Here is a 72,089-nt window from a genome sequence, read left to right as displayed (position 1 = left end):
CTCTCCTTACAGGTACTGCCGGACCTGCTGATATTTTCCAGCATTTTCTCTTTTGGTTTCAGATTCCAGCATCTGCAGTAATTTGCTTTTATATGGTCTCATTGGAACTGTGAGCATTGGATGACAGCTTCATCCCTGGATTCGTCCAGATCTGGGGCATCAACAAAAGCACCAATGTGGCTATCAGGGTATGCAAGTGATCAGCCAATGAGATCGAACAAGGAGAAGGGCTCTCACTCCCTCAACTTTAAACTGGTTTGTAACCACAATAAGAACTTGTTCCATATGTGCACTCACTTTACTGACAGCTGCCAAGATTCCTTCATGTTTTGCCAATCCAAGTTGCCTCAGATCCTCATTGTGATCAAGACAGCACATGGTTAGATTCAAAGAGGTCACAGAAATCCTTTGAAGAGCTGGCTATTGACTCCTCTATGGGAGCCCCAGATGAGGCAGAGACACAATATAACTAATGATACCTGCTCAGCTGAACAACAAGTTCATTGAATTTCTTAAGATGTGTTCAAGTGCCTGGATCAAGTGTTCTCCAGTACCCTTTTACAAGAGTCTCTGTCCCACTCTCCATAGCAAGGACCTCCAGAGAGATATGGATCATCAGGATGGAGATCCTTAAACAGTGATAACTCATACATGGGGAAGCAAAATCAGGAAATAAGGAAGTTGGAGGAAGTAGTGACAGAGGGATGTGAGACCAAACAGTGAGGTAAACTCTGGTGTATGCGTGGGGATGTTCTGTTGCCACTCGTTGGGCAAAGTTAAAAATTAAACAACACTGGGTTATAGTCCAACCCAGGTTTATTTGGAAGCAATAGCCTTCGGAGCTACCTGATGAAGGAGCAACGCTCCAAAAGCCAGTGCTCCCAAATAAACTTGGTTGAACTATAACCTGGTGTTGTGTGATTTTTAACTTTGTCCACCACAGTCCAACACCGGCTCCTCCACACCGTGATTGTTTGGGGAGAGGATCTCCCTCCCTCCCCATCTCTCACATCTGTAGATCCAGGTGGGCATCAATGAAGAAAGGGTTTTTCTGTGTCTGGGTGCCAGGCCTGTGACTTTCCTGTGACACCTCCCTCCCCTTTAGAGCCATGGAGGAACACTACCAACACATTTCTTTGTCAAAATGACCAGCAGCCTCAGTGATGGCTGCTTTGAGAAGTCGAATTGAATTCCACAATTCATCTGACTCATTCGTCCCTCTATTAGGTTTAAGTGAACATGAAACTTGTCTCTGTATCAATTCAGGAGTCTCTGCTGTGAAAATCTGAATTTCAGTTAATCACCAACCAAGAACAGACCCAGCCTCTGTATCCCAACTCAGTGCTCGTTTCATCCCAACTTAGTGATTGCTTTCAATTATGAAATGACTTGGAGGTGTCGATGTTGGCCTGGGGTAGACAAACTTAAAAATCACACAACACCAGGTTATAGTTCAACAGGTTTATTTGGAAACACTAGCTTTTGGAGTGCTGCTCCTTCATTGGGATGGTTGTGGAGAATAAGATCAATTATGAAATACATTCAGTAATAGCAGCAAGAGCTTTAAATTTAAGGAAAATAAACTTCAGCACTATGCATAGAGTACATATAATTTCAGCATATTTTATTCTATAATTCAGTTGGAGGTATAAACACAAAACAAATCTTTGTTCTGGGTTTTCAATTTGCATAGAAGAAGCTGGCCCACAATCCCCTGTAGGTATTAATTGGCAACTGCAGATACCTGCACAGTGACCAGACTGACTTAAAATACATGCACCTGCAACCACTCTTACCGTTCCAGATTGACTTCAACTAATTGCATATGTTTTCACAGAGGTGCAATTATGCAAATAGAGCTCTATTCCTTTGCATCCTTTGATCTTTTCTGAGGTCAGATTAGGCAACAATCTCTCAAGAACTAATGGGATGTAATTTCTGAACAGGTGCCAGACTGGGAATTGTTACAGGGTTGGTTTCAAAGCAAGTGGTCTTTGGAGAATACAGAGTAAGAGAATATAACATACGAATATTGGAATTACAACCAATGTAATGGAAAAGATCATTTAGTAGATGCTATCAGTGTTTATTGGAAAAACAGAGTCCAAAAGCACTGGTTTTTGTGTGTTTATAAGTAACTGAATACCCTTTACAAATCTGATGTTATTTGCACAGGTGACTAAGTTGGCTGAGAAAATAAACAGTAAATATGTCCAATCTTTGGATTTCCAGAATATTTACGATAGCATTCCATATTTAGACTTTTAAAGGAAATTAAAAACAGTCAAGGAATAGTAGATGAACTGTTACGATGTCAAACTGACTCAACGATAGAAAGCAGAATGCAGTGATAAATAACATCACCTCTGTTAAGGATTGTCTATAGTTCATGTTGCTATAGTTTTCGACTTCCTTACCCTTTCCTTATCAAGGAAAAAGCCTTGATTATACACCCTATCCATGCCCCTTATGAAGGGAATGCTTAGGGTGAATAGTCAAGGTCTTCTGCCCAGGGAAGTAGAATCCAAAACTAGAGGGCATAGGTTTAAGATCAGAGGGGAAAGATTTAAACATGACTAAAGAGGCAACATTTCATGCAGAGGATAGTGCGTGTATAGAGTGAACTTCCAGAGAAAGTGATGGAGGCTGGTACAATTACAGCATTTAAAAGACATCTGAATGGGTATATGAATAGGAAGGGTTTAGAGGGATATGGGTCAAATGCTAGCAAATGGGACTAAATTAATTTAGGATATCTAGTCAGCATGGATGAACTGGACTGAAAAGGTCTGTTTCTATGCTGTACATCTCTATGACTTTGTAACTCATGACATCTATGGGAGGAAATGCTTTAAAAATTTGAAGCAAACCAGCCAATTCCCTCACCTCTTCTCTTTTGAAGGGAATTTTCAGCTTCGTAAATCCTCAGGGCAGAAGCTTGTTGGGCCCTGAGTGATGCAGGCTTTGCTGCTATTTGCAAGAGAATTGGGGAAGAACTCCCACTGCATACTCAGGGACGTGGACCCAGTTGATGGACTGGACCAGGCTATGTTTCCAGGTCCATGACTTGCTCACTCACTCTGAACCTACCTGGATGTTCACAGCTGTCCTTTTTACACTTTTCCCCTCAGAAGGAGATGCCAGATTCATATCACTTCAGCCTTGTCTTGCCACTTAGCATAAATGCAAAGCCTGGAAGCTCATCATGGTTGTCAGCAATCCTCGGCTTAGTCAAGGGAGATAGCCTGTGATCAGTCAGTCCTCATACCATAAAGTTAAGGGCAGCTTCCAAAGCCAGTCCAGGGATATAAAAACTGTCAAGGGTGGAGAGAAGCAGCACGTACTCCTCATTATGGATGAGAAGCTGAATGTCAGTCAATCCATCACCAATCTTGACTCTTTCAGCCCGATGTGGCTGTTTCTTTTCTGCAAAGAGAGAGGATGGTATTAGGTGAGATAAAAGTGGTTGGCACATTGTTACTGTTGGTGTGAAATGGTATCCTGAGTGAGTGGGTAGGCAGGGGAGAGGGCCAGCAGAGTTAATAGTGTTAGGATGAGTGACAGTGAGTGTATAGGATGCTGTAAGCAGCAATGTGGGTGTTAGTGTCATCTTGGTGGGAGGTGGGTACAGTAGCGGAGACAGACTGAAAGAGGAATCAAAAAGAAGATGGTGGCACTTATGCTGGTGGAGTGGAGAAGACCACCGATCTTTGTCCTACGCCATTGACATTCCTCCAGCTGACTGAGATTGCATTGATCTAGATGGTGATCTCAGAAAAGGCTGGCACAGTCTCCAGTCTGGGGAAGCAAGACATTCCGTCCAATCTTGTGGGAAGATTCCTTCCCACAATACAGGGTATCAAATTTCCCATTTCTGCCATTTCTGGGGCAAATATCAGGAACCGTACAGGTCAGCGCCAGCCTGAAGATGCACACCAAGGTTTTAGCAATGGCTTGGACACAAGAGCTACCAATCTTCCTGTAGATAGCCAATGAGTTGTGAGTTTTTCCAGAAATGGCACATGTTAATTTGGGGACAGAATAAGATGGGAGAATCATCATAGGGTCAGAGTAGGTGGTTAATGAGCTCACCACTACCTTCTCAAAGGCAACTAGAAACACAAAATAAGTGTTGGCCCAACCAGTAACTCCCACATCACATGAGTGAATTTTTTCAAATGTTCATTGAGAAATCCCGCTGCACCCTATGGGGAGAATCCTCTGAGAATCTTTAGGAACTTGTACTTAGCCAAAAAGGGTAAGATTTAGCAACAAAAACAAATATATAAATTGCTGGAAAAACTCAGCAGGTCTGGCAGCATCTGTGGAGAAAAATCAGAGTTAACATTTCAGATTAGGTGACCTTTCTTCAGAAGGAAGGTTCAGCCCCAGGTCTTGCTGAAGAAGATATTGGGGAATTGTACATGCTAATGCATGATTTTCCATCCATCAATTTTAATTCACAAAAGACTGATGGGCAGGGTCAATGCATCCTCCTGTGGTTATGGAGTCGTAGATGCAGGACACTGTATGTATTTTCCCAATGGTATCTGGCAACATTCAGTACATCACTCATTATTTCGGAGTTAGTCTACACATCTGGTATTGCACCAGTCATGTTGTAACTCAATATCCATAAGCATACTTGCCAGATGAGGTAATTAAATCATAAAAATTAGGTATAAAAGGATCCATTTGGCCAAATATACAAATTATACCGTCATTGCTTCATTAAGGCTATTTGACATCAGATCCAAGTCAGCCTCTAGTAGAATAAGTCAATGACTCTCATTTCCCTGCTCTCTTCTCATAAACCTACAAATTTATTTCCCTTGAGTGCAAACCCAATTTGTGTTTGAAATTATTGATCATCTCCATTTCCACCATTCTCAGAGATAGGAATTTTTAGATCAGTAACAATCACAGTGTAACTAAGTCCTTCTGAAACCCTCATTCCCCAACCATGTGCATTCATTGACCAATGCCAAAATCATTTCTCTTGTCCTTATAGAATTAATTAATGGGACGGCATTTCTGAGTTTCCTTTATTTAAAACCTTCACTGCCTTTCTAATTTCTTTCAATTTTTTCCTCAATCTCCTTTGCTGAGGGGGAAAACAACCCCACTGTCTCCAATTTAACCTTATGGCTAAAATTCTTGTCCCTGGAACCTAAATCTTCTCTGGATTTTCTCAAAGAATTCTCAAATCCTCCCATAGATATGAGAAAACTTTTAATTCTGGCATACCCGAGCTTTATAAATGTTCAGCAGAACTTCCCGACTTTTGCAGTCAACAGCTTTACTTATGGAGCCCAAAGTTTCACTTGCTTTGTGAATCACTTTCTCAATATGTCATGGCACCTTCAAAGATCCATGTAAATAGAGTCATAGAGTCATAGAAATGTACAGCAAGGAAACAGACCCTTCAGTTCAATTTGTCCATGCTGACCAAATATCCTAAATTAATCTAGTCCCATTTGCCAGCATTTGACCCACATTCCTTTAAACCCTTCCTATTCAGAAACCCATCCAGATGCCTTTTAAATGTTGTAATTCTACGAGCTTCCACCACTTCCGCTGGCAGCACATTCCATACAAGCACCACCCTGCATGTGAAAGAAATTTCCCCTTAGGTCCCTTTTAAGTCTTTCCCCTCTCACCTAAAATCTCTGCCCTCTTATTTTGGATTCACCTACTCTGGGGAAAAGACTTTGTCTATTTACCCTATCCATGTTCCCCATGATTTTATAAACCTCTGTCGGGTCACCCCTCAGCCTCCAACGCTCCAGGTAAAATAGCCCCAGCCTCTCCCTATAGCTTAAATCTCCAGTTCCAGCAACATTATTAGAAATCTTTTCTGATCCCTTTCAAGTTTAACGACTATATGCACCATTAGATGTCTCTGCCCAGCACATGTTTGAGAACTGTGACATTCTATATTGTCAGTCCCTATCAATCAGGTGAAATGCATTACCATACATTTCTCTGTACTCTCCATCTCTCACTTGCCTGCCCATTCTGCTAACCTATCTCAGCCCTGTTACTGTCAAATAATATTGTCAACTCATCATATTTGAAGTAGTCAGCAAAAAATGTTGTTGTCCAGCTGAAGCACTAATTTCCTTGAAACAAAAGCAAAATTCTGCAATTGCTGGAGATCTGACACAGAAACAGATAGTGCTAGGGAGACTCGACAGGTCTCACAGCATCTGCAGAGAGAGAAAAACAGAGTTAAAGTTTTGAGTTTGTTATCACTCTCCTTTCAACATCTTAATTTCTTTGTCCTGTCACATATAGTTGTACATATCTGCTACTCACTAATCAACAAAAGTCTGAAGTAGAAATATCATCTGAGACCAATGATACCATTGTAAGTATCAGGACGTATGAAAGAAATCCCAAAGAAAAAATATCTTCTATTTTGCGGTGGGTTTATTTCAAAGATATTGGAAATCAAAATCTAGGGTTTGTGCAGCACCTTTCAGACTAACTCAGTAAGGGACAGCATTGTACAGGGGGAGATGTAATTCAAACTATATGAACCTAAATAAGTCTGCAAGAATGAAAAAGAGTGAGCAGGAGATGGGGGCAACTAACTTTGCAATTGAAGCAGAGAAAATGCTGATTCTATTGCTCATCACGCAGGATGGAGATGGTAACTCATAGAGTTGAAGAGACCAGTTTGAAGTGGGGCTGGAAAATTTGCCTAGGTTAGACTGGAAAAAATAAGAATCCAGTGTAACATTTACAGTAAAAATCAAAACTTGTTTAGGAATTATCTTGCTTGGAAAGGAAGAAGCAGTATATTAGGAGTGAAGAATAGTTTTGGACTGGACCTAACAGAATAACCATTGTGGGGCAGATTCGGTCATTTTTGAAGTTAAACGAAGAAATTTCTCCATAGTTGCCTACAACAATAGTTGATACTTAATGTTCCCTCAGTTTGTTTGCTACAGTAAAAGTCTTACAACTTGTAACATTCCAGCAAATTCAAATTTGAAAGTCTCTATAGAGACAGCAATGGTTGAGTTAATCTTTGGATAACTCACTAAGCCACTAGGGAAGATGAAATTGCTTTTTATAGACTAAAGCACTTGTCCATTCCTCTCAATATCCATTTGTATTTGATCATGCAAAGCTGCCATGGGGCATCTTACTAAGTCAAAGACACAGCATAAATGCAACCTGGTGTTGGCCAATTTAAACCTAAGGATACACTTGGGTACAATCTTCATCTCTGTGTCGACACATGTTGTAAAGCAGGCATAAAACAAAATGTCCATTCATTCTACTCACGTCCAAATGATTTTACAGCAAGAAAATATCCAGGAATGTAGTTACTGGGTAAGTGGTCCCAACTGAGACAAATTTGAGTGACATACTTAATATATTCAAATGGAGAAAAAAATTATCTTGACTCATAGAATTGTATAGGATAGAAGAGGTCCTTCAGTTCATCAAATTGTACCAACAAAACTTCTCGAGATCTACACTCATCCCATGTTCCAGCACTTTGTCCACAGTGCTCACCCACAACCTTTAAAAGGTTGAGTTTCCTGACTCAACTCCCCACACAGGCAGTGCAATCCAGATTCAGAGCAGCCTCTTGGTTAAAGTTTCTTCTTCACAAATCCCCTCTAATATCTCTGCCTTGCACCTTTAAACCAAAGAGCACAGCTGTATCCACCCTGTACAGGTCCCTCATAATTTTATACATCTCAATCTGCTCCCTTTTCAGCCTCCTCTTCTCAAGGTAAGTAACCCAACCTTACCCAATCTCTCTTCATAACTGAAATGGTCATTCTAGATGAAAACTTGGTGAATCTCCTTTGTATCCCCTCCAGTGTAATTAATTACTTCCCATAATGCAGTGGCCAGGTGTTTACAGTACTTTTGCTGTGGCCTAACCAAAGTTTTGTACATCTCCAACATAATCTTCTTGCTTTTATAATCTCCGCCATTATTGGTAGAGGCAAGTGTCCCATATGCCTACTTAACTATCCTATGGCACCTCTCCTGTGGCCAAAGAAGAATTAAAATTTGGTCAGAGTCCCTGCAATTTCCTCATTTATCTCTCACAGCAACGTGAAATACAACTCATCAAGACTCAAGTACTGAAGTAACCTTTTCAAATGTTATCGAAAGGGATCTTTAGCATTTCCCTCTTAATTATAAGCCATTCCCCAAATATATTCCCTTATCCTGCAAGTTCAAGATTGGTTGCTTAGACAGAAGGCTTAGGTTGGAGAAAGTGAGGACTGTAGATGCTGGAGATCAGAGTCGAGAGCGTGGTGCTGGAAAAACACAGCAGGTTAGGCAGCATCCGAGGAGCAGAAGAATTGACATTTCAGGCTTAAGCCCTTCATCAGGTTGTAGACTTTAATTATCCACTAGATACCATGACCAGGTGCAACATTCTACTGACCTCAGTTCCATCAATCAAATTGAAGTTTAATCGAACAGGCAACTTGAATATTCAAACAAAACTCCTGAAAGATGGCAAACTAGTAGTTCAGCAATACTACCTTAAAAAGGCATCCCATCTGCTTGTGGTTTGCTACAGGTAGGCAGTCGTGTAGTGATAATGTCACTGGACTAGTAATCCAAAACTCCAGGGTACTGTTCTGGGAACATTGAGACAAATGTCAGATGGTGAAACTTGAATTCAATGAAATCTCTGACATAAAAATGGTGATCATGTTCCTTCTGTTGATTGTTGCAAATGCCCATTAGATTCATTAATGTACCTTATATAAGGGAATCTAGCATTCTTATCTGGTTTGGCCTACATGTGACGCCAGGCCCACAGCAAAGTGATTGACTTTTAACTGTCCACGGACCTCTAAAGATTAGTTACAAGTGTCGGCCTAGTCAGTGTCACCTATATCCCATGAACAAAAAGAAATGTGTCACATTTTTGTTTTTGAACAATATTGGGACAAGGTATTTTGGATTGATGAATGGTTGGACTTGGAAGATAGTGAACAAATGGGAAAAATGTTGGTGAATGCCAAAAGCAACTTCACTGAATTTAAAACTCTTAGCTTGCATGGTGCATCGCTGCAGCAAGTAAGTGGTCCAATACATGTCCCTGTCCTTCCAGCCTATGTTTTTGACTAAATGCCAATGTTGATGTTCTTGTTGTCCAGGGTTACAGGATCACCAGCTATTCTCCACACACAGGGCTCTCAAACAACATCACGATTCAAACATCTTACACAGTGCTCTCTATATTGTTTGTCATTACAAACCCTTAGGACTGAATTTTGCCTACCTAGCTGAGTAGCTTGAGCCTGGAAGTATTATGGGTGACACAGTGGTTAGTGCCAGGGAACTGGGTGCCTTGGGTGATTGTCTGTGTGGAATTTGCATGTTCTCCCGCTGTCTGTGTGGGTTTCCCACTGAGTTTCTTCTCACAGTCCAAGGTTGTGCAGGTTAGGCGGATTTGCCATGCTACATTGTACAGTAATGTCCAGAGATGTGTAGGCTAGGTGGATCAGCCATGAGAAACACTGGTTTACGGGAATAGGGTGGGTGGAGGTGTAAGCCTGGATGGGCTGCTTTTTGGAGGATCAGTGCAGACTCAAATGGCCAAATGGCCTCTATATGCACTGTAGGGATCCCATGATTTTAACTAAACAGGTCCACCTCAGATAAAAATCACCTGAATCATACAACTTTCACTGCATGGGGGTGGGGGCAGTGGTGGTGGTGGAGGCTATGTGCTTGGGGTGGAATGTCTGGGACAAAGTGTGGTCTGCCAATCCCAAAAGTGAATTCATAATCATCCTAGAAACTGGGTGAGGTTGGCTAGTTGTAAGTCCTTGGCTCTTTGGCATTAATCACAGTTTTTCAGAAGCTGCTATTCCTTCAGCCTTTATTGCTCCAAATCTCTCACCCATCTTCAATAGCTCTCATTGCCTTGATGCCAACACAATGCCAACTCACATTCCCCAAGCAACCTGCCTAACTTCATTGGTGAAAGTGAGGTCTGCAGATGCTGGAGATCAGAGCTGAAAAATGTGTTGTTGGAAAAGCGCAGAAGGTCAGGCAGCATCCAAGGAGCAGGAGAATCGACATTTTGGGCATAAGCCCTTCTTCAGGAATGAGGAAGGTGTGCCAAGCAGGCTAAGATAAAAGGTAGGGAGGAGGGACTTGGGGGAGGGGTGTTGGGAATGCGATAGGTAGAAGGAGGATAAGGTGAGGGTGATAGGCTGGAGAGGGGGTGGGGAGGCGGTGATGTCAGGAAGAAGATTGCAGGTCAAGAGGCAGTGCTGAGTCCAAGGGTTGGGACTGAGATAAGGTGGGGGGAGGGGAAATGAGGAAGCTGGAGAAATCTGCATTCATCCCTTGTGGTTGGAGGGTTCCTAGGTGGATCTGACGAGGGAGTTGCGGAGGGAGTGGCCTTGATTTGTGGAGGTGCAGGTGAATTTGTGACGGATATGGAAGGATCCCTTGAGGCCTTGGAGGGAAGTGAGGGGGGAGGTGTGGGCGCAAGACCACTCCCTCCGCGACTCCCTCGTCAGGTCCACACCCCCCACCAACCCAACCTCCACTTCCCCTGCAACCACAAGAAATGCAAAACTTGCGCCCACACCTCCCCCCTCACTTCCCTTCAAGGCCCCAAGGGATCCTTCCATATCCATCACAAATTCACCTGTACTTCCACACATATCATTTACTGCATCCGCTGCACCCGATGTGGCCTCCTCTATATTGGGGAGACAGGCCGACTACTTGCGAAACATTTCAGAGAACACCTCTGGGACACCCGCACGAACCAACCCAACCGCCCTGTGGCGGAACACTTTAACTCCCCCTCCCACTCTGCCAAGGACATGCAGGTCCTTGGCCTCCTCCATCGCCAGACCATGGCAACACAACACCTGGAGGAAAAATGCCTCATCTTCCGCCTAGGAACCCTCCAACCACAAGGGATGAATGCAGATTTCTCCAGCTTCTTCATTTCCCCTCCACCCACCTTATCTCAGTCCCAACCCTCAGCACCGCCTTCTTGACCTGCAATCTTCTTTCCGACCTCTCCGCCCACACCCCCACTCCGGCCTATCACCCTCACCTTAACCTCCTTCCACCTATCGCATTCCCAATGTCCCTCCCCCAAGTCCCTCCTCCCTACCTTTTATCTTAGCCTGCTTGGCACACCTTCTTCATTCCTGAAGAAGGACTTATGCCCAAAATGTCAATTCTCCTGCTCCTTGGATGCTGCCTGACCTGCTGTGCCTTTCCAGCAACACATTTTTTATCCTCATTGGTGAATGAGGAATGGAACTGCCAAGAAAATAGCATTAACAACTTAACATGCCTATTGATGCCTTTATCCAGAAGTTCAGTTGGTTTTTATTATGGGGAACTGCTGACGTTCCAAATCCATTACATCTCAGGATTGTATATCAGACATTTGTTGTGTATTAGTGATGGATAGGTGTCTGTGGTGATTGGCCAGAGGCTTTTATTGAATACCACAATATCCTGTTTTGAAATCTACAACTGATGTTGAAGCCATTCAATTGCAGAAAGGGATTATATTTCAGTACAATTTCAATGAAACATCAAACATAACCAGAATTAGTGTAGATGCAAACAAAATAATTGAAAGTGCTCCTTAATGAATAATTAAGAGCTCCATTTAGTGATTTAATGGTTACAATTTGCTTTAATTCAACACAATTCTCTAATCTTTGTTATAAAAATTAAATAAAATGATCTTATTGGCACAAATTCTATGATTATCTATGCACATTTTATTTGACACTCAAGAACGAGGATAACTTATGCTAGTAACAACATTATGCAACATTTTCAATTGAAGTTACAAGTTTTCATTTGCAAAACTGCTCAATGACTTTGCAATCTTCAAATTGCTTTGCAGCACATAAGCTAGGCTTATTTTTGAAAGTTGTCTGCTAATATCAATTTCCCTCCATTTATTATCAATATTATTATAATTTAAATAAAAGAAGTGGAGAGCATCAAATTCTAACAAAAGGACCCTGAACTGTAACATTAACTCTGTTCCTCCCTTCTTACCAGCTGCTAAATGTTTCCAGGACTTGAGGTACATATTTCAAATTTCCAACATCTGAGTAATTTACTTCACATTTACTGAGTACGTCATTCCATATTGATTTGCTAAGGAATATTTAACAAGATAAAAGAGGTACTCCACTGTGCATGACACATAACAAGATCATAAACCTACTGAAAAACAAAGTGGACATTCCAAGTGGGCCATATTGTGCAAGAGGGCCAGACATTATGGGTTCAATTTCCATCTGACTCAAAATTGTGTCACAATATTCCTGAGCATTTTAATTAAAAATAATTATAATGTTGTTCCCTATTTTTGGAGAGTAATCTCCATTCAGTGAGGGTTGGCATTTGCACTGATGCACACACATGATGTGAATGAAATTTTCTTCTCTGTCAAAGTGCATCATCTTTGAAAGATCCTTATGAGTAATATCAATGTATGTATTTGCTGAGGGACCAGAGTGTTTTTCTCCACCTCCTTCCTCGGATGTGGAAGTGGCTATATTAGATAGAGGGGAAGAATATGAAAAAGAGAATAAAACAGATGTAGTTATTCCTCTCATTAAGGTAATTGAACCCCAACCAGATGGTAACAAGTTTAAATCCTGGGGCTGTCTATCACTTTAGCACATTTGCCTATTGATCAGTTCTCAGATACTATAAAGGATGGAGCCTGGGGAAAGAGAAATCTGACATGATCTCATTAGTTTTACATGAATGGTGCCTCCTGCTGGCTGGATGGTTGCCAGACATAAATGTGTGGCCTCAATCCTCCCTTGCCCAAATTGGCGATGGATCGCTTGAGGTAAATACTGTAGACCAGAAAGAAGAATACCACAGCATAACTTTTAAAAGAATTCTTGTTTATTTGGGCCAAGAAATTTCACCATGGGATATGAATACTTTATGAACATTTTGAAATACTCATTGAAGATTCTTCTCGCTCCTATTTTAGTCAAATATTAGTTGTTTCAAATAAATAACTTCATTTATTGCTTGCAATTGAGAGAACTGCAAGTGAAGATACAGGATTTTTTTTCTGTTTTTGAGAGTTGGAGTACAATTCCTAACCAATGTTTCCAGCATCACAGACTCACATTATCAGTTTTAAGTTGCAATTGAATAAAATTATGTGATTAGAATGCTTGAGGTCGGAACCACTTCCTTAACTTTCCCTTTGTTAGCTAGTCAACATGTCTCAGTATGAGATTTAGAAAAAACAAGGTTCTGTTGTTGCTCTGGTTCATGAGTCATGCTTGTAATTGCCATGTCATAGAGAACCTGTATTTGCAATTTACAAACAGAGAAATGGTCATTTATTCTGATAAAAATGTACCAACAGTCTCTGAGCACTCCTTAACTTGTAGTCTGATACTCATCATTTGGCTTTTGTTTTGTGCTTATTAACTGGTGGCTTGAAAGCTGCTTCTATATTTACATTAGCATTTGACACCTCCTAATTGCAGGCCTGAAAATCAACATTGTTCTGAAGGAATCCATGACATTTTGAAATGTAAGTAAACCTTTTCCAGGTGAAAAACCAAGAAAATGTTGCCTGACAGAGGAGGTGAATGATCCTTTCACTGTGAGTTGAGTGGTGTATTTTGCCAAAGGAATGATTGCAGTATTGAATATTAATGACAGATAAGAATCACTATGTGACAGTTCAGATTCGTGGATTCACCTTGTTCTGCTCCTGTGCTGTCAGTCATCATCTTGCTCATGTTTATTTTCAGACACTCATTTTCATATCCTTCTTTTCTAGCTGTTGCGTCTCTACTGTAGAGGCAGGATAGGGTCATAAAGTCATACAACACCATAGTGTCCATATCCCAATCACACAACCTTTGCACAAAATCTCAATCCAGGATGATGTCCATAGGACCATCAAAGCAGTGAAAGATACCTTGCTTGCGAGGAGACAGCGAGGAGCTCTAGGGACGGTCTGTCTGGCTGGGTTTTCTCAGTGACAAGATATGATTCACTACATTAGCTCTAAACTGTTCCCATCAAAAAGTCAGATAGGTTTTCTGAAGGGAAGGATTTCCATTCCTGGAATGGTCATTTAGTTTGGGGTCAGGCAGTGTTTAATCGAGGCCTGAGTGGGAGCAGGAGGGCAATTAGAAACCACTAGTTTTTGTGCTGAGTAATACCACTGAGGAAACCATGTCTGCTTTCAGAACCCCCTACCCCCCACCCCCACCACCACTCCCCAAAACATTATTCCAGTTTCCTGAAGGACCAGGCTACAAGGAAGCTATGTGGGGAGAGAGTTTTTGTGGGACATGGAGTGGGACTTCACAGGAAGAGTATAGCATGGATTTCAAAATCCATTCTAAAAGATGAAAGACCTAACAATCTAGGTTTGTTCAATGTATCAATGTATCACTATAATCTTTTGCTATAAATTCTGTGTCTTATGGTCCTGCTTCACAACCACCTGATGAAGAAGCAGTGCTCCGAAAGCTAGTGCTTCCAAATAACCTGTTGGACTATAACCTGGTACTGTGTGATTTTTAACAAGGATCAAGTATAAGCCAATCAGCTCTTCAAGCCTGCTCCACCATTCAATAAAATCATGGCTGATCTGATTTAACCTTAACTTTACACTTCTCCATATCCTCTATAACCTTTTACCCCCAAATTGACTAAGAATCTATCTCCCACTGCCTTAAAAATAGTGAATGATTCTTCATCCATTGCCTTTTGAGGAAGTGAATTTCAAGAGAGAAAAAGAGGTTTTCACATCAATGGCTTAAATAGATGACACTTTATTTTTATACTATCACCCCTAGTTCTAGATTCTACACAAGAGAAAACATTATTTTAACACCCATCTGGTCAAATCGCCCCAAGAATGTATATATTTGGGTTGGCTTGGATCCACATAGCCACACACCTCCCAATCTCCACTCCCTCAAAGAAGCACCGAGTCTCTTTGACCAAGAGTCTGCTCCCACTCACCTCCTCCACCCCTAGACAAGGTGACAAGTGGTCCGCACTGTTTGTTCTGTCGAGCACACCACATGATGATAAACCCATCAATCCAGTGCTAACACAGGGATAGCCGTGTTAATCTGGGGACAGTGGTACGTGGTCCTTAACGAATCACTTAAGGCCTCAATTGTCAGCGGAAAGAGTTAATCAACCCTGGGGTCTTCCCACCCTGGATTTCAGCCTTGAGGTGTGAAAGGTGGTGGTGTCCACGTCCGATACTGCCCACTTGTCTTAATTAAATGCTCTTCTACGCCTCCACATCAAACTCACCATCAGTGAGAACAGAAGATTCCGCATATTCAAATGCTTGCTTTCATGGCTCAGAACTTTGTATATTGGAGGTGGTACATTATGTTGAAGTTGTACAGGACATTGGTGAAGCCTGTTCTAGAGTACTGTATCCAGTTCTGGTCACCTTGTTATAGGAAGAATATTATTAAATTGAAGAGGATTCAGGAGAGATTTATCAGGGGATGTTGCTGGGAATAGAGGGTTTGAGTTCTTAGGAGAAACTGGGTAGACTGGGACTTGCCTTACTGGAGCACAGGAGGTTTAGGGATGACCTTATAGAAATTTATAAAATCATGAGGGGTATGGATAAGATGAATGGCAAGTATCTTTTCCCTTGAGTGGAGGATTTCAAAACTATGAGGCATATTTTTAAGACGCAAGGGGAAAAAAAAACATGGAGACTTGAGAGGCATTTTTTTACACAGAGAGTGGTTCATGTATGGAATGAACTTCCAGAGGAAGTGTTGGATGCAAGTACAGTTAGAACATTTAAAAGACATTTGGATGAGTACGTGAATAGGAAAGGTTTAGATAGATATGGACCAAATGCAGGCAAGTGAGACTAGCTTAGTTTTGGAAACTTGGTCAGCATGGACCAATTGGACTGAACAGTCTGTTTCCATGCTGAATGACTCTATAACTGTGTTCAAAAGTTGCCACATTTCTTCTTTTAAAAACAAAACATGTCACTTATAAGGCAGTTTCATAAATTGAAAAAACTATGTTAAGGTCAAATTGACATTTTGAAATTTCAAATGACCTTTGCAAAGCCATATGTGAGTTCAATTTCCTGCATTATTGAGACATTTACAAATTATTCCAACATTTCAAAATCACCTTTGAAAACATCTTCAAATGAATCAGACTTTGAAAATTATTTTCAAATGGTGTAGCATAGAGTACACATCCAAATGTTTCTCAATGTTTTATTTTTTCCACCTCACAGTGTCTTCCTGTCCATACATTGACTTATAATAAAATATTTGAAAAGGTCCTGATTTATCTCACCCACCCAGATCTACCATAAATACTGCAATGTTTACCCTACCCCATTTCCACCTTGTACCCTGGTACCTACTGACTTGGCACCCTACCTATTCCCAGTTGGCATCTACTTAACTGGCACCCAACCTCCTATTCATCTAGCATCACATATCTCATTTCCCTACCTCCAAACCAGATGGCACTCTACTTACCGTAACTCACTTCCCTCCAAGGCCCCAAGGGATCCTTCCATATCCGCCACAAGTTCACCTGTACCTCCACACACATCATCTATTGCATCCGCTGCACCCGATGTGGCCTCCTCTATATTGGTGAGACAGGCCGCTTACTTGCGGAACGCTTCAGAGAACACCTCCGGGTCGCCCGAACCAACCAACCCAATCACCCCGTGGCTCAACACTTTAACTCTCCCTCCCACTCCACCAAGGACATGCAGGTCCTTGGACTTCTCCACCGGCAGAACACAACAACACGACGGCTGGAGGAGGAGCGCCTCATCTTCCGCCTGGGAACCCTCCAACCACAAGGTATGAATTCAGATTTCTCCAGTTTCCTCATTTCCCCTCCCCCCACCTTGTCTCAGTCGGTTCCCTCAACTCAGCACCGCCCTCCTAACCTGCAATCCTCTTCCTGACCTCTCCGCCCCCACCCCACTCCGGCCTATCACCCTCACCTTGACCTCCTTCCACCTATCCCACCTCCATCGCCCCTCCCCCTAGTCCCTCCTCCCTACCTTTTATCTTAGCCTGCTTGGCTCTCTCTCTTATTCCTGATGAAGGGCTTATGCTCGAAACGTCGAATTCTCTATTCCTGAGATGCTGCCTGGCCTGCTGTGCTTTGACCAGCAACACATTTGCAGTGGCACTCTACTTACCAGCTACTTACACATTTAACATCTTCCCCACTCGGACCCTGACATTACACTTACTGTATGACAACAGCCATTAAAGTGGATGTCAGAATCTGAAAGGTCAAATTATTGACAGCTGTCTGCTGTAAAAAGGAGCATGTTTTGTCTTCCCTCGACAATTCCACACTATAAAAAAGTTGTCAGAATGGAAGTAATGTCTAACATTTCTGAAGGTATCCTGAACAAAATTTTGTCTGAGAAATGCAGAACTCCTTTCATTCATGAATAGAAGGACCAAAGCAGCAACGTATGTAGGATTGCAACTTCTCAGAAATGACAGTCCAGATCTATTTGTTATTTTGACTTTGTTATTCCTTGTACCGTTTTCTAAGTGGCTTCTCTTTACAAATTGACCATTGAGAAAGCATTGTTTTTCTTCCATGTTGCAAACCGCACAGCAATACAATGATAAATGCAAAAAATATGATTTCACACAGAGGGTGGTCAGTGCATGAAATGAGCTGCTGGAGGAAGTGGGAAGGCTGGTACAATTACAACATTTAAATAATTAAAAATCACAAAACACCAGGCTATAGTCCAACAGGTTTACTTGGAAGGACTGAAACTCCACAACCACCAGATGAAGGAGCAGCGCTCCAAAAGCTAATGTGCGATTTTTAACTTTGTACACCCCAGTCCAACACCAGCAACTCCAAATCATAACATTTAAAAGGTATCTTGATGGGTACATGAATAGGAAGAAATTAGAGGGATATGAGCCAAGTGCTGGCAAAAGGGACGCGATTAGTTTAGGATAGCTGGTCAGCATGGATGAGTTGGATTGAAGTGTCTGTTTCCATGCTGTATGTCTCTGTGGCATGATGATATGTCTCTAAAATGAATAACAGATTGCGAGATGATGTCAGACTGGAAGGTCACAACACCGTACAACCCTGTCATGGCAACCACTGCAAGACATGTTAGCGTGTCAACGTGGATCCACCATTACACATGAGGACACCACCCACCATGAACGCGGCAGGTACTTGTGACTCAGCTAATGTTGTCTATCTCATCCGTTGCATGCAAGGATGCCCCGAGACATGGTACATTGGTGAGACCAAATTGATGCTATGACAACAGATGAGTGGACACTGCGCAGCAATCGCCAGACAGGGGTGTTCCTCCGATTCGGGTAACATCTCAGTGGTTAGGGACATTTGGCCTCGGATCTTTGGGTGATCATCCTCCAAGGCAGACTTTGGGATATGCAACAATGCAGAGTGGCTGAGCAGAGGCTGATAGCCAAGTTCAGTACCCATAAGGATGGCCTCAACCGGGACCTTGGGTTCATGTCACACTACATGTGACCCCACTGCATTATACACTCTCATACATACATACACACACACACACACACATAGATACAGACAAGTACACACACACAGACAAGCACACATGCACACATACACACACAAGCACACATACATAAATACTCTTACAAACTCACACATTCATGCAGACCCTCTCTCAAACACACACACATACACCCCCCATACTCACACCCACATGCATACACTCTCGCAGGCTTATACTCCCTCACACACACGTTACCAAGCATGCACACTTGCAAACACACACTCTCTCTCACACACACACACACACACACTCACACTCTTCCTCCCTCACATGCATGCACACACATATATAAGTCGATGAGGTGAATCTGCATTTGCAGATACATTTGATTTTGCTCAAAAAGCACTCAATCTGCAGGCAGTCAATCCATGCAAAGTTTTATACATTCCACTTTGCAAACAGAACCAGTCTGACTCAAGATTGGGATACGGACAGACTCTAACCTCACACCTTCAATGCATTGACTGAGCTGAGATGTCACCCTTTTTTATAAAGCTTTAAGTTATCTCAAGAAAGTGACTTCAAAGAAGTTCTGGAATTTACATATTAATGAACCGAAACCTGCAACTCATTCTAAAAGATGAAAAATATAACATCAATCTGGGTTTGTTCAATATGTTATTTCAGTTGCATGACACTGTGATCTTTTGCTATAAATTTGTGTCTTATGGTCCTATTCCACAGCTACCTGACGAAGGAGCAGTGCTCTGAAAGCTAGTGCTTTCAAATAAATCTGTTGGACGATAACCTGGTGTTGTGCGGTTTTTAACTTAAGGCTGAAAAAAACATACAAGCAGAAAGGTCTTAAACACCATAGTGGAGAACTGTATTTGGTAACCTGCAATGTGCAGATTTAAATAAAAATGTTACAGTAGATCAGGAGTGAATAGCCTTACTTAAAGACAAGGAGCCAACAGCATCACTGACTTGGTAAAGCAATGACACCTTATTAGGGCTGTAGAATCAGCTGCATTGAAGTCATTTGCTATCTTTGCAAATCTAGCCATTCGAATGTCTGGTACTGATTCAACTCACTAAAGGTTCAATCTCACTTGCACAATAAGATTCCTCTGATCTTTATCATAATTCCTTGAAATCTACAAATAGAAAGATGTGCCCAAAGCAATATCCATAGCTGAACACTTAAGACCTCTCTCACAGTTCCAGCTGTACAAACTGACAATAGATAAAGTTAATCTTTAATTGACTATCAGGAAGGCTTCTTTGTTCAACAATACAAAAATAGTAGAGAAACAATTAGTTGCTAAGAGTTAAGAAGATTGTACTTAGCAATTAGTAGCAACAGAAGAAAAAGGGTCCCAGATTTTCAGCTTATGACTTAGGTCAAAAGATTGGAGTCAGGGACAGTAACGGAAAACAAAAAGGCATTAGCGGCAGCTTGCTGCTCAAAACTGCAAATTGTGGAAAATGGTGTTCCAAAGAGATCATTTCCAGGACAACTTTTGTTCACAATTTTAGTTAGAAATTTGCACTCTAGGTTGGAAGCATATACTTTTAATTTCCAGATGATGTTGTCTAATTGCATCCTGAATACATTCCTGAATATGCAAAGAATTAAGTTGAAAAACATTTCAGGTTGTCAGTCAGGCTTGTGGTGTGATGCATTTGAATGCACTGAAAGCACATGAAATGTAAAGGGAAAGGAAAATACTGTGAATGCTTAAAACCGGCAGTAAAATGTAAAATTCAGAAAATACTCAGCAGGTCTAGGGAACACGTTTTTTGAGAGAATTAGGAACTGAAGGAAAATAGAAATATGATAGATTTGGTGCTATTGAAAGAGTGAGGGAGAAGGGAGGACAAAAGAGAAGGTGTGGGATAAGTTAGAGGGCAAGAGATATTAAATAAGGAAGAGTTCATGAAACATGAAGCGAAGGGAGTGATGATAGGTGTAGTATCAAAGCAAAGCATTTGTCTCGAGTTAATTGTGAAAAACCAAATAATGAACAGATCTGCCCAAAACAAAAAAAAATGAAAAACAAATTCAAACTAACAGATGGCAAATAAAAAGAATCATAATGAGGACAGATTTTGCGGTCTGTAATTATTGAACTCAGTGTTGTGTATGGCAGTCTATAATATGCTTAATTTCAAAATCAGGTACTGTTCCTGTGACACTGAATGACAACAAAACTGTTTACAGTATGTGGAGTATGATACTTTGCAATGTTTAGCAGATTAAATAATATGTGCATATTGATCAAAAATGTTGAACATGAATTACTGGTTGGAGGATGTGCCTCAGGGAACTTTACAGCTAATGTATCAGATAATATTCAGTGAGGTTCCTCACAACAGAACTGTGCAATTTTCAGAAGATTTATGCTGTACTTGAAGAAACATGTTAGCAAAATGTGTCATGAGCTCCCTAAAGACCAATGACTTTTTTTTAAAAAAGATCCATTTTCCAGGTTCTGACAGAAATAGCTCAAGGACAAGTTTCACGTTTTAAGACCTTTATTGTGAAATCAAGCTAAAATCCATGTAGATCAAATTTAGCTAAAAAGGCAATAAAAACAAAAAAATTAAGGAAAAGCAACTTTTGCAATAACTAAGTACCGCAGTCAATATATATCTCACATTTTTTGGTTTACGCCACGTTTCTAACAGATTTGTGTCACTGGAAAAATAAGTTAAACTTCCTTCCTGCTTTCTAGCAGACACCTCTTTCTGAGGTGTCATGTTGAAACTCCTAGTATCCTTCCACACAGTTTGAACCTTCAGATCTGACATACATCAGCAAGTGCTATGTCAGTGACTCCTGGTTCTTCAAGTTTCCAAAAATCCTACCTATTATGTTTTCTAACCTATAAACAGAAAACATACTCTCAGGAAGCATCCTGCAAGTACCACAACACAATCCTTTCCTTTTGATCATAGCAGTAGCAGTTTTGCTTCACTACACCTCAGTAATTGTTCACGTCTCTCCCTGTGTCTCAAAGAAGTGAATCACAGCGTCAGGACGAGAACCTGATTTTAATAGGTTTCTGTTCAGTTGTCTCCCTCATGGTCATCAGAACAAATGGACTCACCTCTAAGTGGAAGTGATGTATATGATCTCATTATCTGCCTTTCCAGGGCATTTTGTTTCAACTTAAATTGGTGGAAACATTTCAAAACAACTATCTTGCAAAGTCCAGCTCTTATAACAAATGGCAAAACTGATCTAATGAAGGAATAGCATTGTTATATTGAAGGAGACTTAAATTTCTTTAACATTAACTCATATGAGGCAATTATCTCTAGTATGTTTAGGATATTTTCGTCCCGTTGTCATCCTTGCTAAGTCCAGTTAGATATATGGTCTGATGAGATGATGTGCTTGGCATTAGCATGGAACACATTGATATTCAACTGTTTAAAATCACACAACACCAGTTTATAGTCCAACAGGCTTATTTGGAAGCACTAGCTTTCGGAGGGCTGCTCTTACATCAGGTGGTGCATCAGCAAAATATTTGTCTCAAGAGGGTTGGAATATAAAAGCAGCAATGTGCTTCTGAGATCTTATAAAGCTCCAATTAGGCCTCATTTAGAATACTGGGCTCAACACCTCAAAGAGGACATACTGGCACTGGAGTGTGTTCAGCGGAGATTCACACAGATGATCCCTGGAATGATAGGCCTAACGTACGATGAACAGCTGAGGATCCTGGTATTGTATTCATTAGAGTTTAGAAGGTTGAGGGGAGATCTAATAGAAACTTACAAGATAATGCATGGCTTAGGAAGGGTGGACGCTAGGAATTTGTTTTTGTTAGGTGGGGAGACGAGAATCTGTGGGCACAGCTTTATAATTAGAGGGGGTCAATTTAGAATTGTAATGAGGAGACACTTCTTTAGCCAAAGAGTGGTGGGCCTGTGAAATTCATTGCCATGGAGTGCAGTGGAGGCCGGGTTGTTAAAGATCTTCAAAGCAGAGATTGATAAATTTTTAATCTTGCAAAGAATTAAGGGCTACGGAGAAAGTGCAAGTAAGTGGAGTTGGAACGCCCATCAGCCATGATTAAATGGCAGAGTGGACTCAATGGGCCGAATGGCCTTACTTCCACTTGTATGTCTTATGGTCTTATATTCCATTGTTTCATTTGTTAGTTTACAGTAATGTTGCCGACACTTTGTAAGGAGAAAGTGAGGACTGCAGATGCTGGAGATCAGAGCTGAAAATGTGTTGCTGGAAAAGCGCAGCAGGTCAGGCAGCATCCAAGGAGCAGGAGAATCGATGTTTCGGGCATAAGCCCTTCTTCAGGAATGTGTAAGAACAACTTAGTGCTGCATTGTAAGAATAAAATGAGTTCAATTGAAAAGATGAAGAATATAATGATCAGAGGAATAGATAGAGTAGACAGAAACTTTTTCCCCGGGTACAACAGAGTGTTACAAGGGGACATAAATTTAAGGTGAAGGGTGGAAGGTATAGGGGAGATGTCAGGGGTGGGTTCTTTACCCAGAGAGTGGTGGGGGCATGGAATGCGCTGCCCGTGGGAGTGGTAGAGTCAGAATCATTGGCGACCTTTAAGCGGCAATTGGATAGGTACATGGATGGGTGCTTAATCTAGGATAGATGTTCGGCACAACATCGTGGGCCGAAGGGCCTGTTCTGTGCTGTATTGTTCTATGTTCTATGTTCTATGTATCTTGCAGAAGCAATTCCTGTATAGGTTCATCAGAAATTAAATTAACTAAATAGCTAAAAATGTTTACGTTATCTGCAGTGATGTTCTTAATGGGAGTATTTACACAATGACATATTTGTTTAGACTTCTTATTTCTCAGGCTGCCAGATCTATTCATCAATAGCTTTATAAGGCATAAAAGCAAAGGGATCAAACTGAAATTAAGAAATATCTATGGAATTGTAAAAATGAAATTAGTCTTGCTAATGTGTATTGCCCCTGTGGACCTATTAATCTAAAGGACTATTTACTCAGACCCTGATTTATTTGTAATTGAATCACGTTCTTTAATAAGAATAATTGCATAAAGCGGTAAGTTGGTGCAGTGTTTTGGCATGCTGTACATTTGTCTCTGGGGTGTAGGTTTGAACCCAACGCAAACTGATTAGATGAAAATTTTCTCTCTATATTAGCTATAAGTGCTATATTAAACTACTTATGGAAGTCTCTACCTACCTATTCATGGGTACAGGTTTAACACAAGAAGCCATGTTAATTTGAACAGCTGCTTGTGGGCATGTTGTACTGCTGGAGTCGGGGAACAATGGAAGGGGTGTTCTCTAGTTTACTGCATTGTAACTAGCCTAGATGTGCTTTTTGTTGACACTGAGTGCCTGAACCGCGAAATTGATCCATTCCTCTGAGTTTAAAGTAACCTCCCTGAGCATAAATTTCACAAGAATTGAAGGATCAGATGGAAGAAATTATTTTTCAAATAAGCAATGTTCTCATTTTAGGAATGATGCACTAAATGGAATCATTGACATTAGACCAGCCAACCTTTCTGATTCTAAAAATGGATATTGAAAAGCTAATACTCCTGCAATATATATCTAAATTTATAAAAAGCACAACAACTTGCTTTTTTGAGACACTTAATAAGTAAAACACTGATATCTAATCCCAACTAGTCATAGAGTCATAGAGATGTACAGCATAGAAACAGACCCTTCGGTCCAACCCATCCATGCTGATGAGATATCCCAACCCAATCTAGTCCCACCTGCCTGCACCCGGCCCATATCCCTCCAAACCCTTCCTACTTATATATCCATCCAAATGCCTATGAAATACTCAGTGGTTAGCACTGCTGCCTCACAGCGCCAGGGACCCGGGTTTGATTCCCACCTCGGGCAACTGTCTGCGTGGAGTTTGCATATTCTCCCCATGTCTGCGTGGATTTCCTCCAGGTGCACTAGTTTCCTCTCACAGTCACAAAGATGTGCAGGTTAGGTGAATTGGCCATGCTAAAGTGCCCGTAGTGTTAGGTGCATTGGTTAGAGGGAAAATGTAGGGGAATGGATCTGGGTGGATTACTCTTCGGAGGGTCGGTGGGGACTTGTTGGGCCGAAGGGCCTGTTTCCACACTGTAGTGAATCTAATCTAAAAAAAGAAATGTTGCAATTGTACCAGCATATCCTCTGGCAGCTCATTCCATACCAGTACCAACTTCTGTGTGAAAAGGTTGCCCCTTAGGTCTCTTTGATATCTTTCCCCTCTCACCTATGTCCTCTAGTTCTGGACTCCCTGACCCGAGGAAAAAGACTTTGCCTATTTACACTATCTATGCCCCTCATAATTTTGTAAACCTCTATAAGGTCACACCTCAGCCTCCGATGCTCCAGGGAAAACAGCCTCAGCCTGTTCAGCCTCTCCCTATAGCTCAAATCCTCCAACCTTGGCAACATCTTTGTAAATCTTTTCTGAACCCTTTCAAGTTTCACAACATCTTTCCGATAGAAAGGAGACCAGAATTGCACACAATATTCCAACAGTGGCCTAACTAATGTCCTGCACAGCCGCAATTTGATCTCTTAATTCCTATGCTCAACACTCTGACCAATAAAAGGAAGCATACCAAACGCCTTCTTCACTATCCTATCTACCTGCGACTCCACTTTCGAGGAGCTATGAACCTGCACTCCAAGATATCTTTGTTCAGCAACACTCCCAAGGACCTTACCATTAAGTTTATAAGAGCTGCTAAGATTTGCTTTCCCAAAATGCAGCACCTCGCATTTATCTCAATTGAACACCATCTGCCACTTCTCAGCCCATTGGCCCATCTGGTCAATATCCTGTTGTAATCTGAGGAAACCCTCTTTGCTGTCTACTACACCTCCAATTTTGATGCCATCTGCAAACTTACTAACTGTACCTCTTATGCTCGCATTCAAATCATTTATGTAAATGACAAAAGGTAGAGGGCCCAGCACTGATCCTTGTGGCACTCCATTGGTTACAGGCCTCCAGTCTGAAAAACAACCCTCCACCACCACCCTCTGTCTTCTACTTTTGAGCCAGGTCTGTATCCAAATGGCTAGTTCTCCCTGTATTCTAACCTTTGCTAATCAGCCTCCCATGGGGAACCTGGTTGAATGCCTTACTGAAGCCCATGTAGATCACATTTACCACTCTTCCCCCATCAATCTTCTTTGTTACTTCCTCAAAAAACTCAATCAAGTTTGTGAAATATGATTTCCCAAGCACAAAGCCACGTTGACTATCCCTAATCAGTCTTTGCCTTTCAAAATAAATGTACATCCTGTCCCTCAGGATTCCTGCCAACAAATTGCCCACCACCGAGGTCAGGCTCACTGGTCTATAGTTCCCAGGCTTGTCCTTGCCACCCTTCCTAAACAGTGGCACCACGTTTGCCAAACTCTAGACTTCCAGCACCTCACCTGTGACTATCGATGGCACAAATATCTCAGCAAGAGGCCCAGCAATCACTTCTCTAGCTTCCCACAGAGTTCTAGGGTACACCTGATCAGGTCCTGGGGATTTACTCACCTTTACCCGTTTCAAGACATCCAGCACTTCTTCCTCCTCTGCAATATGGACATTTTTCAAGATGTCACCATCTATTGCCCTACAGCCTATATCTTCCATATCCTTTTCCACAGTAAATACTGATGCAAAATACTCATTTAGTATCTCCCCCATTTTCTGCGGCTCCACACAAAGACCGCCTTGCTGATCTTTGAGGGGCGCTATTTTCTCCCTAGTCACCCTTTTGTCCTTAATATATTTGTAAAAACCTTTTGGATTCTCCCTAATTCTATTTGCCAAAGCTATCTCATGTCCCCATTTTTGCCCTTTTGATTTCCCTCTTAAGTATACTCCTATTTCCTTTATACTCTTCTAAGAATTCACTCGATCTATCCTGTCTATACCTGACATATGCTTCCTTCTTTTTCTTAACCAAACCCTCAATTTCTTTACTCATCCAGCATTCCCTATACCTACCAGCCTTTCCTTTCATCATAACAGGAATATACTTTCTCTGGATTCTGATTTCTGAAGGCTTCCCATTTTCCAGCCGTCGCTTTACCTGCAAACATTTGCCCCAATCAGCTTTCGAAAGTGTTTGCCTAATACCGTCAAAATTGTCCTTTCTCCAACTTAGAACTTCAACTTTTAGATCTGGTCTATCTTTTTCCATCACTATTTTAAATCTAATTGAATCATGGTCGCTGGCCCCAAAGTGCTCCCCCACTGACACTGACTGCCACAAACACTACGTAGGACAACAGGAAGAAAGTTAGCCACCAGGATACACGAACACCAGCTAGCCACAAAAAGACACAGCCCTCTCTCCCTCGTAGTTCTACACACGGATGAAAAAAACCACCATTTCGACTGGGACAACACATCTATCCTGGGACAGGCCAAGCAAAAACACGCCAGAGAATTCCTAGAGGCCTGGCACTCCAATGACAATGCCATAAACAAACACATACATCTAGATACCATCTATCAACCCCTCAGAAAATGAACAGGAAATGACATCACCACAAACCCCAGGAACCCCATTCAGGACAAACATATAAATAGGAAGCAGGAGACAACAGCTTCGCTTCACTTGGAGGTCGTCACTGATGAAGCCAGGTAATGAAATGTCTAGATGTCAAACGTATAGCTCAGCGAGCAAACCTACACCCTGACACCTCTGTCTCCTACCCTGCCTTATTTTCCAAGAGTTGGTCAAGTTTTTCACCTTTTTGAGTAGGTACATTCACATACTGAATCAGAAAATTGTCACCATCTAAACCTTTAACATTATGGCAGTCCCAGTCTATGATTGGAAATTTAAAATCCCCAACCAAAGTCGCCCTATTATTCTTCCAGATAGCTGAGACCTCCTTACAAGTTTGTTTCTCAATTTCCCTCCCACTATTAGGAGGTCTATAATACAATCCCAATGAGGTTATCTCTCTTTCTTATTTCTCAGTTCCACCCAAATAACTTCCCTGGATGTGTTTCTGGGAATATCCTCCCTCAGCACAGCTGTAATGCTATCCCTTATCAAAAATGCCACTCCCCTTCCTCTCTTGCCTCCCTTTCTATCCTTCCTGTAGCATTTGTATCCTGGAACATTAAGCTGCCAGTCCTGTCCATCTCTGAGCCATGTTTCAGTAATTGCTATGATATCCCAGTCCCATGTTCCTAACCATGCCCTGAGTTCATCTGCCTTCCCTGTTAGGCCCCTTGCATTGAAATCAATGCAATTTAATTTATTAGTCCTACCTTGTCCCTGCCTGCCCTGACTGTTTGACTCGCTTCTCTTCTCAACTGTACCAGTATCAGATTGATCTCTTTCCTCACTATCTCCCTAGGTCCAAAACCACCCCCCACCTTACTAGTTTAAATCCTCCCGAGCAGCTCTAGCAAAACTCCCTGCCAGTATATTAGTCCCCTTCCAATTTAGATGCAATCCGTCCTTCTTGTACAGGTCACTTCTATCCCAACAGAGATTCCAATGATCCAAAAATGTGAATCCTTCTACATACACCAGCTCCTCAGCCATGCATTGATCTGCTCTAGCCTTCTATTCCTGCCCTCACTAGCTTGCAGCACTAGGAATAATCCAGATATTACTGCTCTTGAGGACCTTCTTTTTAAATTTCTGCCTAACTCTCTGTAATCTACCTTCAGAATCTCAACCATTTCCCTTCCTATGTCATTGGTTGCAATGTGGACAGTGACCTCTTGCTGGCCCCTCACCCTCATGAGAACATTCTGCACCCTCTCTGAGACATAGTCTTGAACACGATCTCAACGTTGGCCTGTTTGGAGAAGGAGTTGAGTTAATCTGTGAACAACAGTCTTAGTCTCGAGGCAGTTATTTAAAGTTATTGATGTGGCGAAACTTCAACCGTTCCCCAGAGTTCAGGAAGTATGGCAGTTGAAAAGCAAGAGCCAATAGTTAAATACTGATGTATTTGCCAGGAGAAAGAGAACTGCGCCTCTTTGTCCACTGAATTAACCTGTTCAAATCATGCAATTCACAATCACCCTCTAACATTGTACCTTCCACTAATCTCTCTTCACTCCATATCCCCTCCCTTCCTCATTCTCCCTCTGAGTCAGCAGCCATCTCAATGTCATGGGCTGTTAACTGCCAAGTGGAAACTCAAAATTCAAATGGAATTTCTCTGCTATTACAATCACCCATTCTTTTCCCACTTCCCAAAAGCACCAGGGTCTTTGGCACTTCAATCAGAAAGGATATCTTTGAGAGAAAGTTTTGTATAAGTCTGATTGGTCGCTAATGGAAAAGTTAAATCCAGAATGTTAATATTAAATCAAATTGTGGAAGTTGGCTGAGAGGACAGAGATTTAAACTGACAAAAATACATTTTAAGACTTATACCAGAAAATTCTCAATATGTAGAACTGCATTTCAGGTAAAATATTGAAGATTGAGTCCTTTAAATATTTATAAAATGGATGTTGCAATGCATGGAATTTAGTCATTCATCAAAATAGTAATTCTAGTTGAAAGTGCTCATATAAGCTAAATGGCCTTCTTCATCAATAATTATTTGCCAATTTTGTAAAGGAGTATTTATCTTTTGGATGGAGTAGCATCAGTTAAATGCATTTTGTTTAGTTTCATTGTAAAATTCACATGTTTAATGCTTAGTTTTTGCAAACATCACAATGAATCTTTATTGTTCTGATCAAACATCAGGCCCTGACATGGTCCTCAGGCTCCAAGTAATTTTGCCACAACAGCCTGTTCTGATCAGCTATCTGAATTGCTGGAGGATGTATATTAGTTGGGCTTTTTTTTTAACCTCCTCACCTCTTAAACTTTCTGCATAATTCATTAAAGTTGCACATCTTATTTTCAGTAAGGCTAAAATAATGAGCTGTCTTTCATACATAATTATATTAATATTTGAATGCATAATTCATTAAGGGTATGCACCTTTGTATCTAATACTCCTGCAATAATTAAAGAGACACTCTGCTCTGTCCCCACAGTAGCTGCATTAATACCAGAAGAATTTATTTATTAGCACAGAGCACCTTTATATTTAATAAGCATCAATTAATTAAAAGAGCATTTTATTCTTTTCTGTATATTTACTTGCATTTGGTATGTATGATTTGTTAACAATGCACATATTTTATTATTACTGAAATATATGGAGTTGACTTATGCTGTGTACCAAATGTCGAAAGTAAATGAGGGGCTGGAGCATTATACAGACCTCTAAAGGGTTTGATGGTGCCATAAATCACAAAAGCCTATAATAGTCTCAACCCAGTTTTATTTGAATTGTGCTGTAGAACTTGCATTAAATGTCACAATACAGGGCTCCTCGTTTGTGAATATCTAACTTTGACAGATAAGTAACGTACCAGACTTTGGTGACTCAATTATATCCTCCTGATAACTCAGTTTTTATTTGTGATACAAAGATTTGAATTATAAATCAAAAATAACAAAAAATATTCTTAGAATGATGCTGTACAGAAAAATAAGATTTAGCCCATCATGTCTGTGCCAGTTCCTTGAAAGAGTAATTTAATTAATTCTGGTATTCTACTTTTCCCATAGACCTAACATTTTATTTTGCAAGTGTTTGATCAATTCTCTTTTAATTGACTTTGTTGAATGAGCTTCGACCACCTTTCAAGCTGTACATTCTTTATATCAGAACAAATCATTACATAAATGCTGATGTGGCTGCTTTACAAATTATTTTAAATCTGTGTCCTTTTCTTTGACCTTTTAATCATAGAAGTAGCTTTGCCCAATTTATTCAATGAAAACATTTAATAATTTTAAACATCTAATTAAATTTACCTTTAACCTCTCTACCTTAAGGACAACAATCTAACTTCACTAGTAACTGAAGCCCAACATTTCTGTACCAGGAAATCTCACACTTTGCATTCTGTAAAGACTCTGTTCCATTCTCCCAGTTCCTCCATCTCCGTTGCATCTGTTCTGATGGTGCCAACTTTGAGAAGGAGGCTTCTGAAATGTCCACCTTCTTCCTCAACTGAGCATCCCCCAACACTGGTGGAGAGAGCCCTCAACCAGTGACCCATCTACTGCACTTTGGCCCTTACCCCTTCTCTTCCCTCCTGCAAGAGAGATAGGGTACCCCTTATCCTCTACTACCATCCAACCAGTGTCCAATCCATAGAATCATTAACCGCCATTTCTGCCACCTTCAGCGGGTACCACCACCAGACACATATTCCCCTCCCCTCCTTTGCTGGGGCCGTACCCTCTGGGAAATCCAGGTGCACTTCACCTCCACTCCCAACATCTCTTCATATACCCACAGCACCTTCCAAAACATGTAAACTCTGCCACCGAGAAGGACAAGAGGAGCAGTTACATGGGAATACAACTAACTTTGAACTACAAAATGGTTCCTACATTGTTGTTGATCAAAGTCCCAGATCTGTCTCCCCTACAGCACTGTGAATGTACAGACATTACATGAACTACAGTATTTCACAAAGATGGCTCACCACCTCAAAGACAATTTAATAAGCAGTAACTGTTGGTATAACCAGCAATGATACATTCCATGAAAGAATAAAATAAATTCTCCAATGTTTGGTCAGTGTTAGCATAAGGCTTAACAATTTATAAAGCAATTCAAAAGCTGCATTATTCTACAAGAAAAAAATCATTATAGTACATTGAGTAAACACTTAACCAATCATGTATTCTCTGTTTTTATACTGTTACAAAATAGGTAAAGAACATATTTACATTTCTGAAAGGAATAGCTTTTCTTGTCATGACAATGGATCAGAACTCTAAAGTCCGTACAGATACATTGAACTTTTAATTCCAAAGTACATTTTTTGAAAGTCAAAAAATGACTGTGGGTGTAAATTCAATGACTGTGTGCCAGAGTCTTGTGGACCCATGGAATGTTGCACCTTTACGTACCAGAATGAGGGAAACTTCAAACAAAAAGGCTAACCAGAAGAAGCTAATGAGATGCTGTCTATCCAAACCTCCTCTTAGCAGGAGGACATTTTCTATAGGCAAGTTTGTGTTTTACCCTTCCAGGGATATATGAGTAATGGAGTTGAAAGTAAGTTTCAACACTAGTCTGTGTGCATCAGTGGGGTGACTTTCTAGTCTGTGTACTAGTGTGCAGTGAAAGTCATAGCTTTGAGATGAACCATTAAGCACCTCTGTACTGCAAATAATGAAAGAGAAAACTTGATCTGTCATTTTGAGTATTTCTAGTCAGCCACTGTCAAGAGGAAGTAGGACAGAAGAATTTCAATCAACCTGGAAGCCCCAAATTGGTCTACCAAAATCAGCAATTCAGGTAACACTTGCTGAAACAGCTAGAGCATTCAACTATCTACTCTTCGTGAATGACTCAGAAACAAATCCATACCTCTTTTTCGATGTTTATCATTTTTTGGACTCATTTCTTTTAGTCTAATTTGTTTGGGTGTGCATTGTGTTATTTCTTTCTTCTCATGTCTCGTAGCTAACAGACTCATTATTTTGTCAACTTAAGGAAGCCTGGTTAAGTAGGTTCTTTCTAAAATGTATATTCATTTGGTCTGGGAGAATGACATTCATGAGGAAAAGGATCCTTTTTTTACGTAATCTTGTTGTGACCAATTAAATGGATAGGTAAACAAAGAAGTGGAATCAGTTTGTCCCTGTTCACCTGAGTAAAAACAAGGACTGCAGATACTGGAAACCAGATTCTAGATCAGAGTGGTGCTGGAAAAGCACAGCAGTTCAGGCAGCATCCGACAAGCAGGAAAATCGGGACCTTAACAATTTGGGATATATCCCATTTGGAACTAAATTGAACTGGGAAAACTTCGGCCAGGGAAAGATTGTAATGTTATCTCACGTTGTCATAATTTTTAGCTACCTAAGCCTACAAAGTGCAGCACAGGATTACCTTGGAAACTGACCTGCTCCACTCCACTCTTTCTAGTGACAGAGAAAAAAAAGGTGAAGAACCCTGTAATGGTAGCATTAGCTATTTAACACTTCATGAAAAGAATCTTACTGGGTTTCCTATCTTTGATATCTAACTGTCATCACATTTCCCAATATTTCAATGGAGCATTTTTTTTACCTCGTTGTAGTTATGGTTCCTAGTTTGAGTTTAAATCATGTCATATCACTCCCAATTCTTATCATTGTATCCACTCAGCTTTTTGGTGAAGTTACACAATGGACTTCCAATAAATTTAAAGGAAAGCAGTCCTCTTTGTACCCCATATAACCTTACATTCAACATTCTTGAAATTAAATAGGCAATACCTCTTTCTCATCTTATATGATGTTACACAATAAGATTATGTTTTGGTGCCTTTAAAGCTTGCACAATGTTCACCTTTACATTCAAAAGTAAAACAAATGGGACAATGCTAAGCCTTTGTATTCTTCACAGAAAAACTAATCCTGTCAGTTCTATCAAGCGATACTACTTAGCTTTCTATTCAATACTCTCCAAATAAAAGCGAACAAGACTGTTCTTTGTTTCCTGAGCAGGATTGTTTTTCAAAGTGTCAAAAGATGAGGAAGTTTTAATAGAAGGTAATATGTTATCTTATTGTGTGGTAGGAAAACACAGTTAACATAAAAGAAATCAATACTTTACAGCTTACCAGAAATTATTTATATCATGAAATTTAGCATCATCACATGTATGAACTCCAAACAACAGTCACACACAGATTCAAATTTCGGGTAATTGAGTGCAAAGTGTGTTATAGTTTTAATAAAAATAGTTTCATGACAGTTTCATATTCACTATTTGACCTGTAATTATAGGGAGTGCTCATTTATGTCCTATCCTGTCAGATCAAAGAATGGAAAAAGTGGCCAGTTGTAAGATTAGATTCCCCACAGTGTGGAAACAGGCCCTTCCACCCAAACAGTCCATACCGACCCTCCGAAGGGTAACCCACCCAGATACATTTCCCTCTGACTCATGCAACTATAACACTATGATCAATTTAGCATGGCCAATTCACCTAACCTGCACATCTTTGGACTGTGGGAGGAAACCAGAGCACCTGGAGAAAACCCACGCAGACACGGGGAGAATGTGCAAACTCCACACAGACAGCTGCCCAAGGCTGGAAACAAACCTGGGACCCTGGCACTGTGAGACAGCAGTGCTAACCACTGAGCCACTGTGCTCCCACAATAAGGAAAGTTCTTGTGACAAACCTGGCAGGTTTTAATTTCCAAACAAGTTTAGGTCAAGGCAGGGTCCCTGTGCATTCAACCTCCACTCCTTGGGGGCATCAGGAAAAACCACACACAAACAATGCTGTGAATTACCAAAGAGTATGCCCTTCACAGATTGAGTGAATCACCTTAATTGCCTTAAATGCAGCAAATGAGGGGCTATGTCTTGGCTTGAGGGATCTGCATTAAATAAGTAAATATTCTGTCAGGAATAAATAATAATTCTATTGAATGCAATTATTATTTTTTTTCATCTTATCATTATAAAGATGCACTCGGCTTTGTAAACACATATTTGCAGGTGAAATGAGAGAAAAAAGGATGGATACACGTGTGTTGGCTTGAAGGAGCAGAACTCTGAAAGTTAGTGCTTCTAAGTAAGCCTGTTGGACTATAATCTGGTGTTGTATGATTTTTTACTTTGTCCACCCCAGTCCAACACCAGCACCTCCCCATCAAAAAAAAGAGACATGGAGAAAATAATGACACTTAAAATTGACAAATTTAAAGAACTAAATAATTTCTAGCTCAATATATTAGGCAGAAGAGACAGCTTATCAAAGCTCTTTCAACTCAGGAATACTGCATTTGGATTGCAAAATTGCAAAAGGTCACCCTGCTCTATGAGAAGGCAGAGGCAGCTTAGATAAGTGAGTTTTGAGAAGATTTGAAGCTCAGATTGAGATTATGGCTATAGGTTTGCTCGCTGAGCTGGAAGATTCATTTTCAGACGTTTTGTCACCATACTAGGCAGCATCTTCGGTGAGCCTCCAGATGAAGCACTAATGGAATGGCCCTCTTTCTATTTATGTGATTGAGTTTCCCTGGGTTGGTGATGTCACGTCCTGTGGTGACATTATTTCCTATGGTGATGTAATTTCCTGTTCTTTTTCTCAGGGGTAGTAAATGGGATCCAAGTCAATGTGTTTACTGATAGAATTCCAGTTGGAATGCCATGCTTCTAGGAATTCTTGTGCATGTCTCTGTTTGGCTTGTCCTAGAATGGATGCCTTGTCCCAGTCGAAGTGGTCCATCCTCATCCATTTGTAAGGATACTAGTGAGAATGGGTCATGTCTTTTTTGGGACTCGTTGGTCTTAGTGGCTAGTTTTCTGCCTGTTTGTCCAACGTAGTGTTTGTTATTGTTCTTGCAAGGTATGTTGTAAATGACATTAGTTTTGCTTGTTGTCTGTATAGGGTCTTTCAAGTTTATTAGCTGCTGTTTTAGTGTGTTGGTGGGTTTGTGGGCTACCATGATGCCAAGGGTTTCACAAGCACTCAAAAGACTAAAAAAGGATAAAAACACTGTTATCCTACCTGCAGACAAAAAGCACTTTACAGTCATTTTAACTTCAAAATTACGTTGAGAAACACTGAAACAAACACTACATTGGACAAACAGGCTGAAAACTAGACACCAGGATACATGAACCTCAACTAGCCACAAAGTGACATGACCCACTCTGACTAGTATCCTTACATATGGATGAGAAAGGACACGACCTTGACTGGGACAACACATCCACCCTAGGACAAGCCAAACAGAGACATGCACGAGAATATCTTTACTCAGAGAGTCGTGAGTTATGGAATGCCCTGCCAGTAGCAGTGGTGGACTCTCCCTCTTTATGGGCATTTAAACGGGCATTGGATAGTCATATGGAGGATAGTGGGCTAGTGTAGGTTAGGTGGGCTTAGATCGGCGCAACATCAAGGGCCGAAGGGCCTGTACTGCGCTGTATTTTTCTATGTTCTATGTTCCTCGAAGCATGGCATTCCAACCGGAACTCTATCATCAAACAAATTGACTTAGATCCCATTTACCATCCTCTGAGAAAAGGAACCGGAAATGACATCATCAAAGGAAATGGCATCGCCACAGGAAATTACATCACCAACCCAACGAAACTCAAGCACATAAGTGGAAAGTGGGCCAAGTCACCGGTGCTTCATCCGAAGTCTCACTGAAGATGTTATCTAAAATGGTGAGGAAATGTCTGAAAACAAACTTTCCAGCTCAGTGAGCAATCTATAACCAGCAGGTTAGGTAAACGCAGAAAACCCAAAGAATTCAGATGCTCAAAATCAGAAACTGATAGAAAAATTCAATATGTCCAGCAATATCAGTGGAGAGAAAGTAAAGTTAATGCTTTGGGCCCAGTGACCCTGTCCTGAACAGGTTCTAAACAGGATCACTAGACCCAAAGTATTAACTCTGCTTTCTCTTGAAAGTTTCTACCAGACTTGCTGAGTTTCAGGCAAAAGCATGATTTATCAGCCAGGATTGAAAGTCAGAGCAGACTCAATGGGCTGAATGGCCTAATTTCTGCTCCTATGTTTTATGGTCTTATGGACTTTGTGAAAGATAGGTTCTGTCTAACTAATCTGGTTGAACAATTTGAAGGTTACTAGCATGGTGGTTAAAGAAGAAGCTATAAATGCTGCCTATGTAAACTTTCAGAAGTGATTAATGAGGTTTCAAACAACAGATTGTGAGCAAAAATGTGATCACAAAGAATTGTGACATGGATTTGTAATTAGTTGGGTGGGGGGAGATAGAAAATAGGAATTAAAAAATCCGTTTCTATTTTGGTGTCACCTGCAAACTTACTAATTATATCTCTTATGTTCACATGCAAATCATTTCTATAAATAATGAAAAGTAGTGGGCCCAGCACCAATCCTTGTGACACACCATTGGTCACAGGTCTCCAACCCTCCAACAGCCCCCTCTGTCTTCTACGTTCAAGCCAGTTCTATATCCAAATGGCTAGTTCACCCTGTATTCCATGTGATCTAACCTTGCTAACCAGTCTACCATGAGGAATCTTATTGAATGCTTATTGAAGTCCATATAGATCACACTTTGTCAACTCCAGTCCAACACCTCCACCTCATCTTATAGATCACGTTCACCACTCTGCCCTCATCAATCTTCTTTATTACTTAGAGTCATAGAGACGTACAGCATGGAAACAGACAATTCAGTCCAACCCATCCATACCGACCAGATATCCCAGCCCAATCTAGTCCCACCTGCCAGCATTTGGCCCATACCCTTCCAAACTCTTCCTATTCATATACCCACCCAAATGCCTCTTAAATATTGCATTTGTACCAGCATCCACCACTTCCTCTGGCAGCTCATTCCATACCCGTACCCACCCTCTGCGTGAAAAAGTTGCCCCTTAGGTCTCTTTTATATCTTTCCCCTCTCACCCTAAACCTCACTCTAGTTCTGGACTCCCTCTTCAATCATGTTAATGAGACATGATTTGCCACACACAAATCCATGTTGACTATAGCTAATCTGTCCTTGCTTTTCCAAATACAGGGGAACCTTGATAATTTGAACAAGGTGGATGGGCACTATTTTGTTCGGATATTCAATTATTCAGTTAATCAATTAAATGCCATTCTTCTGGGGCTCAGAGTTTTTTAAGACTGATCCCCATTCAGGAGACGAGGTGGCAGCACATGGCATGTGAGCCCCTGCCACCCCACCACCCCTGTCCAACACCATCCCCCGCCCACCCCCAACTCTGTCCAACACCGGCCCCGCCCACTTCCCCACATATACACAGCCACAGCCCCACACACAACTTTTTACTGCAACTTTTTGACAGATCCCACATTTGCCTTCTACAGGACAATGTTGGAGAGATTATCTGGGGAAGGGGGGTGGGGGGAGTTTAGAATACACCCCTCTGTAGAACTCCAGGGAAAGTGTGGGGAGAGAGAGAGGGCAGGGCAGTCAGTCATTTGGAGACGGTGCCTGTTTAATCACTGTAAACAAAAGACACAATCACTGTTGGATACAAGCCTTTGATGTAATGCTTCCATCAGGACCTCAAGATCTCCTTCAGATAATCAGATATTCGGATAATTGAGGTTTATTGAGGTTCCACCGTACATATAAATTTTGTCCCTCAGGATTCCCTCCAATAACTTACCCACTACTGATGTCAGGCTCACTGGCCTGGCTTTTCCTTTCCACCTCCTCTAAATAGTGGCACCATGTTAGCCAACGTCCAGTCTTCCGGCATCTCACCTGTGCTATCAATGATCTAAATATCTCAGCAAGGGGCACAGCAATCACTTCCTTAATGTCTGACAAATTTCACTGGATTCTTTGACAAGGTGACAACAGGCAGTGGGTGAAGGTATTGCTGTGGATATTGTATATTTGAACTTTCTGAAAGCATTTGAATTGGTGCCACTTGGCAGATTGTTCAGCAAATGAGAAAGGTTTGGGATTGATGGGTTCTTGGCAGCTTGGATTAAAGTTGGCTGAAAAACAGTAACAGAAGGTAGGTATGGATAGACATTTCTCAGACCAAAGACGAGGTGAAAATTGTGTTCCCTAGGGATCAGCGTTGGGAGCCTTGCTTTTTCTGATTGATATAAATACTTTGGAGATGACTGTTGAGGGCAAAATCTCTAAATTTGCAGATGATATTTAGATAAGGAAAATAGTGAATTGTGAGGATGACACTGAGTGACGTCAGAGAGAGGTTAACAGTTTGGCCAAATGGGCAGATATCTGGTAGATGAATTTCAATGCAGAGAAATGGAAGGTAATGCAATTTTGTAGAAGAAACATGGAGGGACAACATAGGTCCAATGCTACAACTTTGAGGGGAGTACAAGAGCATATGGACCTTGTGGTTTAACTCTGCATAACTCTGAAGGTGAGCAAGCAAGTTGAAACAGTTGTTAAGGTGGCTTATAGGATCCTTAAGTTTATAAATAGAGGCATAGAGTATAGAAGCAAGGAAGTGATGCCACACCCCTACAAATCATTGGTATGGCTGCATTTAGAGTATTGTGTTTAGTTCCAGGACCTAATTTAACAAAGGATGTTAAAACCCTGGAAAAAGAGCAAATGAAATTTACTTGAATGACACAAGAAAGGAGGGATTTTAGATGCAAGGGAAGATCAGAGAGATTGGGCTTATTTTCCTTGGAGCAGAGATTAAGGGGTGTTCAAAATTGTGAGCAACTCTGACATGGTAAAGAAGGATATCTGTTGGTACATCTGTAATTAGCGATCACAATTTCAAGATTGCCAGCAAGAGAGCTCAGAGCGAGTTGTTAGGGTTTGGATGGTTCTGCTTGGGAGAATAGTAAAGGTGGATTCCATAGGACAAAAGACAGTTAGATATATAATTGAAAGTGATGAATTTAAAAGGTGACAGCGATAGGGCTGGAGAATGGGACTAGCTCTGTTGGGAGCCAGTATAGACATGATAGGTTGAATGGCCACCTTTTGTACTGTAAAAAATCTATGATTCTATGAAAAATATATTGATGTTGCAGGAGATAGAGTGTCGATTATATCCGGATAAAATGATTCAATATAAGAACAGATTGTGCAAACCCGGCTTGTATTCCATTCAATTTAGACAGGTGAACGGTGTTCTAATTGATATATTTTTAAAAAAAGACTCTTTAAGGATTACAAAAAAGCATCGGTTCCCTTCCTCCCCTCTCCCCTGCCCCTCTCCCCATTGTACACAAAGACATGGGCATTTCTGTACTGAGATGAGAAGCAGGAATTGGATATGTGTTGAACTTAGAAATCCATCTCGATTCAGCTGTGCTCCAATCAGGTATAAAGCTTTGGTGATTAGCCTGATTTATGCTAAATTATGAAAGGAAGATCAGCTACAAAGAACTACGAAAGACTCAGTTAAGTCACGTCTTCCCAATTATCCTGTTTTGATCAGAATTGAAGAAAGCTGTAATTTGTCACGCATCAGTACAAATACTACATTTCTCAAAGACATGAATATGTAAATTCTCTCCTGTTCTTTGTGTTGATTACCTTCAATGGATTTGCTTCTTCCCAGAGGAAATTCTAATGATTTATTTGCATAATTAATACTCAAAGTAACTGAAAGGAAATGAAGACAATTCTTGCTTGTACACCTTCAAATTCATTTTGGCATAAATTATTAATGTTTGTCTTTACCATATTGTATTTGTTCTTCGGAGATTTCTTTCTTCATTGTTCTGAATCAGACTGCTTGGAACACTATGAGAATGAAATCATGAGATAATATTTAATTTTTTTCCTAAGCATTATTACTTAAGAATCTGTACCTCGGTATCTTTGTACTTAAGATAGTGCCATAAGTAACAACTTGTAAACTTTTCATTGTACAGATGTGAGTACCTGTGACAATAAAGCCAATTCATTAATCAATTCAATCCATTCAAAGTTAAGTATATAATGACAACCTGAAACATCCAGTACATTGGTGGACTGAGTGATTGTAATTGTAAGCTATCAAAGTCAGGTTGAACCTTAATTTCTGCTCTGAAGGAACATCGTGACTAGAGAAGTGATTACTGGGCCTCTTGCTGAGATATTTGTATCATCGATAGTCACAGGTGAGATACCGGAAGACTGGAGGTTGGCAAACGTGGTGCCACTGTTTAAGAAGGGTGGTAAAGACAAGCCAGGGAGCTACAGACTGGTGAGCCTGATCTCAGTGATGGGCAAGGTGTTGGAGGGAATTCTGATGGACAGGATGTACATGTTTTTGGAAAGGCAAGGACTGATTCGGGATAGTCAACATGGTTTCGTGCATGGGAAATCATGTCTCACAAATTGATTGAGTTTTTTGAAGAAGTAACAAAGACGCTTGATGAGGGCAGAGCAGTAGATGTGATCTATATGGACTTCAGTAAGGCGTTGACAAGGTTCCCCATGGGAGACTGATGAGCATGGTTAGATCTCATGGAAGCTGAAAATGTGTTGCTGGAAAAGCACAGCAGGTCAGGCAGCATCTAAGGAACAGGAATTTCGACGTTTCGGGCATAAGCCCTTCTTCAGGCATTCCTGAAGAAGGGCTTATGCCCAAAACCTCGAAATTCCTGTTCCTTAGATGCTGCCTGATCTGCTGCGCTTTTCCAGCAACACATTTTCAGCTCTGATCTCCAACACCTGCAGACCTCACTTTCTCCTCGTAGATCTCACGGAATACAGGAAGAACTAGCCATTTGGATACAGAACTGGCTCAAAGGTAGAAGACAGAGGGTGGTGGTGGAGGGTTGTTTTTCAGACTGGAGGCCTGTGACCAGTGGAGTGCCACAAGGATCGGTGCTGGGCCCTCTACTTTTTGTCATTTGCATAAATGATTTGGATGTGAGCATAAGAGGTACAGTTAATAAGTTTGCAGATGACACCAAAATTGGAGGTGTAGTTGACAGAGAAGAGGGATACCTCAGATTACAACAGGATATTGACCAGATGGGCCAATGGGCTGAGAAGTGGCTGATGGAGTTTAATACAGATAAATGTGAGGTGCTGCATTTTGGGAAAGCAAATCTTAGCAGGACTTATACACTTAATGGTAAGATCCTAGGGAATGTTGCTGAACAAAGAGACCTTGGAGTGCAGGTTCATAGCTCCTTAAAAGTGCAGTTGCAGGTAGATAGGATAGTGAAGAAGGCGTTTGGTATGCTTTTCTTTATTGATGAGAGTATTGAGTACAGGGGTTGGGAGGTCATGTTGTGGCTGTACAGGACATTGGTCAGGCCACTGTTGGAATATTGCATGCAATTCTGGTCTCCTTCCTATCGGAAAGATGTTGTGAAACTTGAAAGGGTTCGGAAAAGATTTACAAGGATGTTGCCAGGGTTGGAGGATCTGAACTACAGGGAGAGGCTGAACAGGGTGGGGCTGTTTTCCCTGGAGCATCAGAGGCTGAGGGGTGACTTTACATGACTTTACAGTTTACAAAATTATGAGGGGCATGGATAGGATAAATAGACAAAGTCTTTTCCCTGGATCAGGGAGTCCAGAGGGCATAGATTTAGGGTGAGAGGGAAAAGATACATAAGAGACCTAAGGGGCAACCTTTTCACGCAGAGAGTGGTACGTGCATGGAATGAGCTGCCAGAGGATGTGGTGGAAGCTGGTACAATTGCAACATTTAAGCGGCATTTGGATGGGTATATGAATAGGAAGGGTTTGGAGGGATATGGGCCACGTGGGAATGGATTGGGTTGGGATATCTGGTCGGCATGGAAGGGTTGGACTGAAGGGTCTGTTTCCAAGCTGTACATCTCTATGACTATATGACTCTATCTTCAGAGTGGGGAATACTTAGTGAGCGGGGGGGCCAGTTTAGCTCAGCTGACTTGGTCATTGGCTTACAAACCAGCCTCGTATAGATAGTGTGGTTTCAATTCTCTCACAGGCTGATATTACTACTCCTCTCTCCCTTTCCCCCACTCCTGGGGGGGGCTATCTGATTTTTTTCCAGTCTGGCAATTAGACACACTATTGTTCTGTCACTCTCACATTCTGATCACTTAATCTGCACTATCAGGAACCTTCTCTCTCCAAGCTGCCCCACTCCAAGACCCCCACCATTGCATAAATATTGCCCCCTCCATACTTTACATCACCTCTGATGAAGAGTCATCTAGATTCAACACATTACCTTCTCCCTGGATGCTGCCTGACCTGCTGTGATTTTCAGCATTCTTCTTTTCAGTTACTATGAAGGACTCTCCTTCTCGACTTCTCCCCTCCCCTCAGATTAAATCACCACAAGTTGTCTCTCTCTAATGAATTTTACACACGCCGTGACGTCGAACACTTCTTCCGCCGCCTCCGCCTCCGAGCTTACTTTTACAATCTCGCCCAACTTCCGAGGACCCCTTCGCCCACCTCCAACACACTCCATCCACCTGGAAACCCCTTACTGGCCTATTACCCACCCTCGATCTCTTCATTTTCAACTACCGCCAGGACGTAAACCGCCACTCCAACCTCTCATCCTCACAACACACTGCCCTCCACTCCCTCTGCTCTAATCCCAACCTCACCATCAAGTCAGCAGATAAAGGGGGTGCAGTGGTAGTTTGGCGCGCTGACCTCTACACCACTGAAGCCAGACGCCAACTCGAAGACACCTCCTCCTACACCCCCTCGACCATAACCCCACCCCACATCACCAAACCATCATCTCTCAGACCATACAGAACCTCATCACCTCAGGAGATCTCCCACCTACATCTTCCAACCTCAGGTCTTGGAACCCCACACTGCCCGATTCTACCTCCTTCACAAGATCCACAAGTCTGACCACCCTGGCCAACCCATTGTCTCAGCATGCTCCTGCCCCACTGAACTCATCTCTACCTATCCCGATATTGTCCTATTTCCCCCCCCTCCCGAGTCCAGGAATTCCCCACATATGTTCCAGACACTACCCACGCCTTCCACTTCCATTTCTCTGGCCCCCAACACCTCATCTTCACCATGGATATCCAATCCCTCTACACCTCCATTTGCCATGACCAGGGCCTCCAAGCCCTCCGATTCTTCCTCTCTCAATGTCCCCAACAGTATCCTTCCACTGACACTCTCATTTGTTTGGCTGAACTGGTCCTCACCCTCAACAATTTCTCATTTGAATCCTCCCACTTCCTCCAGATCAAAAGGGTAGCCATGGGCACCCGTGTGGTCCCCAGCTATGCCTGTCACTTTGTTGGCGACATAGAACAGTCCATCGTCCGCAGTTACACTAACACCACTCCCCACCTCTTCCTCCGGTACATTGATGACTGCATTGGCGCCACCTCGTGCTCCTGCGAGGAGGTTGAGCAATTCATCAACTTCACCAATGCATTCCACCCTGACCTTAAATTTATCTGGACCATCTCTGACACCTCCCTCCCCTCCCTTGACCTCTCCATCTCCATTAATGATGACCGACTTGACACCGACATTTTTTTTACAAACCCATCGACTCCCACAGCTACTTGGATTACACCTCTTCCCACCCTACCTCCTGCAAAAATGCCATCCTGTATTCCCAATTCCTCCGCCTCTGCAGTATCTGCTCTCAGGAGGACCTGTTCCACACAGAACACACCAGATGGCCTCCTTCTTTAGAGACCACAATTTCCCTTCCCATGTGGTTAAAGATGCCCTCCAATGCATCCTGTCCACATCCTGCACCTCTGCCCTCAGACCCCACCTCTCCAACTGTAACAAGGACAGAACCCCTCTGGTGCTGACCTTCCACCCTACAAACCTTCGCATAAATCAAATCATCTAACAACATTTCTGCCACCTCCAAAAAGACCCCAGCACCAGGGATATATTTCCCTCCCCACCCCTTTCCACCTTCCGCAAAGACCGTTCCCCCCATGACTACCTGGTCAGCTCCATGCCCCCCAACAACCCACCCTCCCATCCTCGCACTTTCCCCTGCCACCACAGGAATTGCAAAACCTGCACCCACACCTCCTCCCTCACCTCCATCCAAGGCCCCAAAGGAGCCTTTCAAATCCATCAAAGTTTTACTGCACGTCCACTAATATCATTTATTGTACTTGTTGCTCCCGATGCAGTCTCCTCTACATTGGGGAGACTGGATGCCTCCTAGTACAGCGCTTTAGGGAACATCTCTGGGACACCCGCACCAATCAACTACACCGCCCTGTGGCCAACATTTCAACTCCACCTCCCACTCAGCTGAGGACATGGAGGTCCTGGGCCTCCTTCACCGCCACTCCCTCACCGCCCGACGCCTGGTGGAAGAATATCTCATCTTCCGCCTCGGAACACTTCAACCCCAGGTCATCAATGTGGGCTTCACCAGTTTCTTCATTTCCCCTTCCCCCCACCTCACCCCAATTCCAAACTGTCCCCATGACTTGTCCTACCTGCTTATTTTCCTTTTCACCTATCCACTCCACCCTCCTCTCTGACCTATCACCTACATCCCCACACCCATTCACCTATTGTACTCTATGCTACTTTCTCCCCACCCCCACTCTACTCTCATTTATCTCTCCATCCTGCAGCCACTCTGCCTCTATTCCTGATGAAGGGCTTTTGCCCAAAACATCGATTTTTCTGCTCCTCGGATGTTGCCTGACCTGCTGTGCTTTTCCAGCACCACTCTAATCCAGAATCTCTCTAATGAGATCCATGATATGGAGGTGCCAGTGTTGGACTTGGGTGGGCAAAGTCAGAAGTCACATGACACCAAGTTATAGTCCAAAGGTTTATTTCGAATCACAAGCTTTCATAGTATTGCCCCTTTTTCAGGTGAAATGGACCTTAGATTAGGTTCTCTACAACATGGAAACAGGCCATTGGGCCCAACAAGTCCACACCAACCCTCCAAAGAGGAACCCACCCACCTCTATTTCCCTACACTTACCCCTGACTAATGCAACTAAAGTTTTTGTTAATAAGCATTATGCAGACACAGGGAGAACATGCAAACTCCACACAGGCAGTCAGCTGAGGCAGGAACTGTATGCAGGTGCTTGGTGTTGTGAGACAGCAGTGCTAACCATTGAGCCACCAAGCTGCCCTCACCTTGCTGTTAACCTGATGTCTTGTGATGTCTGACTCTAACGAGAGCTGCCCTATGATCGGGTAAGACTTGATTTTTATTTTAAATTTAAAAATCACACAACACCAGGTTATAATCCAACAGGTTTATTTGGAAGTACTAGCTTTAGGAGTGCCACTCCTTCATTGGTGGTTTTGGAGAAAGACATCATGATCACAGAATTTATAAGTCATGATTTGGAGATGCTGGTGTTGGACTGGGGCGTACAAAGTTAAAAATCACACAACACCAGGTTATAGTCCAACAGGTTTAATTGGAAGCACACTAGCTTTCGGAGCGACGCTCCTTCATCAGGTGATTGTGGAGATGTCGGTGTTGGACTGGGGTGTACAAAGTTAAAAATCACACAAGGAGAAAGTGAGGACTGCAGATGCTGGAGATCAGAGCTGAAAATGTGTTGCTGGAAAAGCGCAGCAGGTCAGGCAGCATCCAAGGAACAGGAGATTCGACGTTTCGGACATAAGCCCTTCTTCAGGAATTCAGGAAGCGTCGAATCTCCTGTTCCTTGGATGCTGCCTGACCTGCTGCGCTTTTCCAGCAACACATTTTCAGCTAAAAATTACACAACACCAGGTTATAGTCCAACAGGTTTAATTGGAAGCACACTAGCTTTCGGAATGATGCTCCTTCATCAGGTGATCACCTGTTGGACTATAACTGATGTTGTGTGATTTTTAACAGAATTTATAGCCTAAGGAGTCCAATGTCATGGTGGTATATTAAACAATTTTAGTTCAAATCTTTCATCGCTTAGAGTGGGAAATGCTGGTTTCTGTTCTTTGATATGCAAATCCCAGATCTTCTTTTAAATTACATTCTCCAGATTGCTCAGCTTTTCGAACAATAGGTGTGAAGTCTGCCTTTGTCCCAATGTTGAGTCAGACTGACAAGCCCTCTGCACAGCGTTTTCCATGGATTCATGCAGTTTTTGAGCAAAATAAAATGTAGTTCTGCAGAAACAAATTTACACCATAAACTTATATGTGTGCGTGTGTAGGAGCGACAGAATGAGTGTATATGTAAGTCTGCGCATGTGGGTGTGAGTGCAAGTGATAATTGTTATTATTTCAATTTAATTCTCTTTACTACACAACTATTTGAGAAGTATTTGGCTTTTTTCTTGAGAGAAATATTCTACTTTGTCAGTCAGGCTTTTGACTAAGTGTCTATTCTATAATTGAGAGTCTGAAACTGAAACTTGACAAAGTCAATTAATTTTGAAACCAAGTTCAGGCTTGTTCTCATGCTTCACTGACAGTGACACACTACCACATTCAATGAAAGACCCACATTCACAAGCACCACATTACCATGTCAATCATTCAGGAATGAAAAGCTGGTGACTTTCACATTAGACAGGTGATGAACCTTTATGAAGGAGGAAAGGGTTCTTGTGGCTCAGTCATAGTGCCCCTACCTCTGAACTAGGCAGTTCAGGGTCATGTAGGAGAAAGTGAGGACTGCAGATGCTGGAGACCAGAGTTGAAAAGTGTGGTGCTGGAAAAACACAGCAGACCAGGCAGCATCCGAGAAGCAGGAGAATCGACGTTTCGGGCATAAGCCCTTCTTCAGGAATCATGTCCCACCTGGACAGAAGTGTATCATTGCAACTCTGAGCAAATTATTTAGCAAAGATCTAACTGGGAAACTGTTCCACTATATACCTGTAGCAAAATGTGTCTTCTGACCTGAGATGTTTACCATGATCGCCTGGCCATGGCCTGATGCAAGTTCAGGAAAGCAGCATGGAGTACAAACATGGTTTGGAGATGCCTGTGTTGGACTGGGGTGTACAAAGTTACAAATCACACAACCTGGTGCAGTATAGACTGCATTAATATTATCATTTTATCTAAAAGCATTGAAACCAGACAACTAAGTCAGCATTGAGAAATTCACATCTCCATTTGAGATAAATTGCACATATTAGGTATAGAATCTTGCCCAGAACTGTTCAGCTTAGAAAGACAATGGAGTCAGACTTGGGAATGTATTATTAGGTCTCATTTTAGTTTTTTTTCCCTCCTTGTTTCTCTCAGCCTTTCAGAACAATGCCCAGTAAAAATCAAATTGGGGAAAACTAATCGTTGATAACTCAAACTTTACCACTGCTGAGCATCCAAATCAATAATTAAACAACTATTTACTCTTTTTGAAATATGACATCTTAAGGTTCAGAGATTTCAAGTCAAGCATGCTTTATTCTTCCTGTGTATACCAGACACCATGTCCTTCTTAAGTTCATTACCCACATTTCTATGCATGTGTTTGCTGTAGCATTTTGTTATTGTTCTTGGAGTTAATAGATAATAAAATTCTTATTTTTTAACTCAAGAAAACCTTATAACTGCTTAATTTTGACCATTATTCCTTTTTTATTTGAAGTGTCATAGCTGTATGTTTAAAAAAAGACATATTTAGTGTGAACAACCAAGCAATTAGGTTATTTACAGTGTGGAAACAGGCCCTTCAGCCCAGCAAGTCCACACATTTACCCCTTACCTAACACTACAGGCAATTTAGCATGGCCAATTCACCTGGCCTGCACATCTTTGGACTGTGGGAGGAAACCCACACAGACACAGCGTGCAAACTCCACACATTCCTGACTCAGTTACCTGATTGAGTGAGTGAGGAATCAAACCCAGGTCTCAGGCACTGTGAGGCAGCAGTGCTAACCACTGTGCCACCATGCCACCCACAAGAGGAGGCTAAAAAGGAAATAGCTGAATCACTTTTCCTCACCTGGTGACAATAGCGTGTGCAGAGTTTAAGTAGAACACTGCTAAGTCACCTCCAGTTTGAGTAGTTCCTACAAGATAAGGTACATAAAATAAAAAAGACAAAAAGAACTGTGGTGCTGTAAATCAGAAGCAAGCACAAAAAAAAATCCTCGAAAAGCTCAGCAGGTCTGGCAGCATTCAGGGAGAGAAATCAGGGTTAATGTTTCTGACCAACTGACTCTTCTTCAGAATCTTTCCCACTGAGAAAGGATCACGACCCGAAACGTTTACTCTGAATTCTCTCCACAGATGCTGCCAGACCTGCTCAGCTTTTCCAGCAACTTCTGTTTTTGTTTCGAGCTTACAAAGAATGACCTGCCTATAGGTAACCCATGAGTAACTCGTATGCAGCCATGTTTATTTCCACAACAGAAATCAAATGCTATTTTCTTCATTGCATCAATCTCAATAATTACCACATAAGATGTAATGTATAACACAGGTCAAATATGTTTTTTCTTACATGCTCTCCAAGTTATTATTGTAGAGTGTAATTAGTTTCTTCCCATTTATGAAGTGTTGATACAACAATGACAAATGTTAAAGCTGATTAATGTTGACATCACATTGTTTAATTTTGTGCTTGGAAACATTTAATGATGGTATTAATTAGAAGGCAATACTTTCCAATTACCATATAGTACCAATCCTGTGAAAATAAAGGAGAAATATTAATGTCGATCTCGGAGGAAAAAGCAGCAATATTTGGAAATGAGTGAGCTGGTACTCCATTTTGAAGTAAGTTGGACAAGTATATGCCATCTCAAGGTTCGCCTTCTGGGTAAGTACACAGGGTTTTCATTTGTTTGGTCGAAGAACAGCATACACAACTTTCAGGTTGTCTCGGTTAGTAGATTAAAAGTAGAGATAAGACAAAATTATTTCTCTCAAATGAATCGATGCCGAGACATTGAGTAAACTTAAGGAGGCGATGCACACATTTTAATTAGAAATGGGCAGAAAGGTAATGGAGAGCAGGCAGGAACTGAGGTTGAGATGCAATACAATGGGACTGTATTAAATGGCTGAGCAGTCTGAAAGGGACTGAATTGCTTATTCATACTCCCAGTTCTTGTTACTTAACATGTGGTCACTTCTGAGGTTTCAGATGTGGAGCAAGGAAGTGGGATGAATTAGATAGCAAGGTATTCAGCAATGTTACATTCTGAACTCAGATTTTGGAGAAAATGTTATCAAAGGAATTAAGGGGGCACCTGGATTTGAACCAGGAACCTCTTGATCTGCAGTCAAATGCTCTACCACTGAGCTATACCCCCACTGTGGCAGCCTTAGTTGTTGGATTTATTTGTAATTTACATTTTCCCAGAATTAAAATTCATGAAAGTAGAAGGTGCTGCAGTGACCCAGCTGCTCTCCAGCACCTGCAGAATTTTCTGTTTGATTATGCAAGTTAATTTACTAAGGGAAGATCTGGATTTGGACCATGAAAATCATGATCACTTCCAAATGTTCTACCTCTGAGCTTGAACCCTGCAGAACACTGCAACATTGAAGCATTTAGTGACAGCTTCCAATACTAAAACAAAAAATGAATGAATGGTGAAATATCAAGGGACTGAAATGGATGGGTTCGTTCTGATAATGAACCAAAATCAAACAGAATGGACAGAAATCTACTTTTTTGTGGAGCTTTCTTTCATAACGATAGCCAGCTGATGAAGGGAAATATTCAAAACTTTAATTAATCCCAATTCGATGTTAAATAACTGTGGGGGGGACATTTGTATTTAAATGAGAAACAGCATTCACCCTAAGCTGTGCAGCTACGTAGCTGCTCTGATCTCTGCTCTCGCTAATAGCTGCACCAACAAATTGAAGTCCATTTCCTCAATTCGCTGTTGCACACGGATTTTCATGGCCTTTGCAATAGACGAAACAAATTAGGGAGAAAGTATTTTGGGACCTCTTCATAATTAAACAAATACACTTCCAATGATCTAATAATACTTGAAAAGGGAATCATGATGTGGAGGTGCTGGTAATGGACTGGGATGGACAAAGTTAAACACCAGGTTATTGTCCAACTAGCCTTTTGGCTCAGAATATGTGTAGTTTCTGAGGACCAAAGGAAGAGATTCTGCTCAAGTGCTGCAGGTTCAACGCAGCAGACATGTGCTGGCGGGGGAGAAACCATGGGGATCGTGTTGCGAGTCATCGGTGCTGCTGGAGACCATCGCTGGATTGTGATTGGACGTTGGAGGATCGTTTGGTTGTGCTGACCTGCTCTTGGTGGATCTTTATGCTGGCTTCGGCCTAACGCCAATTCAGGTACCAGCCAACCTCAGAGCTATGGCATCAGCAGCTGTTCGCAGCCCAGGCCAGGGCATTCGCAACACAGTTCGGGTGACTGTGAAGAAGGTAGAGGAGCACACACCGGTCGATTGGATGGTGCTTATGAAGAAGATTTTGCTGGAGTGTTGTGGGTTTGAAACAGTGGGTGTGTACTGCCTGCAGGATTTCCCTGCGGCAGGGTATTTCGACGTTACCTTCAGGAGTGTGAAGAGTTGCGAGCAGCTCCTGAAGGTCTTCAAGGAGAAGGAAGGGGAACCTCTGTTCTCCATCTTGTCGGTGGTCCTGTTGTGTGTTCTTCCTGCGCAGAGGAGTCGGGTTGTAACAATCCTGATGTACAACCCCCACGTCCTAGCAGCAGATGTCCTGACCTTCCTGAGAAGATACGTCCAGGTCGAGGGAGAGAATACTGATGTGGTCGATCCTTTCGGGATCTGGACCAGCAAACGACAGGTCAGGGTAACACTGAGGGTCGATGCCGGTGTGAACATCCTCCACCCACCCTCCAGCTTTGCCAACGGAGGAAGCAGAGGTTACCTGACATATGCAGGGCAGCCGAAAGTGTGCTGAACCTGTGGGTGTTCAGGCCACATGGTGGCGGATTGTAAGGTGACCGTCTGCTGAAACTGCAAGCAGGAAGGCCACGAGACCAAGGAATGTAAGGAGGCCAAGAACTGTAACTTGTGCGGAGAGGCGGGCCCCATGTAGAAGGCCTGCCCAAGACGAGGAGCTGCCACCTACGCACAGATGGCCGGAGGTGGCAACACGAGCCATGGATCGCCTAAGACCAGCAAGGTACCACAAAACAGCACAGGAACGGTGTCTGGAGGCACCCAGAAGGAAGGGCAGGCTGTAGTGGAGCAGACCACAGACTGCGGGGAGGTGCAGCAGCCGATCCAAGCTCCTTCAAGACAGACGGAGGAAATGGAAGAGGAGGGAACAAAGGAGGCAGAGGATTGGATTACTGTCAAAAGCAGGAAGAGGAAACCTCACCAGGCCCCCAAAGCCACCCAGCAAAGGGGGAAGCGACACCTATACGACGAGGATACAGGCAGCTCTTCCCAAGTTGAGAACAGGCGCAAGGAGGGTCGTCACCAGAGGAAGAAACAGAGCGCTGTGGGGAAAAAGGAGGGCAGCACCGCCCAAACAGGGAAAGTATGCAGAACCTGCTCCTGCTGCAGATGATGGGGGTAGATGTCACGGAGGACCTCAAGGAGGTGAAGGGCCAGCAAGCCTCGTTCTTTGCCTCGGAGATCTCCAAGATAATCTTCCAGTCCAGGATCCGCTCAGTGGAGCAGGATGAGACATGTTCACGTTTCTTCTTCCAGAAGGTCCACGAAGAGAGCTCCGTGCTCAGCAGCCTGAAGGAAGAAGATGGCTCGATAACGTCATCTCAGGCTGACATCATGAGGATCAGTAAATCCTTCTATGCCAGTCTGTATGACGCGAAGCCGACCGACAGCGCGGCCTCCCAGTCATTCCTGTCCTCTATCACGGAGGTCTTAGACGACAGAACACAGGAGATTCTGGACCAGCCGCTATCTCTGAATGAACTGACCAACGCCCTCGAGTCCTTCGAAAGGAATAAAACTCCCGGAAACGTCAACTTACCAGTCGAGCTCTATTCCACTCTGTGGGACTTGATTGGCCAGGACCTGCTGGAGGTGTATGTCAGTATGCTTCGGGCAGGTACCATGAGTGAATCCATGAGGAAAGGCACCATCACCCTCATCTACAAGCGGAAGGGGGAGAGGGAAGAACTCAAAAATTGGAGACCAATCCCACTGTTGAATACAGATTACAAAATTCTGTCAAAGGTAATTGCCAACTGGGTCAGGTCTGCTCTGGGGTCGGTGATTCACCCTGACCAAACCTGTGCTGTACCGGGCAGAAAGATCGCTGAGAGTCTCGCACTCCTCAGGGATACGATCGCCTATGTGCAGGACAGAGGGTTGGACACCTGCCTGATCAGCCTGGAGCAGGAGAAAGCCTTTGACAGGATATCACACAGGTATATGAGAGATGTTCTCTCCAAAATGGGCTTTGGGGAGGGAATCTGCAATTGGATCAGACGGCTCTACACCAACATTGTCAGTGTAGTCTCAATGACTGGGTGGGAATCAGATAGCTGCCCAGTCAGATCTGGAGTCAGGCAGGGCTGCCCTCTCTCTCCTGCCTTGTTTGTGTGCTTCCTAGACCCATTTGCCGAGTCCATCAGGAAGCATGCGAGCCTGAGAGGGGTGACTATTCCTGGCAGTGGGGGCCTGCAGGTCAAGGCCTCCCTGTCCATGGATGATGTCACTGTTTTCTGCTCGGATCTGCTGTCCATGCGCAGACTCATGTGCATATGTGACCAGTTTGAACAAGCCTCGGGGGCCAAGGTAAACCGATGCAAGAGCGAGGCCATGCTCTTCGGGAACTGGGCCGACCAATCCTCGATCCCCTTCACCGTCAGGACCGACCACCTGAAGGTGCTGGGTATTTGGTTCGCGGGGGCTGGGGCGTGCACCAAGTCTTGGGAGGAGCATATCAGCAAAGTGAGGCAGAAACTGGGCAGATGGAAGCTACGGTCGCTCTCCATTGTGGGAAAAAACCTGGTCATCAGGTGTGAGGCACTGTCATTGCTATTATACGTGGCATAGGTCTGGCCTATTCCCAGAACCTGTGCCGCTGCAGTCACCGGGCCATCTTCCAGTTTATATGGAGTTCAAAGATGGACTGGGTCCGAAGGGACTCGGTGTACAAAGATCTGGGCAACAGGGAAAAAAATACACCCAATGCCACCCTCACCCTGATGGCCACCTTTGTGTGTGGCTGCATTAAGCTGTGTGTGGATCCCTGGTACGCAAACACCAAGTGTCACAACGTGCTGAGTTTCTACCTGTCCCCAGTGTTGCGAAGAATGGGCCTGGCCTCGCCGCCGCGGAACACTCCAAGTAGTTGGACCGTTCCGTATCACCTGTCCTTCATGGAGAAATTTATGAAGAAAAACACCTTTGACCACAAGTCCATCAGGAAATGGTCAGCACGTAGTGTCCTTGAGACCCTTTGGGAAAAGGAGAGGGCGGGACCTACCGAGCGGTTCCCTGAGCAGACTGTCAAAGCCATTTGGCAAAATGCCTCATCACCAGAACTTTCCAACAAACGCCAAGACATGGCTTGGCTGGTGGTGAGAAGGGCTCTGCCTGTGAGATCCTTTATGCACGCCCCGACTCTCAGCCGCACACAGCACGCTGCCCTCGAAGTGGCTGCGAGGGGAGGGGGAACAAGACTGTCACACACCTCCTTCTGGAATATACTTACGCAGAAGTAGTCTGGAGAGGAATGCAGTGGTGTTTGTCGAGGTTCGTCCCGAGTAGCACCGTGACACGGGACTCCGTGCTCCACGGGACGCACACAGAGACGAACATCAACTGTGCCTGGAGGATCATCACCTCGGTGAAGGGCGCTCTCTGGGCGGTCCGAAACCTGTTGATCTTCCAGCTGAAGGAGTTGACTCAGACTGAGTGTTGCAGACTGGCACATTCCAAGGTCCAGGACTACGTGTTGAGGGATTCGCTGAAGTTTGGGGCAGCTGCCGCCAAGGCATGATGGGGAAAGACTTACCATGTAACATCTGCCTGCCTAAAGAAGAACAGGGACCCATGCTGTCATTTGGACTCTGCTGACACCTCAGCTAAAAATGTAATCATACAGACCTGTAAATAGGAATGATTAATCTGTTTCGGTTTGCAAAAAAATGGAATGTTTACATATGTATGGCATGTCCAACTGTATAGACTATCAAATTATTTTATTAATAAAGTATATTTTTGAAATTAAAAGAAACTATAACCTGGTGTTGTGTGATTGTTAACTTTAAAAGGGAAACAATTAGTCAGACAAAGGGTAAGAAGCAAGGGATTTGGGAAAACACAGAGAAAACTTAATTCACCTTTGATCTTGTGTAGAAAGCATTATTAACAAGTTAGGCTTTCCTAAAAATTAAATCTACTTAACAAAACCGATTTTAGACATTTGATCCATGACCCAATTAACTTACAGTTAGACCTTTGGCTGCTGAACTCTCCACTGTCCTGGATGTAATGGTGTTTTCAAAAGTGCCAATCGCAGAGTTGGAAACAGGATTTGAATCAAGGATTTAATAAATTACAAAGCATTGAATCATTGAGTCATAGAGTCATACAGCACAGAAACCCAGGATTCTGGGTCCATATGTGATGGAGTTCAGAAGGAAGAGGGGGGATCTAATTAAAACTTACGGAATACTGAATGGCCTGAACAGAGTGGGTTTTAGGAAGATGTTTCCATTGATAGGAGAGACTAGGGCACAGACTTCAAGTAAAGGGAAGACCTTTGAGAACGAAGGTAAGGAGGAGCTTCTTCTGCCAGAGAGTGGTGAATCAATGGAATTCACTGCTACAGAAGGCTGGAGAGGCCAGGTCATTGAGTATAATTAAGACTGAGATACTTAGGTTCTTGATGGGGAGAATGGATTGAGAAACTTATCAGCTATGACTGAATGGCAGAGCAGACTCAATGTACTGATGGCCTAATATCTGCTCCTAATGTCGTATGGTCTTATGGAAACAGATCCTTTGATCCCATTCCTCTGTGTCAATGAGATATCCTAATCTGACCTAATCCCATTTGCTAGCATTTTGCCCATATTGTCCAAATCATTTCCTATACAGGTACCCATCAAGATTCCTTTTAAATGCTGCAATTATACTGGCATCCCTCTCTTCCTCCGGCAGCTCGTACCATACACATACCACCCTCTGTGTGAAAATGTTGCCCCTTAGGTCCCTTTTATATCTTTCCCCTCTTACCTTAAACCTATGCCATCTAGTTTTGGACTCCCCTACTCTATGAAAGAAAACTTGGCTAATCACCCTATCCATGCCCCTGATGATTTTATAAACCTCTATAGCTTCTGAGGCTCCAGGGAAAGAAGCTCCAGCCTATTCAGCCTCTCCCTATAGATCAAACCCTCCAATCCCAGCAATATCCTTACTAAATCTTTGCTGAATTCTTCCACGTTTCACAACATCCATCTTATAACAGAGAGATGGACAAGAAACAAAGCGATGGAATGAATTGGGTTGCTCTTTCAGGGTTCCAGATACAAGCAAGACTCTTTTCTTTGCTATGGTCATGTTTCATTCCTGCTTTGGACCTTAGGAAGAGTGAAAACCTTGAATTAATATAATTACAATTGGAGGTACTTAGATTTGCAGCATGAGCTTTGTGATCTGCTGTCATTGCTTTCTACAGCTGAACTGTGTTCCCTTACATTGAAACCTGACCATGATACATTTTAAACAAAGCTTTCAAGCAAGATTTGTATCAGTAATTAGAAGGAAATAATTATAGTGTATGTGATAAAAAGCAAGGGGCTGGGAACATTGTGCTAAGCATCATTGTAATGTTCCATTGCTACTTTGGTAGAGAACAATGTTTGCAACTGATATTTGCCCAGAAAAAATTCCCACTCTGCCTCCAGAGGTATTATGCACTGTTGTTGAAAGCGTTCAATGATGACTTCAATGAACAAATCAAGTAGGAATGATTCTCAACGCATTGGGCAGGACAAGTGGCTGGAGTGAATCAGGTAAGGTTGCCAATGATCAACCCATCAATTAGTGTCATAGAGTCATGTACAGCATAGAAACAGACCCTTCAGTCCAACCGGTCCATGCCGACTAGATATCCCAATCCAATCTAGTTCCACCTGCCAGCTCCCGGCCTATATCCCTCCAAACCCTTCCTATTCATATATCCATCCAAATGCCTCTTAAATGTTGCAATTGTACCAGCCTCCACCATTTCCTCTGGCAGCTCATTCCATAGACATACCACCCTCTGTGTGAAAAAGTGGCCCCTTCGGTCTCTTTCACCTCACCCTAAACCTATGCCCTCTAGCTCTGGACTCCCTGACCCCAGGGAAAAGACTTTGCCTATTTACCCTATCCATGCCCCTCATAATTTTGTAAACTTTTATAAAGTCACCCCTCAGCCTCCGATGCTCCAGGGAAAACAATTCCAGCCTGTTCAGCCTCTCCCAATAGCTCAAATCCTCCAACCCTGGCACCATTCTTGTAAATCTTTTCTGAACCCTTTCAAGTTTCACACCATCTTTCCAATTGGAAGGAGACCAGAATTGCATGCAATATTCCAACAGTATGAACCTGCACTCCAAGGTCTCTTTAGAGACACAGAGTCATAGAGATGTACAGCACAGAAACAGACCCTTCAGTCCAACCCGTCCATGTCAACCAGATATCCCAACCCAATCTAGTCCCATCTGCCAGCACCCAGTCCATATCCCTCCAAACCCTTCCTATTCATATACCCATCCAAATGCCTCTTAAATGTTGCAATTGTACCAGCTTCAACCTCTGCCTCTGGCAGCCCATTCCATACACGTACCACCCTCTGTGTGAAAAAGTTGTCCCTTAAGTCTCTTTTATATATTTCCACTCTTAGCCTAAACTTATGCCCTCTAGTTCTGGACTTCCTGACCTCGGGGAAAAAACTTTGTCGATTTACCCTATCGATGCCCCTCATAATTTTGTAAACCTCTATAAGGTCACCCTTCAGTCTCTGACATTCCAGGGAAAACAGCCCCAGCCTGTTCAGCCTCTCCCTATAGCTCAAATCCTCCAACCCTGGCAACATCATTGTAAATCTTCTCTAAACTCTTTCAAGTTTCACAACATCTTTCCGACAGGATGGAGACCAGAATTGCATGCAATATTCTAACAGTGGCCTAACCAATGTCCTGAGTAAAAACAAGGACTGCAGATGCTGGAAATCAGAGCCTAGATTAGAGTAGTGCTGGAAAAGCACAGCAGTTCAGGCAGCACCTGAGGAGCAGGAAAATCTGTGTTTCAAGCAAAAGTCCTGCATCAGGAATAGAGGCATAGACCCTGCAGGGTAGAGAGATAAATGAGAGGAGGGTGGGGGTGGGGAGAAAATAACATGGAGTACAATAGGTGAATGGGGGTGGGGATGGAGGCGATAGGTCAGGGAGGAAGGAGGGGCAAGGTAGCAAAAAGCACAATGGGTGAATGGGGGTGGGGATGAAGATGATAGATCAGGGAAGAGGGTGAAGTGATAAGTGGAAAGAAAGATAGGCAGGTAGGACAAGTCATGGGGACAATGCTGAGCTGGAAGTTTGGAACTGGGGTGAGGTGGGGGAAGGGGAAATGAGGAAACTGGTGAAGTCCACATTGATGCTCTGGGGTTGAAGTGTTCCGAGGCAGAAGATGAGACGTTCTTCCTCCAGGCGTCGGGTGGTGAGGGAGTGGAGGTGAAGGAGGCCCAGGACCTCCATATCTTCGGCTGAGTGGGAGGGGAGTTGACATGTTGGGCCACAGGGTGGTGTGGTTGATTGGTCCAGGTGTCCCAGAAATGTTCCCTAAAGCGCTGTGTGAGGAGGCGTCCAGTCTCCCCAATGTAGAGGAGACCACATCGGGAGCAACGAATACAATAAATGATATTGGTGGACGTGCAGGTAAAACTTTGATGAATTTGGAAGGCTCCTTTGGGGCATTGGATGTCGTCACAGAGGGAATGGTCTTTGCAAAGGCGGAAAGGGGTGTGGAGGTAAATATTTCCATGGTGCTGGGGTCCATTTGGAGGTGGCGGAAATGTCATTGGATGATTTGATTTATACGAAGGTTGGTTGGGTGGAAGGTGAGCACCAGGGGCGTTCTGTCCTTGTTACGGTTGGAGGGGTAGGGTCTGAGGGCAGAGGCACAGGATGTGGATGAGATGCATTGGAGGGTATCTTTAACCAAGTGGAAGGGTAATTGCAGTCTCTCAAGAAAGAGGCCATCTGGTGTGTTCTGTGGTGGAATATCCAATAATCAATTGTCCTGTACAGCCACAACATGACCTCCCAACTACTGTACTCAATACTCTGATCAATAAAAAGATGCATACCAAACGCCTTCTTCACTATCCTATCTACCTGTGACTCCACTTTCAAGGAGCTATGAACCTGCACTCTAAGGTCTCTTTGTTCAGCAATATTCCCTAGGACTTTACCATTAAGTGTATAAGTCCTGCTAAGATTTATGTTCCCAAAATACAGCACCTCGCATTTATCTGAATTAAACTCCATCTGCTACTTCTCAGCCCATTGGCCCATCTGACCAAGATCCTGTTGTAATCTGAGGTAACCCACTTCGCTGTCCATTACACCTCCAATTTTGGTGTCATCTACAAACTTACTAACTGTACCTCTTATGCTCGTATCCAAATCATTCATGTAAATGACAAAAAGTAGAGGGCCCAGCACTGATCCATGTGGCACTCCACTAGTCACAGGCCTACAGTCTGAAAAACAACCCCCCACCACCACCCTCTGTCTTCTACCTTTGAGCCAGTTCTGTATCCAAATGGCTCGTTCTCCCTGTATTCCATGAGATCTAACCTTGCTAACCAGCCTCCCATGGGAACCTTGTCGAACACCTTAATGAAGTCCTTATAGATCATATCTACCACTCTGCCCTCACAATCTTCTCAAAGAAGTTTGTGAGATATGATTTCCAATACACAAAGCCATGTTGACTATCCTGAATCAATCCTTGCCTTTCCAAATGCATGTACATCCTCTCCCTCAAGATTCCCTCCAACAACCTGCCCACCACCAAGGTCTGGCTCACTGGTCTATAGTTCCCTGGCTTGTCCTTACCATCCTTATTAAACAGTAGCACCACGTTTGCCAACCTCCAGTTTTCCGGCACCTCACCTGTGACTATTGATGATACAAATATCCCAGCAAGAGGCCCCTCAATCACTTCTCTAGTTTCCCAGAGTTCTCGGGTACTCCTGGTCAGGTCCTAGGGATTTATCCATCTTTATCCATTTCAAGGCACCATTGGTTGATTAAAGGAATCTATTTATAGGTTCAATCATGTTTCATCACTACTTTGAGTGTTGTGTCAAAAGAAATATTTGCCATTTCTTATTTCACAGAATAAAAACTGCTTCATGAAAGAGAAACTGGGATTTGATTCAGGAATTACTTAACCTGCAATTAATTACTGGTTCAACCCTGTAATCAAACACAAAACGGCCTGCTTATTGAAATTTTCAATCACACCTCTCAACTGAGACTTGTGCCATTGTTAAAAGTGACGTTGTAAAGCGAAAGGTGGATAAATGTACCCTGATTAACCTTGACCTGTTTGTAGTAACTCTTCTTAAATCAGGCGGGTTATGTGGTGAGGTAGACAAAGAGACAGGGGAAGATCCAAGACAACTTCATTGAACATTTTATCCAACAAAAACAATATATATCAGACTCAACTAATTTTCTTGAATTAAACACTATCAATCTCAATCAAGATTTGGAGAAGCTGTTGTTGGACTGGGGTGGATAAAGTTAAAAATCGAACAAATTTATTGCAAAGCATTATCTTTCAGAGCACTGCTCCTTCATCAGGTGGTTATGGAGTAGGATCATAAGACTCAGAATTTATAGCAGAAGGTTACAATGTTATGTGGCTGGAATATATTAAACAAACTTGGATTAAGTCTTTCATCTATTAATCATGATTTGGAGGTGCCAGTGTTGGGCTTGGGTGTACAACATCACACAACATCAGGCTATATTGCAACAGGTTTATTTGTAAACACTAGATTTTGAGCTTTGCCCCTTCATCAGGTGGTTGTCAACTTTGTTGACAAGCACCTGATGAAGGAGCAGTGTTCCAAAAGCGAGTGCTTCCAATTAAATAGAATAATAGAGTCATAGAGATGTACAGCATGGAAACAGACCCTTCGGTCCAACCCGTCCATGCCAACCAGATATCCCAACCCAATCTAGTCTCACCTGCCAGCACCTGGCCCATGTCCCTCCAAACTATTCTTATTCATATATCCATCCAAATGCTTATTAAATGTTGCAATTGTATCAGCCTCCAACACTTCCTCTGGCAGCTCATTCCATTCCACCATCTGTGCAAAAAAATTGCCTCTTAGGTCTCTTTTATATCTTTTTCCTCTCACCCTAAACCTATGCCCTCTAGTTCTGGACTCCCACACCCCAGGGAAAAGACTTTATCTATTTATCCTATCCATGACCTTGATAAGTTTGTAAACCTCTATAAGGTCACCCTTCAGCCTCCGATGCTCCAGTGAAAACAGCCCCAGCCTGTTCAGCCTCTCCCTGTAGCTTAAATCCTCCAATCCTGGCAACATCCTTGTAAGTCTTTACTGAACCCTTTCAAGTTTCACAACATGTTTCCGATAGGAAGGAGACCAAAATTGCACACAATATTCCAACAGTGGCCTAACCAATGACCTGTACCACTGCAACTTGCCTTCCCAACCCCTGTACTCAATACTCTGACCGATAAAGGAAAGCATACCAAATGCCTTCTTCACTATCCTATCTACCTGTGACTCCATTTTCAAGGAGTTATGAACCTGCACTCTAAGCTCTCTCTGTTCAGCAACACTCCCTAAGACCTTACCATTAAGTACATAAGTCATGCTAAGATTTGCTTTCCCAAAATACAGCACCTCGCATTTGAATTAAACTCCATCTGCCACTTCTCAGCCCATTGGCCCACCTGATCAAGATCCGATTGTAATCTGAGGTAATCCGCTTCGCTGTGCACTACACCTCTAATTTTGGTGTCATCTGCAAAGTTACTAACTGTACCCCTTAGGCTCACATCCAAATCATTTGCATAAATGACGAAAAGTAGTGGACTTAGGCGTTCATCCAAATCATTTGCATAAATAATGAAAAGTAGTGGACCCAGCACTGATCCTTGTGTCACTCCACTGTCTGAAAAACAACGTTCCACCACCATCCTCTGCCTTCTACCTTTGAGGCAGTTCTGTATCCAAATGGCTGGTTCTCCGTGTATTCCATGAGATCTAACCTTGCTCACCAGTCTCCCATGGGGAACCTTGTCGAACGCCTTACTGAAGTCCATATAGATCACATCTACCACTCTGCCCTCATCAATCCTCTTTGTTACTTCTTCAAAAAAAATGCAATCAAGCTTGTGAGACATGATTTCCCACACACAAAGCCATGTTGACTATCCCTAATCAGTCCTTGCCTTTCCAAACACATGTAAATCCTGTCCCTCAGGATTCCCTCCAACAACTTGCCCACCACCGAGATCAGGCTCACTGGTCTATAGTTCCCTGGCTTGTCCTTACTGCCCTTCTTAAACAGTGGCACCACGTTAGCCAACCTCCAGTCTTCTGGCACCTCACAGATGACTATTGATGATACAAATATCTCAGCAAGAGGCCAGCTTCCCTAGCTTCCCACAGAGTTCTAGGGTACACCTGATCAGATCCTGGGGATTTATCCACCTTTATGCATTTTAAGGCATCCAATACTTCCTCCTCTGTAATATGGAGATGTCACCATCTATTTTCCTACAGTCTATATCATCCATATCCTTTTCCACAGTAAATACTGATGCAAAATACTCATTTAGTACCTCTCCCATTTTCTGTGGCTCCACACAAAGGCTGCCTTGCTGATCTTTGAGAGGCCCTATTCTCTCCCTAATTACCCTTTTGTCCGTAATATATTTGTAAAAACCCTTTGGATTCTCATTAATTCTATTTGTCAAAGCTATCTCATGGCTCCTATTTGCCCTCCTGATTTCCCTTTGTAGTACACTCCTACTTCCTTTATATTCTTCTAAGAATTCACTCAATCTTTCCGGTTTATACCTGACATATGCTTCCTTCTTTTTCTTAACCAAACCGTCATTCCTGATGAAGGGCTTATGCCCGAAACGTCGAATTTCCTATTCCTTGGATGCTGCCTGACCTGCTGTGCTTTAACCAGCAACACATTTTCAACCCAAACCTCAATTTCTTTAATCAACCAGCCTTTCATTTCACCCTAACAGGAATATAACTCTGGATTCTTGTCATTTCATTTCTGAAGGCTTCCCATTTTCCAGCTGCCCCATTACCTGCGAACATTTGCCCTCAATCAGCTTTTGAAAGTTCTTGCCTCATACCTTCAAAATTGGCCTTGCTCCAATTTCAAGCTTCAACTTTTAGATCTGGTCTGTCCTTTTCCATCACTACTTTGAAACTAATAGAATTATGGCCACTGGCTCTAAAGTGCTCCACTGACACCTCAGTCACCTGCCAAGATTTATTTGCGAAGAGTAGGTCAAGTTCTTGGACTATAACCTAGTGTTGTGTGATTTTTAATTTCATTTTTGAAAGGTTTTGTGAGTTTTGGTTCATTGATATGTAAATCCCAGAACTCCTTCTCAGTCACATTCTCAAGATAACTTAGGTTTTCTAACAAAATGTGTCATCTCAGCTCAGACAATGAATTAAAGGTATGACTTTAACCTCACACCTTTAATATATTGTCTGTGCTGAGATGGCACATTCTGTTAGAAAACCTGAAGTTACTTTGAGAATGCTTTACGTCTCATCTAGGACTGGTTCTGGCCTTTGGGGTATCTGACTGAAGTGGTCCTCTAGCTCTGTTCAGTATGGTACTCACCACAATGTATAGAGATCTGGGGATACTGTGCAGCCCCACTGCTACTTGGGGGTGCTCCCTGGAGACATTGTTGAAGAAGGTGCAGAATGCAGATAGAGCTGGGGCTCCAGATTGCTCATTTTATCCACATCTTCACACCCTTCTCAGAACATCTGTGGCTTGTGTCCAATACTAGCAACAGGCAAGAAGATCTAATAAGCTGACTACTTTCCATATTTGGAGTTTGCAGAATATGGTTCTAAACTTGCAACTGTGAAGTACTGTCTCTGCCAGGCTGTGCCTCTGGCCTCCTAGTGAGCTGGGTGCCACAAGTCTCTGTAACATTTTTCTAACAAAGCAGCTTCACTGGGGCACGCTTGCCTTCATCAACCAGGGCATTGAATATAAAAGTTGGTAAGTAATGTTGCAGCTGGAGAAAACCTTAGTTCGGTCACATTTGGAATATTCAGGTCACCAAATCACCAGAAGCACCAGAAGTGGATGCTTTGGAGAGTGCGCACAGAAGATTTGCCGGGATGTTACTTGGTCTGGAGCATTTTACTTATATGGAGAGGTGGGATGAACTCAGATTGCTTTAACTGGAAAGACGGAGGCTAAGATGAGACCTGAGAGACGTTTATGGGAGGCAGAGGTAGGGTGGATAGTCAAGGGCATTTTCCGAGGGTGGAAAGATCAGGGTGGAAAGGTCAACTACAACAGGGCATAATTTCAAGATTAGAGGGGCAAAGTTTAGGGGAGAAGTATGGGGAATATTTTCATGCAGAGGATGGTGGGTGCTTGGAATGCTCTGTTAGTGCTGGTGGGGAGAGCGGGCACATTAACGATGTGTAAGGCATATCTTGATAAACACATCAATGTGAGGTAGAGGGATTAAAACTCACACATGGACAATAAGAAGTGAGGCTAATTAGCACAGGCTTGGTGACTGAAGGCTTGCTCCTGTACTGAACTGTACTGCATTGAATTGCATTGTCATTCCTGCACCCAGTCCTTATAAGCTTATTACTTAAAGTGCAATCATTTTCTGGGTTTTGGGTATGGAACTAGAGACTTGCATGATTCAGGCAACTCTGCTGAATAACGTAAACATCAACACTGCATTTATGAATCTATTCAGCAATGCTGCATTCCTAACAAAAATAGAAATTGTTATAATAAGTATACATCTGGCAGAGAAAGCAGTATTAACATTTTGGGTTCAATAATCCTTATTTTGGATACTTCGAAATTCCCAATTCATCCCTTTGCGAAGGGGAAAAGAAAAGTCACATTACTAAGGGGGCACCTGGATTTGAACCAGGGACCTCTTGATCTGCAGTCAAATGCTCTACCACTGAGCTATACCCCCACCCTGGCAATAAAGTGCTTAGGTATGTTTACAAGTTATATTTTCCACAATTGAAATTAATTTAATAAAAGTAGAAACTGCAGCAGGTCTCCAGCACCTGTCCTATTTTAGTTTTGTTTATTTTAGTTACGTTACTAAGGGAGCTCCTGATTTTTGACTATAAACAGCTTGATCACATCCAAATGTTCTATCTCCAAACTATACACCTGCAGAACACTGAACTGAAATGTTTAGTGCTAGCTTCCAGGCAGGGTTTTTATTAATGTGGAAAGGAAAATAATGTATGGCACAAAGGGAGGAATAGCAAGGGGCTGGAATGGATTAGATCATTCTGCGAGTGATCCAAAACCCAACTGAATGGACAGGAATTTGCTCATCAATGGAATGTTGTTTGATTGTGACAATGGATTATGGTCGGATGGAAATGATCAAAACTTCTGTTTTTCCTAGTTTTTTGCTAGGTTAACATTTGTGTTCAAATGGGGAGCAATGTTTGCTCTAAGCCGCTCAGAGCTCCTGTACACACCGTGCACTCACTGATAGCTGCACCAACAAATTAAAATAATTTCTACAAATTACTGCCTCACATGGATTTTGATGGCCTGCTCAATAGAAAAAAAATTAGGGAGAATGTGGTTCGGGAACCTCTTGATCAATAAACAAATACACTTCGGTTGATCTAAATCTGTCAATATGTAAAAGGGCAACAAATTGTCAGACAGTGAGTAAAAGACGTGGGATTGTTAATACCCTGCTGAGGTGTCAAACACTCAGAGAGAAATCCATTTCACCTTTGGGCTTGGTAGAAAGCAACATTAGTAACCTATGCTTTCCTCAAGATGAAATCTACTTATCAAAAAGCTCACACAGATTTGAAACACGAACCCCTTAACTTGCAATTAGACCTTTGGCCATTGAACTACGCACTCTCATCAATGTAATGCTGCTTTCAAAAGTGTCAATGGCAAAGTTTGAACAAAAATTGAATCAAGAATTTAAGAATCACACAGCACCAGGTTATAGTCCAACAGGTTTAATTGGAAGCATTAACTTTCAGAGCGCCACTCCTTCATCACAACCACCTGATGAGGGAGCAACACTCTGAAAGCTAGTGCTTCCAATTAAACCTGTTGGACTATAACCTGATTTGGACTATAACCTGGTATTGTGTGATTTTTAACTTTGTATACCCCAGTCCAACACCAACATCTCCAAAACAAGAATTTAAGTGTAAGAAAGAATAAGGTATTTGATAAGAAACAAGCAGCTGGGATGAATTTGGTTGCTCTTTCAGGGTTCCAGGTACCAGCAGGATTCCTTTCTTTGCTATGGTCATGTTTCATTCCTGCTTTGGATCTTGGGAGAAAGAAAACCTTGGACCTATGTTTTCCCACAATTGCAACTGGAGGCACCTGAATTTGCAGAAGAGACCCTTTAATCTGCAGTCACTATATTCTACCACAGAACATTGAAACCTGAACAGTGAGAAATTTTAATGAAAGCTTATCAAGCAAGATTTGTATTAATAGTTAGAAGGAAATAATAATCGTCTAAGTGGTAAAAAAAAAAGCAAGGGGCTGGGAAAATTGCACTGAGGATCATTGTAATATTCCGTTACTACTTTGGTAGAGAGCAATGTTTGCAACTGACTGTTACCCCAGAAAAATTTCCCACTCTGCCTCCAGAGGTATTGTGCACTGTTGTTGAAAGGATCAGCTGCAGGTTTTGAGAAAGATTTCAATTAACAAATAAAGTAGAAATGATTCTCAAGACATTCCATTGTTGCTCATCAATGGAATGTTGTTTTATTGTGACAATGGATTATGGTTGGATGGAAATGATCAAAACTTCAATTTTTCCTAGTTTTTTGCTAGGTTACCATTTGTGTTCAAATGGGGAGCAATGTTTGCTCTAAGCTGTGCGGGTGGGTAACTGCTCAGAGCTCCTGTACACACCGTGCACTCACTGATAGCTGCACCAACAAAAGACATTGGGTAAGAAACAAAGGGCTAGAATGTCTCAGGTTTTGCTGCCAATGATGAAAACATCAATTGATTAGACAAGAAGCTATTCATTGTTTCAGTCATATTTCAAAGCTACTTTGAGCATTGGGTAGAAAGAAATATTTGCAATTTACAGTTCCACAGAACAAAAATTGCTTCAGTAAGGAAGAAATGGAATTTGATTCAGTAATTATTTAACCTGCTGTTACCTGTTCAGCCCTGAGCTACGACCAAACACATAACAGCCTGTGTATTCAAAGTTGCAATGACAGCTCTCAAGTGAGATTTGTGCCATTGTTTAAAGTGATGCTGTAATGTGAAAGGTGGGTAAATGTACCCTGACTAACCTTGAGTTTGCAATAACCCTTTCCAACTCAGGAGTGTTACACAGTGAGTTGGACATGTTGTACAGTAGTTAGGGTGAGGTCCAACACAACTTTATTAAACATTTTAACAAGCGAAAACAAATTTATCAGACTCAATTATTATTCTTTAATTAACCACTATCAACTTCAATCAATCTCTTCACAGGACTCTTCAGTAAACAGTGTCAGATTTATATTAGCTATTTACTTCTGACACGAACTTCTGAGGATCCACTGCATCCTATCCACTGCTCCATACCGCTGTACCTTGAACTGTTTGTCTGAAAGTTATAGGAGCATCCATCAATAAGGCTGGGACAGGTTGTACCTCGGTCTTTGAGATTTTGGCTGATATTTCAGAATCATCGATTTGGTCTTTCCTCTAAATCAGTGCTGGTCAGGTCTTTGGGTCATCTCTGCAAGGTTGTCTCTCTGGATCTACTCAGTCTGGGGATATTTACCACGAGGTGCAGGAAGTTGGAGATGCTGTGCAGCTTGGCTGCCAGTTGAAGATGCTCTCTGGCGACACCATAAAAGAAGGCGCAGAAGGCTGTGCTCCAGGCGGCGCAACATTTGAATGGAGCTCTTTAATATTAAAAAAAACTGCAGAGCTGGAACAGACAGTATTCATGCAGCTTCTCACCCTTTCAAAAATTCTGTCCAACACCAGTTGTCGGCAGAGGTAGAAAGATCCAATGCGATGAGTACTTTCCATATTTGAGGTTGCAGAACATGCTTTTAAATGCTCAACTGTGAATGCTGTCCTTGTCACACTGTGCCTCTGATCTCCTACTGAGCTGGATGCCACCAAGTCTCCATAACATTCTTCTGACAAGATTTGGAGATGCCAGTGTTGGACTGGGGTGTACAAAGTTAAAACTCACACAACACCAGGTTATAGTCCAACAGGTTTAATTGGAAGCACACTGGCTTTCAGAGCGTCGCTCCTTCATTCTTCTGACAAGGCAGCATCACTGGAGGTGCAAAGAATGGGTCGTTCTAAAGCACTGGGGCTGTTAGCACCTGAAGAGGCAGTTCAAGATCTGTCTGAATTCAATGGGAAATTGATTGTCTGAGGCTTGGCTACATGAATACTGACTGTTCCAGCTCTACAGTTTGCAAATTGCAGAAACAAGCTAGGATTCACTTTGGCTCTGAAATTTCATTAAAAAATGTCAATATTTCTGTGCCAATCTGGGAAGTTGCATGACCTAAGTATAATTATTAGAGGCAGAGTCTAGATTAGTGTGGTGCTGGGAAAGCACAGCAGTTCCAGCAGCATCCGCGGAGCAGTGAAATCGATGTTTCAGGCAAAAGCCATTCATTTCACTGCTCCTCGGATGCTGCCGGAACTGCTGTGCTTTTCCAGCACCACACTAATCTAGACTCTGGTTTCCAGCATCTGCAGTCACTGTTTTTACCTTATTAAAGGCAGATCATACTATACAAGTGCATCAGGGTAACAGAACAGAGTGCAGGATACAATATTACAGCTACCGAGTAGGTGCAGAGAGAGATCAACATTAGTATTAAAGAGCTCCATTCAAAAGTCTGATAATAGCAGGGCAGAAGCTCTTCTTGAATCTGTTCATATGTGTTTACCAACTTTACATTTGCTGCCTGATGGACAAGGGTAGAAGAAAGTGCAGCCGGGGTGGGAGGGTCGGTCTTTGATTATGTTGGTTGTTTTCCTGATACAGCCGGATGTACAGATGGAGTCAATGGATAGGAGGCTGGTTTGTGTGATGCACTGGTCTGTGTTCACAACTCTGTCGTTTCTTTCTGTCTCGGGAAGAACAGTTGCCAGAGCATGCTGTGATGCATCCAGGTGAGATGCATTCAATGGTGCATCTACAAACATTAGGAAGAGTCCTCATGGACATGCTAAATTTCCTGAACCTCCTGAGGAGGTCGAGGTGTTGTTGTGCTTTCTTGATCACAGTGGATGGACAAGGACAGACTGTTGGTGATTGTCACTTCCAGGAATGTGATACTCACGATCACCTCCACCTCAGCACCATTGATGCTCAGGGGCATGCACACCACTCTGCTTCCTGAAATCAATAACCAGCCCCTTTGTTTTTCCTATAAAACATATAGTAAGAATAAAGAAGGAGAACAGGGAGATCAGCAGATGGAAGACTGAAGACAGCAGAGACGAGAGAATCTGTGTGGACTTGAGATTAAGTAATTGTAACGTTTAATAATTGTGTTAGTGGAAGAACGTTAGTGGGATTGTGTTCAGTTAGAGGAAAAAGTGTTCAGTTTGTTAATAGTTTTGTTTAGTGTTCTGTTAGGAAACCAAATTGTTATTTTTCTTCAAATAGTGGGAATTAGGAATTCTCTGTCATACACACATTTTAACAGATAATGAAGTGAGGTGAGGCAAGGTTTTCTGGGTGTTTGGTTTGAATTAACAGAGGGCTTCAACCTCTGCATCGTAATACTATCTACCTCAGAACACTGTAGACAGCCAGGAGGCTGGAAGAACACACCAAGCCAGGAAGCATCAGGAGGTGGAGAAGTCTACATTTTGGGTAATACCCTTCTTCAATACTGGTGAATGGGGGAGAGGAGAGTTGTCAGGGGGTGTGGGATGGCTTTTGAGTGGGGAGAAGGGCAGAATGGTCAGATGGTGATAGGTGAACACCGGTAGATTATACAGCCTTGTTGGTTGATGGGAGGAATGAATTCGGTTGGTAGCTGGAAGGCTCAGAAAGTGGAATGGAAGGGGGTGAGGGGTGTTGCTGGGAAGTTAATCAGGGATGGGAAGGAGGTTATTTAAAATTGGAGAACTCAATATTGAGTCCTCTGGGCGGTAGGCCATGTTGAAACAAATGATAAGAGCCTTCAAGTGAGGTTTTTAATCAATATCATAGCCAAAGGTTTGAATAACAACAGGCTGAAATGGGAGTGAATGAACCAAAACCTGCAAAATGGACAGGAATCTGTTCATCGCTGGGTTATTGTTTCATCTCGGCAATAGATGTGGATAGGAGGAAACATTCAAAACTTTAATTTTTCCCAATGTAAGATAACAAATTCAGGGGGATATTTGTATTTGATAGCTGGACGACTGTGTGGCTGCTTGGAGGCTCTGAGCAATCAAACACCGATTGCTGCCCTATTTCCAGAATTTGTTGCTGCACATCGAACTTGGAGATCAGTGCAATGGGAAAAATAATTAGGAGGAGACATAGATCAGGGACCTCCTGATTGATAAACAAATACATGTCCATTTATCTTTTCCTGTCAATACTTGTAGAGCCGTAGAGACGTACAACACAGAAACAGACCCTTCGGTCCAACTCGTCCGTGCCGACCAGATATCCTAACCTAATCTAGTCCCATTTGCCAGCATTTGGCCCATATCCCTCTAAACCCTTCCTATACATATACCCATCCAGATACCTTTTAAATGTTGTAATTGTATTAGCCTCCACCACTTTCTCTGGCAGTTCAATCAATACCCACTCTACCCTTTGTGTGAAAAAGTTGCCCCTTGGGTCCCTTTTAAATCTTTTCCCTCTCATCGTAAACTAATGCCCTTTAGTTTTGGGCTCCTCCATCTGAGGGAAAATACTTTGTCTATTTACCCTCTCCATGATTTTACAAACCTCTACAAGGCCACACCTCAGCCCCCTACGCTCCAGGTAAAACAGCCCCAGCCTATTCAGCCTCTCCTTATAGGTCAAATCCGCCAACACTGGCAACATCCCTGTAAATCTTTTCTGAACCCTTTCAAGTTTCAAACTTCCTTCCTGTGGCAGGGAGACCAGAACTGAATGTGGTATTCCCAAAGTGGCCTAACCAATGTCCTAAAAGGGAACAATTTTTAAGACAAACAGTAAAAAGCAAAGGAATGGGAAAACCCCGCGAAGGAATCAAATGCACAGGGCAGAATTCATTCAATTTTTGACCTTCGGTAGAAAGCATTATTAGCAACCTATGCTTTCATCAGAATGAAATGTGCTCAACATAGCGTTTTGAACCAAATACCGTGCAATTTTCAATTAGACCTTTGGCCCTATCAACATATAACGTGGGAATAATGATCAAGGCACTGGATAAGAAAAAAGGGTCAGGGATGACGCTGGTAATGCTGCCAATGGTCCAAACATTGATCAATTAAATTGGAATCGAATCGTTGGTTCAGTCATGTTCCATTGCTTTTTTGGCATTGGGTAGAAAGAAAACTGCAATGACCTATTCAACCCCAACACATACCAGCCAGTGTAATGAAAGTTTCAACGTAGCACTCAAGTGAGATTGCTGAAAGTGGAATAATTTCCAAGTCTTTGGATAAGGAGAAAAGAGTGGGGACAATCCCAGTCAACACATTAAATGCCCATAGAACAGACAGGAGGCTATTCATTAGTGCAGCAGGGCTGCATTAATAACTCAGATCTTGGAGACAGGACAGAACGAAAGCTACATTATGTAGGGGACATTTGGATTTGAACCAGGGACTGCTTGATCTGCACTCAAATGTTCCACCATCAAGTTATACCCGCACATACTGGCAGTGATCATTGTATATTTTATTCAGAATTATCCAGAGTTCAGAAAAGATTTACAAGGATGTTGCCAGGATTGGAGGATTTGAGCTATAGGGAAAGATTGAATAGGCTGGGGCTGTTTTCCCTGGAGTGTCGGAGGCTGAGGGGTGACCTGATAGAGGTTTTTAAAATCATGACAGGCATGGATAGGATAAATGAACAAAGTCTCTTCCTTGGGTGGGGGAGTCCAGAACTAGCGGGCATAGGTTTAGGGTGAGAGGGGAAAGATAGAAAAGAGACCTATGGGGCAACTTTTTCACGCAGAGGTTGGTACGTGTATGGAATGAGCTGCCAGAGGAAGTGGCGGTAGCTAGTACAATTGCAACATTTAAAAGGCATCAGGGTGGGTATATGAATAGGAAGGATTTGGAGGGATATGAGTCGGGTGCTGGCAGGTAGGACTAGATTGGGTTGGGATACCTGGTCGGCATGGATCGAATGGTCTGTTTCTGTGCTGTACATCTCTATGACTCTATGACTCTAATGAAAGTAGAAAGGGTTGCTAATACCCAGCAGATCTCCAGCACTTGCAGTATTCTCTTTTTGTTAATGCAAGTTAAGTTACGAAGGGAGGTCCTGCATTTGGACCACAAACATCATGATCTCTTCCAAACGCTTTACCTCCAAAGATACCCATGCAGAACACTGCAACATTTAAATGTTTAACGACAGGTCTCAAATGAAGTTTTTAATTGATATGGAAAGGGCAATAATTTGAAAGACACAGGTTTGAATTACAATGGACTAATATTGATGGGATCACTGCGAATGAAGCAAAAACCAACAGAATGGACAAGAACCTACTCAACAGCAGGTCATTGTTTCATCATGATAATGGACTGGGATGGAGAGAAATGTTCAAAACTTTAATTTTTCCTGGTTCTGTGTTAAATTACTGTTGTGACATTTGTGTTTAAATGAAGAACAGCTTGGAGCTTCTAAGCAATCATGTGTTCATTGCTGTGTCATTTCTAGAAACCGTTGCTGTACATGGA

The 72,089-nt window shown here is 42.5% G+C and overlaps 2 non-coding genes across 2 annotated transcripts; both read right to left on the bottom strand.

The window, feature by feature from the left end:
* Nucleotides 1-49,194: 49,194 nt before the first annotated feature.
* On the bottom strand, nt 49,195-49,266 carry trnac-gca (transfer RNA cysteine (anticodon GCA)). The gene has a single exon. It is a non-coding gene; the product is annotated as a tRNA-Cys (tRNA).
* A 14,829-nt stretch (nt 49,267-64,095) lies between these two features.
* Nucleotides 64,096-64,167, bottom strand: trnac-gca (transfer RNA cysteine (anticodon GCA)). The gene has a single exon. It is a non-coding gene; the product is annotated as a tRNA-Cys (tRNA).
* Between the last annotated feature and the right edge of the window lie 7,922 nt (nt 64,168-72,089).

The sequence above is a fragment of the Hemiscyllium ocellatum genome, chromosome 7 (assembly GCF_020745735.1).
Source record: "Hemiscyllium ocellatum isolate sHemOce1 chromosome 7, sHemOce1.pat.X.cur, whole genome shotgun sequence".
Taxonomy (NCBI): Eukaryota; Metazoa; Chordata; class Chondrichthyes; order Orectolobiformes; family Hemiscylliidae; genus Hemiscyllium; species Hemiscyllium ocellatum.
This window is presented reverse-complemented; position numbering and strand designations above follow the sequence as displayed.